Source organism: Camellia sinensis, unplaced genomic scaffold (genome assembly GCF_055761805.1).
Source record: "Camellia sinensis isolate YWXY unplaced genomic scaffold, ASM5576180v1 Unanchor3, whole genome shotgun sequence".
Taxonomy (NCBI): domain Eukaryota; kingdom Viridiplantae; phylum Streptophyta; class Magnoliopsida; order Ericales; family Theaceae; genus Camellia; species Camellia sinensis.
The window spans coordinates 8768258-8840346 of NW_028129178.1; the positions used below are offsets into that span (position 1 = coordinate 8768258).

The 72089-nt window shown below is 38.0% G+C and overlaps 1 protein-coding gene across 4 annotated transcripts; it reads left to right on the plus strand.

Annotated features, from left to right (window-relative positions):
• The first annotated feature begins 11766 nt into the window (after positions 1–11766).
• Positions 11767–53665, plus strand: LOC114262111 (serine carboxypeptidase-like 7). Of its 4 annotated transcripts, XM_082912393.1 has the most exons (14): positions 11767–12060; positions 12203–12348; positions 13415–13491; positions 14877–14999; positions 15212–15314; positions 18350–18387; positions 32773–32871; positions 33500–33586; positions 33714–33866; positions 48632–48703; positions 49057–49175; positions 51340–51453; positions 51553–51598; positions 53311–53665. In XM_082912393.1, the coding sequence occupies exons 1-14, from the start codon at positions 11906–11908 to the stop codon at positions 53392–53394; spliced, it is 1416 nt and encodes a 471-aa protein (XP_082768519.1). In that variant the 5' UTR covers positions 11767–11905; the 3' UTR covers positions 53395–53665. The 4 variants fall into 4 exon arrangements, with proteins under 4 accessions (XP_082768519.1, XP_082768520.1, XP_082768521.1 ...); XM_082912394.1 differs by lacking the exon at positions 51340–51453; XM_082912395.1 differs by lacking the exon at positions 14877–14999.
• The last annotated feature ends 18424 nt before the right edge of the window (positions 53666–72089 follow it).

Genomic DNA, 72089 nt, shown 5'->3' on the forward strand with positions numbered 1-72089 from the left:
ATGCTTTGCCCTCATTGTCCTCAAGCCGATATGCTCCATTCCCTAATACTGAAGTAATTCTGTAGGGTCCTTCCCAGTTTGGGCCAAGCTTGCCCTCCCTGGGATCCTTCTTGTTCCCGACGACTTTTCGTAGGACTAGGTCGCCAACTTGAAAATCTCTTGGATTGACTCTCTTGTTGTAAGCTCTGGCAAGTTGTTGCTGGTATACTGCAAGTTGAATTGCAGCCTTCTCTCTTCGTTCTTCTAGTAAATCCAGGTCTCGGGCTAAGAGTATGTCATTGGTGCCATTCTCTACTCCCTGGGTTCTGATCCCTGGGATGCCGATCTCTAATGGGATGACTGCTTCTGTGCCATAGGCCATGGCAAAGGGGGATTCTCCTGTTGATCTTCTCGGCGTAGTCCGATATGCCCAAAGTACGTTGGGCAGTTCGTCTACCCACTTCCCTTTTGCTGCCTGGAGCCTCTTCTTTATTCCATCCAGGATTACTTTGTTAGACGCCTCTGCTTGCCCATTGCTTCGAGGAAAACTTGGAGTGGAGAAATAGTTCTTGATCTTGAATTTCGCACAAAAGTTTTTGATAAGTTTGCTGTCGAACTGTGTTCCGTTGTCGGCAACTATTGCTCTTGGAATCCCAAATCTGGTAATTATGTTTCTCCAAATAAAATTCTTGACATCCACATCTCGGATTTTGGCAAGAGGTTCTGCCTCTATCCATTTTGTGAAGTAGTCTGTTGCTACCAGTAAATATTTTCTTTGCCCAGTTGCTTGGGGAAGTTGTCCAACCAGATCCATGCCCCATTGGGCGAACGGCCAAGGGCTGGATACTGGGTTTAGGTCGGCAGCTGGCTGATGTATCAAAGGTGCAAACCTTTGACATTGCTCACACTTCTTTACATAGGCTTCGGCATCCTTTTGCATGTAAGGCCACCAATACCCTTGGGTAATGGCCCTATGGGCTAACGATCTGCCCCCAGCATGGCTTCCACAAATTCCTTCATGAATCTCATAAAGAAAATCTTCAACCTGCAAAGGGTGTACGCACCTTAAAAGTGGTCCAGTGAAGGACCTCCTGTAGAGATGGCCTTCCGCTGTTAGACTGAATCTGGCCGATTTCAGCCTAATTTTATGTGCTTCTTTATGGTCTTCTGGCAGCTTCCCCTCCTTTAGGAATGCAATGATTGCATCCATCCAGCTTGGTCCAAGGCCCACGCACATTGTTTCTTGTTCGGTGCTCTGTTTGTCTATACTTGGGGCCGACATGTAGTCGATCATAATTGTCCTTGTTTTTCCAGTTTGAATTGAGCTGGCCAGGTTGGCTAACGCGTCGGCGTGGGTGTTGTCATCTCGGCTAACTTGGAGTAATCTGCAGTTCTGAAATAGGGCTGCCAGTCGGATGACTTCCTTTGCATATGCCGACATTCTTTCGTCTCTGGCTGTAAATTCTCCTGTTGACTGGTTAACAATTAATTGTGAATCACAAAAAACAATTACCTCGTCTGCCTCTGCTGCTGCTGCTAGCTTTAGTCCTGCAATTAATGCTTCATATTCTGCTTCATTATTGGAGGCTTTGAACCCCAAACGGATGGACTGTTCTAATATTTCCCCATCTGGAGATATCAGCAGTACTCCTGCTCCTGCCCCCTGGTGGTTTGAACTTCCATCGACGAATAATCTGAATGAATCGCTGATGTAGATGCTGCATGGTCTGAGTTTTCCTTCCTCTTGCTTTTTGGTCTTTGACTGGGATTCTTTCTGTTTGTTGGGATGGTCCTCATCTTGGCTCGACGGAGCCCGAGGTGTGATGGCTTCAGGTGTGAGTTCTGCGACGAAGTCGGCCAAAACTTGGCCCTTTATTGCTGTTCTTGGTCTGAATTCCAGGTCAAACTGACCCAGTGTCACTGCCCATCGTGCTATCCTTCCTGTTAAGTCTCCCTGATGCAATAAGGACTTCAGTGGGTGCTCTGTTAGAACCACAATCTTGTGTGCCTGAAAGTAATGGCTTAATTTCTTTGAAGCCATTACCAGGGCTAGCATTAATTTTTCCAGTGGTAGGTATCTTGTTTCTGCATTTGCCAAAGTCTTGCTTACATAATAGACAGCCTTCTGCTCTCCTTTTTCCTCTCGGATTAGCACTGCATTGACTGCGTGTTCAGAGACTGCTAAGTACAAAAACAATTCCTCCCCTGGGACTGGGTTATAAAGGACCGGGGATGTGGTCAGGTACTTTTTTAGGTCGGCTAAGGCAGCTTCACATTCTTCTGTCCATAGGAAGTCTGTGGCTTTTTTCACCAGGTTAAAGAAGGGTCTGCACTTGTCTGAGCTTCTGCTGATGAATCGGTTTAGGGCTGCGGCCCTTCCAGTGAGCATTTGGACTTGCTTTGCCGATGTTGGACTTTGTAGTTCCAGGATGGCCTTTATTTGGTCTGGGCTGGCCTCAATGCCCTTTCTTGTTACCAGATAGCCTAGAAATTTACCTGACCCAACTCCAAAGGCACACTTTGCGGCGTTGAGTCGGAGCCGATATCTTTTGAGTATGTCAAAGACCTGTTTTAGGTCGGCAAGATGGCCTTTTGATTCCTTGGTCTTTACGACCATGTCATCGATGTAAACTTCTACTGTTTTGCCAATCAGATGTTTAAACATTTTTGTTACTAACCTCTGATAGGTTGCTCCTGTGTTTTTCAGCCCAAAAGGCATTACCTTGTAACAGTACAGGCCTTTCGGTGTGATGAACGCGGTCTTCTCCTCATCTGGGGGGTACATAGCAATCTGGTGGTACCCTCTGTATGCGTCTAAAAAACTCATCCTTTCGTGTCCCGAAGTGGCGTCTACCAGTTGGTCGATTTTGGGCAGAGGGAAGCTATCCTTGGGGCAAGCTTTGTTGAGGCTGGTAAAATCTACACAAACCCTCCACTTGCCATTTTTCTTTTTTACTACTACTGTGTTGGACAGCCACGTCGGGTACTGAACTTCTCGGATTGCCCTGGCTTCAAGGAGTCTGTCTACCTCTTCCTCCACTGCTTCGACGTGTAATAACGTCGGCCTTCTGGCTCGTTGAATCACTGGTTTTGCCGATCTGTCGACATTCAGACTGTGGCAAGTGACCTCGGGGTCAATGCCAGGCATTTCATAGGGTGTCCAGGCGAATGCCTCTATGTTTGCCCTTAAAAAATCTTCTAGTTCCTTTTCTTCTTCTTCAGCTAAGCCAGAGCCGAGAAGAAAAAATCGTTCTTCGTCGCCCTCCTGGACGAGGATTTTCTTTAGCGCTTCTTCGCTTTTTTCGGTCGGTTCTTTCCCGACGTCTTCCAGGACTTCCATGTCTCCATCTTCAACTTCTGCTTTCTTTGGCTCCTGTATACTACAGGTGGACTTTATTGCTGCCATGGAGCAATTTTTGGCTTGTAGTTGATCCCCTCTGACTTCTTCAATCCCATTCTCTGTTGGGAATCGGAGTAGTTGATGCAACGTCGAGGGAACTGCCCCCATTGCATGTAACCACGGCCTTCCCAAGATGATGTTGTAGGGTGAGGGTGTGTCAATTACCAGGAATTCTGTCCTGATCTTCTTAGTGCCGGCTTGTACTTCTAAACTTGTTGCACCCAGTGGCCATGTCGGCGTTCCATTAAAGCCGACCATCGGGCCGCTGGATTGTTCTAGGTCATCAGGGTGAAGGCCTAGCTCTTTGTAACATCTGATGTACATGATGTCACAGGAGCTTCCTTGGTCTATTAGGATGCGTTTTACCTGGCACTCCCCAACCTGGAGGGATACTACCAAGGCATCATTATGCGGCTGTTGGACCAGTTCTAGGTCGGCTTCAGTAAAGGCTATCATTGGCCCTTGGTATTCATCTGGCCGATGTCTCTTTTCCCCAACTTGGTAGATATGCTGTAAATGTCTTACCCTCTGGGTTTCTCCTCTGACTTCGTTTTCGTTGACCCTTGAGTGGATCACATTAACCACCCTTGGTTCTCCTGCTTGTGGTAGCTGTGCTGGGGGAGGGGGTGCTGCTGGTGCTTGAGGCAGCCTCGCCTGCTCTTCCTTTGTTCTGGCCTCATCGATCAGGTCCCTCAGAAGGCCTTGTCTTACTAGGTCCTCCAAGTGTGCTTTTAAGGCCCTGCAACCTTGAGTTGGGTGCCCTTCTTCATTGTGGTAGGCACAACGTCTACCAACGTTCCTTCCCATGAATTCCCCTGGTGCTCTTGCCGGAGCCCTGAAGTAAGGTTGATTTCGAATCCGATCCAAGATTTTATGGATTGGGATCCGAAATACCGTTGTTACCGCCTGTTTATTTCTCAATTCTATTTCCTGTTTGGTCGGCCCATTGTTGACGTGGCCTCGCTTCGGCGAGCCGTTTCCCTTTTCTTGTTTTACCTCTTTGTTTCCCGATGTATCTTCCTCGGCCCTGGCGTATTTCTCAATTCTTGCCATGAGTTCCTCCATGCTTTTTGGCAATGTTTTTGCCAGAGACTTCCGTAGTGGGCAGTCATCTTTCAGGCCGTTTTTGAAAGACACGACTGCTACTTCCTAGTTGCATTCAGGTATTCGGTTGAACACCTCGTAGTACCTCTTCGCATAGGCCCTAAGGCCTTCTTCCTTGGTGATTCTTAGAGCCATCAAAGCATCAACCCTCAGGGGTTGCAGCTTGTTGGTCACGAACCTGGCCACAAACATCTCGGCCAAGCCTTCCCATGTCTTTATACTTCCTTTCGGTAACTTGTGGAACCAATCAGATGCAATTTCCCCAAAGGATGAGGGGAATACCTTGCAGAGCAATGGTTCGTTCCCGCTATATAGTGCCATTGAATTTAGGTATAGCCCAACATGAAAGTTTGGATCTGACTTACCATCATAGATTTGAAACCTCGGCATACTGAACCTCTTGGGTGGTTCGAATTTGTCCAGTTCTACCGAGAAGGCTGTCTTCGGTTTTACTGGAGAGTTTACCTCGGCCTCTGCATTTTGCTGCCTCCTCTTGAGGTAGTCCCTTAAGTCTTCTTTGCTCCTCCCTGGAGCTCGGCTGTCTTTAGATTTTAGTCTTTTTGGTATACTGCTCTCGGCTTCGAGGTGGGTCCGTTTGGGTCTTTCTTCATGGGTTGTGTAAAAGTGGAGTACTTGCCCCTGAACATGTCGATGTTCTTTGGGGTCTGGATTCTTCATGTGTTGCGTCCTTCGGGACTCTTCTTGCCTCGGCCTTTCTCGTCCGACTTCCCTGGAAGACCGGTGAGAATGCCTTCCGCTCCTGGTATGTTGAGGGACCTCGGGGATTGTTTTTCCTCCACCTTTCTGGGTGTTGGTTGTTGGTATCGGCGTGTCTTGCAGCGGGAATGGTGGTTGCATAACATTATTCTGCATCATGAAGTTGACGACTGACTGGAGGTCTGCCAACTTGTTTGCTAATTCTTTTACTTCCTCGTCTCTGCGTAGGCACCTGTCCCTCCATACCTGGAGGTTATCTTCATTGTAGTACCTTCCTTGGTTTGACCTTTTTGCTGTGTCACCTTCCTGGATATCGTCGTTCTCCCTGTGACCCTGGTCACGGGCTTCTGTATTGTGATTGTCTCCTTCGGCGTCAAGGTTAATTGGTCTGCTGCTCCCAGAAGGAGCATCGTCCCCAATGTTTCCTTGCTGTCCATTACTGGCCATCTATTCTTCCTTCATTCCCACAGACGGCGCCAAATTGTGTGGGTAAAAATCTGACCACACTGCCCGTTTAGTGATCAGCAGCAGAGCACCGGCAGAATAGATGGCTTTAGCAACCTGTAACAGAAAGAAAAAGCTCCGGCGGTGGTTCTTCCACCCGGGGGTACTCCGACGATCAAGTCAGTATGTTTCTCAAGAATAATCAAGTACTAAACTGAATATTCAAAGTACGAATTGCATACCTTAGACCCACGGGGGTGCCTCTCTTTTATAATATACTTAATCCAAGTCCAACTAGAAGTATGACTTCTATGAATTCCAATCTTAGTGCTTACTCTGGACTCTTTAAGAGATAGAGATAAACTCCCTAAGAGCTTTATCCTTATCTTAACTAAGTCCCCTCTTTGCCTCAGGACTCTTGTCCCTTATCTTCGGATTCCGACATCTTCGGAGATGACCTCGGCTTCTCCGAGATTACCTCGGCTTAACTACTAGGGCACGTGGCACCTCGGCTGACACGTCGGCGTCACCATGCCACGTGTTGGTATTCAGAAAATATGTCCCCACAATATTATAAGTGTATCTTAATAGTGAAGATGACGAAGAAATACAATGTTTATATATTAAAATCCTAAACTACATAGGAATGATGGTGTGTGAAAAGTATTTTATATTTTTAAATATGAAATTTTTGAATAGATAGAATGCACCTCATGTTATCCTTAATGGTCATTTCATTAGAGAATATTATTGAAATATAAATTTAATCTATTAATAATATGTACTAAAAGTAATAGTGGTGTGTAAATAGAATCACCCTATTCTTTATAAGCTATATGGACAAAAAAGCCAGCAATATACAACATTTTTTTAATTAAAAATAAAATATAATGACACAGCTCTTGATTAATGTCTGGCTACTAAAGTTATTACAGATTTTGAGGTGATTTTATAATTTTCATGTCACCCACGTGTTGCTGCTAATTGCTATCCTAATTAAAAATTAAAAATTAGACAAATTCTATGATACATACACCTTTTTAGTTATGTATTTTACGTTTCAATTATTACTTTTAGGGTTAATTACACTAATAGTCCTTATAGTTTGGGACTTGTGTCACTTTGTCCCTACCTTTTCAATTGTAACACATTTGACCCTGAATTTTCAATCTTGTTACAAATAAGGACAATTGAAAATATCATTAGATTTTTCAAGGGTAAAATCATCAATTTGATAAAATATAAACTAATTTGACAAAAATAAATGTCAAAAAAATATTTTTAATTTTTTAAAAATTATTCTTATCCACCAATGATAAAATTATATAAAATTAATAAAAATTACATGATTAATTTTTTTAAATTAATTTTACATGATCATCATCCAAACACATAATAAAAATTAATTTGGTAAAATAAATAAATAAATGTCTAAAAGATTTATCAATTTTACATAATTTTATTTTTAGTAGGTATAAATAATTTTTAAAAATTCAAAAATATTTGTTTGACATTTATTGTTGTCAAATTAGTTTATATTTTATCAAATTGACAATTTTACCCTTGAAAAATCTAATGATATCTTCAATTGTCCTTATTTGGAACAAGATTCAAAATTCAGAGTCAAATGTGTCACAATTGAAGAGTCAGGGACCAGAGTGACACAAGCTCCAAACTATAGGGACTATTTGTGTAATTTACCCTTATTTCTATAATGATTGATTATGAGTTATTGTAATATTAGTTATGATTTGATTATGATTTATTGAGAAGATAGTTATGACATTATTTTTGTTATGATTTAGAAAATTCTTTGGTCGTTCTTTATATGGAGTTTGGTTATTAATTTTTTTTTTGGATTATAACTTAAATTGATCTAGTTATGACATTTGTGACATTCAACACCACAAATATCATAACTTGCAACATAACATGATGCTCAACTCCTTCCATTTTCTCCAAATTACCAAACACACTTTGCTCTTTGTTTACATTTGTATTTTTAATTGATTTTTGGCTTTTTTAAGAATTAAAAAGCCTAAAATGTGTTTGGAAAATTACTAATGAAATATATATATATATATATATATATTTGATGTGATATTTGATTTTTTAGCCAATGACAAACAGTTTGGTGTTTTTTTTTTTTTTTTGGTTTTTTGCAAAGTCTAATTTGAATATTTTTGGAACCATAGCCCCAAGGACTATCAAAAGTATATAATAATTTGAAAAGACCATATTACCCCTATCTATTTCTCTATCCGTCCACATCGCCTATCGGTCCAAGTACCCATATTTGTTTGATGTTAGGCACGATCCATTTTAGTCTTGTACATAGATTTGCTTATATGTATCATTATCACACGTGCTTGATGTTGCTAAAGTAATAAATCATGTTTGGGAGTTGAGAAGTTGATTTTGGTATTGGTGGCATTGAATAGGAGAGTTGAAACCAAACTTTATGGGCAGAATGATCAATAGCCAAGTTGGGGCGATCGATCATCATACCTAATTTGTTTCAATTGAGTACCTTTAAATTGTAAAATTCTTGCATATTGTAAAGATTGATTATTGGCCATTAGTAGAGAATGACATCGTTGTAGAAATCATCATCATAGGATGAATTGAAACTCATGTGATGTGTATTGAATTGTTGAATTCATGGGATGCAAATTCATTGATGAACGGAAGTGTTGTTGAACATATTTTAGATAAAAATGAGAATTGCATGTGTTGTTGTATTGAGGTTATAAAATCATTATTTTAAATTGAATGGTCATAGTGAATCCATATAATATATAGAGGAATGAGATTAAGTTGGCGAGAGAGTCCATAATGAAAGACTGAAAATCCGCATAGAATAGGTACCCATTTGTCCTTCCAGTTCGCAACCAGTAAAGTGTGGTGTTTAGATAGTGTTCAGTGATGGCCACTAACAAATGAATATACCTTGAGAGGATTTGATCGGAATGCAATGAAATGAATTGAGAATTGAGGTTTCTTACTAAACACTTTCAGTATTTATGAAATTCGGAACGTAAACATTGTTATTGATAGAAAATGAATTTGAGCATCCTATTTGTTGGAAATTAGGTCGGGGTTAGAACTTGAACCCAATTGGGTCGCCCATGGTGGCATGACCCGATTAGGAGAGATCTAAATAAAATAATATATTATATTTCAAGATATGAGATAATCTTGATATGGATAATTGTCAATATATCAATAATATCTAATTAATAATTGTCATATAATATATTGACAATTATCCATATCAAGATTACCCCATATCAAGATTATCTCATATCTTGAAATATAATTTTTACTTTATTTGGATCTCTCCTAATCGGGTTATGCCACCATGGGCGACCCAATTGGGTCCAAGTTCTAGCCCCGACCCAATTTCCAACATCTCCCACTCGAACATGCGATGGCATGACACTGCGCCTTTTGTATCTCAATCCACCCAATAAATGTAATCATACTGGCCAAGGTATGATTACATTTATAAATGTAATCCCACTCGAACATGCGATGGCATGACACCACGCCTTTTGTATCTCAATCCACCCAATAAATGTAAACATGTTTTTTTGAGGGATTAAAGATGTTTTTTGGACCGGTGTAATTTGATGGGTATATGAGACACTATTTTTATTTTCGAGTTGATGTCTCTATGCTGACTCTTTTTGAGTTTCTAGTGTAGAGCTCCCACATACAGGTGTTCTTAGTAGTTGCACGGTCCATTGGTTAGTATGATTGCGTTTATTGGGTAGATTGAGATACAAAAGGCGCGGTGTCATGCAAACTCATGTTCGAGTGGGTGATGTTGAAAATTGGGTTGGGATTAGAACTTGGACCCAATTAGGTCGCCCATGGTGGCATGACCCAATTAGAAGAGATCTAAATAAAATAATAGATTATATTTCATGATATGAGATAATCTTGATATGAGATAATTTTGATATGGATAATTGTCAATATATTAGATGATAATTATTAATTAAATATTATTGATATGTGATAGATATTATCTGGGATAATATGTCTATCCTATGGGTCTCCTAACTCTCTTATATAAACAAACCTTGAGTTCTGTATTTCATACAATAACAAAAATGATACGTTCTCTCTTCCCATAAATCATTTCGCCTTTGTACCGTAAATAGTGTGCTACTGGGAATTATTCAAAGAAATCAATAGAGGCACATGATTCACCCACATGATCCATGGATTCGATTTGAGTGTGAAAAGTATGTCTGAATCTGTTTATTTCCGCTGATTATTATTTCTTCTTGTTCTTACACTATTTATGCGTAGTACCATTGTCAAATGCTTTTGTGGATACATATTAGTAGATATAAAGAATTTTCTACTGGATTATATATGTGCATGAGCTAGAGATAGCTCTATTAATTGTTGGCCTATATGGCCTTTATATTTTTCTAGGCTGAGTGCCTATATTTTTGCTAAGGGTTACACATTTTTTTATATAAGCCTAAAGACATCTCTTCTGTAAAAATATTGATATTTTTTATTTATTGTATATTCATGCCATATAGAATATAGGATGTATGTAATAAATATGTTTCATGTATTACACACATACACAAAGAATGATATTTTATTTTCAGTATCTATTGTCTTTCCTTTATTGTGCAGGAATATTTTTTTTTAGTTTAGATCTGGAGAATCCAAGGGGTGACAATATTTATCCACATGTCACTTATCTGTCCATGTAATCTATCTATCCGCCCATATCACCACCACCACTAGTCGCCACCTCCGGTGACATTTTTGACCATTGTTCTGGCAAATTTTCCAGCGTTGCAGGTGGTCTGGTAGTCATCTAGTATCTGGGTGATAAATTAGAAAACAAATTTCATCAAAACGATAATTTGTTCTTCTCACCAAACAATTTCATTAATCACATCCTTATTTTCATAAAAAAGTGAATCGCAAATTGCATTTGTTAACTACACATTATTTAATCACTATTTCTCTCATACTCATCTATTCAATTACAAAAAAAAAAAAAAAAAAAAAAAAAAAAACTACAAATCATCCCAAACTATAAAACTCCAATTACAAAACTACAAAACTATTTTCAAAATATACAACCAAACAAATCGCAGGTTAATGAAATTGCTTGGTGACTTTTTCATGGAAATAAGGACATAATTAATGAAATTGTTTGGAAGCACCCAGAACATTCATCAATTTCATTAATCACAGATTGCATTTGTTTCAACGACAGTTATGATTTTAAAAATAAATCGCAGACACAAATGCAAACGGATCAAGTGGTTATTGATTAATGTGATTTAATGTAAAAATAATATACTTGACAAATTTTACCCATTGAATGATTTGAATTATCGATATGAATCTGGAGTTAGAACCACAGTGGCCCAACAATATTTCTATACTGGAAAAGAGCTTAGACCCATTCTAAAAATTGTTCTTGAGCCGAGGCTGAGTCAGCAACGTGTTAATATCAGGTGTCCCTTTTTCGTCAAAACATAGATGGAAGGTAACAATTGGATTCCATTTAAAATAAAAAAAATAAAAAAAATATTATTAGTTCATACTCTAAATTAAAATATATATATTGAAAAAAATAAAGTAAACAACATGGCCATACATGATAGTTTATCCTAAAATTATGTACGAAAACAAATTCAACGTGTACAATAATTTGTCAATGTTTTTATATGGTTAAAATATAATTATTTGTCATTATCACCAAGAAACTAGAATACATTAATTTATTTGTCATCACATCAGCAAGAAATGAAGAAAGAAAGTCCAAAGAAAATAAAGAGAAGTGGGCAAAACAAACACTCCTTCCAGTCTCTTTTTCTTGTTTATGTGCTGTCATATACTAACTCTTTAAGTTTGAGACATAGAAATAAACAAAAATAAATATATATTTTTTGTAAAATAGATATGATAACATATCTTTTTATTGGCACGATTCACAAATTAATTATAAAGAATGACTTAAGTGTTATGTGATTTAAAACCTAAAGAGAAGTTGTAATAATTATATTAAAAATGTGAGACTATCTGTATTTTCTATAAAGTTTAGAGGAGGTAAGCCTAATATACCCAAATTTGATGTTATTTATTTATTTATTCGAGGAGAGGAAAAAGCCTTAAGGCTTACAAAGAAACAGAGTCAATAGACCCTAAACGCCCTCAGACCCAAATTTCATGTTTTAAACATCCCTATTAATTGCTTCCCAATTGAACACAAACATGGCTTCAAAAATGGCACACTTGCTTTGCTTGCTTTTGGTTTTCATGCTTTCTCTTTTGATAATTGCTTGTTCATCTAAGCTTGTACTCGGTCACTCTGTGGTTGAGTCTCTCCCAGGATTTGAAGGACCCCTTCCCTTTGAACTTGAAACCGGGTGGGTGGGTCAACTCAGTATACTTGACTCTTCTTCTTCTTCTTCTTCTTCTTCTTCTTCTTCTTCTTCTTCTCTCTTTGTGCATGAATATATAGTACATTAATGTTATGTATGTATTGTGCATACATGTGCCTGTAATCAGGTATGTGGGTGTGGATGAGTCAGAGGATGTACAACTTTTTTACTACTTTGTTAAGTCTGAGTCCAACCCCAAAGAGGACCCTCTGCTTCTTTGGTTGACAGGAGGCCCGGGCTGCTCTGCCTTCTCTGCTTTCATTAATGAAATAGGTAATTCTTTCTTCTCCATGCTCATTTTCTCTCTCATTGAATTCTTCTATTTCCCATTTCAGAACAATGGTGATTGAATTATGTATCGAGATTCTCACGTAATTCACTAAGCCCTTTACATTGGTTGTGAATAAAAAGTTAAGGATCTTCTTTTCTCAAATATCTGTGTATGTCTCTCTTATGTCTTATTGAATCATGTGAAAATTTATTTATTTATTTTTTTAAATGTAACATAATTAAAGTATTTTAGGACGAAACCATAAAAGAATTTGGAGATATCAATGATTCTTTCTCCTTGTTTTTGAAAGTCTTAGTGATGGTTTTCCAGAGGGCCAAAGCTATAGTACGTTTGGACCAATCCTATTTTTAAAGGAACAAAAATATATAATACACATCTCCTTTTACATGGAATTATAAAAGGGGAATTGTGAATGTAATTATTAAGTTTTTTGAAATATTGGAATTCAGGGGAACAAGTAGGCTATCTTATTAAAAAAAGATAATTTTATGTTAAATTTAACCAATTAACCTAAGTGACACTTTCACACTCAATCACATGAGTACGCAAGAGAGTCAAAGTCATACTATATTTTATCGATGGATCGATCTCTCAGTGATCGCTTGCTACTGCACAAAATGCAATTGATGGCCGATTGATTGTTTATCGAATGCTAACCACTGCTCAACGTGAGACCGATCTCTCCAAATTGCGATCGATTGCCCCACTTTAGCAGGGCCAATTTTGCACATGTTCTCAAAACATGTTTTTGTATTTGATTCCAGCTCTTTTTTTTTAAATTTAAATTTTTTTTTTTTTGAAAAACTTGTTTAAAAGAGATTTAAAACATGTATGAAATCCCTACTTGAGCAGATAATGGAGCGAAACTTTCAATCTTGATGCGTGAGACTGAGTGAGTGAGTCAAATTACCAAACTACCCTCACACAATAAAATACCCCATTACAATCTGATTTTGATAACACAAATAATTAATACAATATCTTATTTCTAATTGATTTGAACTGTTGATGTATTGACAATAAATAAATGGCTTAACTAATCTGCAGGTCCACTAAATTTCAAGGTCAAGCAGAATGGTGGGAGTTTGCCGACTTTAGTCTTGAATCCAAACTCATGGACGAAGGTAGATAGAATACAAGAAGGCTGAGACTATTATTGTCATACCATTTTTATATGCTGTTAAGAGCAACTATCTATAACTATCTGAAGCATTAAAATTTTATATGTTGCCTTGACAGCAACCATAGTTTGTTTAACAATTGGCCTATTTTGTAAGAATTTGTGTAACTACATGCCGTGGTGACTTAGGAATTTTTGTCAGTGGTGTCAATCAAAAACTTAAATACCATACATCTTACAGAAAATTCACATTAATAATTATATCACCTATGGAGAAAAAAATCAACAAATTAATTTAAATTCTAAAATTATAAACAAAAATATTTCAATATATTAATACTATTGTTTAAGCAAAAAGACATGCTAATATCTAATATGGGTTCAAAATTGGTGGGTTCAAAAGAGTAGGACTTAAAACTATGGGTTCAAAATTGTATTTTAGTAGGTTAAATTACTAATTTTTTCCCTAAAATCTAATATTTATATAATAAATAAATAAATAAATTCAGCTAGGGGGTTCGAGTGACACCTCTGACCAAGTCTTGGAGCCGCCCTGACTACCTGTGCATATATGGATTAGGGATGAGTTTCTCTTCAGTGAACCGAACATCTAGGGATAATAATATCCACCATGTGTCCTACTTTGGTGATATATTCATATTGTGGTTTTATCACCCCCACACACACAAAAAAAAAAAAAAAAAAAAAAAAAAAAAAAAAATCTAATTGATTGATTGATTACAACCATATAATATTTATCTTTAAAAAATGAAAGGTTTACTTTTCCAACTATTTATTATTCTTGGAAAATTACAAATATATCTTTTGAGATTTATTTAAAATACAAATCGTCCCGTGGTTATGAAAATTACAAATACCTCATTGCCAAAAAAAATTATTGAACAAAATTAACAAAAAATTGAAATTCCTAACTGCTCTCCTATAAAACAATAAAATTACTTGAATTGTCAATTGAAATATATTTCTAACTTCGTTAAAAATTGTCAAGTGACATGAAGATTTATTAATAAAATAGATTATTTGTTATATAATTAGAAACTTCATAGGGTGGAATGTAATTTCCACAACCATAATATTTTTAAGAAAACCTCAACAGGTATATTTATAATTTGCCCTATTATTTATTTTTGAAGTCAAAATAATATGGCTACAAATTTATTATTATTATTTTTTTATAAATAATCTACGCACACGGTCTGACATGAAAATTTGTTTAGATCACCAAGTTATTGTTATTATTATTTTACCTACCCTCTCACAAAAAATTGGACTACATATCCAATTGACTGGAGAAAAGCCAATCTCCTCCAGGGATTATGTGCATAAGCACATATGATAAAATTTAATCGCGGTGATGTTAAATATCAGGTGACGAGCATACTCTTTGTAGATTTGCCTGTTGGTACTGGATTCTCCTATGAAACTACCTCTCTTGCTTCTAAATCTACTGATTTGCAATCTTGTGACCAAGCCTATGAATTTCTCAAGAAGGTAATTTGTTAACTCTCCAACAAAAGCAACAAGATACAATGCTTAACAGTAGCTTTTGGTAGTAAATGGAGATTTGTTCATAGCATTAGACAGTTGTAAACAATTTCATAAAATTATTATTATTTTTTTTTTCTTTTGGGCTATCAATAGTAGACTTTGTTTATTTTTGTAACCATTTATTAATTATTTAAAAAAAAAAAACATTTTGGCAGTGGTTGATTGATCATTCAGAGTTCTTCTCAAACCCTATTTATGTTGGTGGAGACTCGTACACTGGTATTACGATTCCAATAATCGTTCAACTAATATCAAATGGTAAGAAATTAACGGACAAGTCAATGAAAATTTAGGAAGATTAGGTTTTTATCTTGGTCCAATTTTAAAATTTGTCTCTAGCATCCTTCGTGTTGTTAGTTTGAGTTATACAATTAATCTCTTTAAAACTAAAGTAAAATTGCATATATCATGTCCTCGTTAGAAAATACTCTACTAGATAGAAGTCTCTTGCTTTACCAGGAGACCAATATATTTATCCCATTTCTACACATATTACCTTACTGTGCCAAATTGGTCCCCTTCCCAATTGGTTGTTGGTCTTGTTATTAACTCTTTAAAATTAGGGGAAAAAACAATGAAGGAAAAAAATCACTCGTGGACTAATAAAAAATGAAATAAACTTTTTTAATCAGTGATAAATTGAGTATTTACTTTTTTCTTTTTTCTTTCCTTTTTTTTTGTTTTGTTTTGTTTTGTTTTGTTTTGTTTTGTTTTTTTGTTTTTTGTTTTTTTTTTTTTGGGTTATCTTACTGTTTCCACAAAAATGGGTGTAAATGAGCAATGGAAGCCGCAGGAGCCTGGGAGCGGCGTGCCAAGTATAGTCCGATCTGTTGAATATTTCTAAATTCTTCTCAAGAGAATATGTGAGGTCCAGGGATAAAAATCCTCTTGGTTTATTTGTTCCGTCAATGAAAAGGACTTAGAATCTCCTAAGTGCTTGAAGTAAGGAAGAGAACACAACAAGAATTTTATTATATCCAAACAAATTAAAGTACAATATTTGGGACAAACTAAGCTAACTTTTGAAATAGAAATGAAAAATACTGTAAGCTAATGAAGTTACTGGTAATCTAATGTTAAAACGTCACAAAGTCTTGAGAGATAAATGCCAAGTATTTTTTGAATTGATTGCATGATTGGTTGGGGGTTTTCCCATCTTGAAATGACCTTTATATGCTTGACCTTCTAGCCGTTTCGAACTAGCTCCTAATATATCACTCAACTACTTTAACAAAGGTTGGTGGCCCAAAAACATGTTTTAGGTGTTTCGAGCCATTCGAGCCACATATTTTCGGGCCACCAAACATTTTTCCAACTACTTTTGGTTAGTGGTTTTCTAGAACACCTCCTAGAGTGCCAAGTGTCCCTCAACAACCATGTTGCTCAAATATCTCTAATGTATCCCTCAAGATATGTTGGTGATTGCCCCATTTTCGCCTAGTCGTTGGATCAAGTAGTAGTGGGTCTTGAATTTAAATGGATGGGTGCTAAGGGTGCTCGCGGATCAGATTGGGTTAGGTGCCTCCTATTCGCCATTCGTCTGAACTTAGGTGGATTAGAAAAAATCAATATGCATTCGTTTGCATAGTTAGCGAATGCGGATTGAGCAATTCGTGTGGATTGACAGGTGGATGCGAATCCATTTAGTGGTTTGGGTTTTGCAGTTATATATATATTTGAACTATTTTATAGTAATTTTTTTACTATGTTGGGCTTTATTTGAGTCCAAAATTTTTTATTCTTCATTTTTTATAATTGAAATAATGACCAAACTTTCATATTTCATAAGTAACTAATATTATTACTAAATAAAATGTCATTTTTTTAACATGCAAATTATATAAACATAACATCATTTTCTTAAAGGAGGTTGGCGGATCAAGTTGGGTTCGATGGCCTCTCGTCTGCCATCTATCCAAACATAGGTGGATTAGAAAAATCTCTATCAGAATCCACCTGCCCATACTATTGAGACCACTTAAAAACCAGTGAATTGGGTCGGATCGGGCTAGTTTGATGGATCGGCCTAGTCTGTGAATGCCCATAATGGGTGCCCCATGTCCATATCTCAAGATGATAGCTCCATGGTGGTTAATAGGAATGGTTAATAAACGTCTCCTTGAAAATAGGTACATGATTTTCTAGCGATAATGAGTTAATATCTCAGCATATTAATGGGAAACCACCATTACTTAAGAATACTTGATAAAATTACCAAGCACCTTCACTCTCACGGGTCACCTGCGCAGTGTATCACCTCTTGATCTGGATGTTACTCCGAGAAAAACACCTTGGAGATAACTTTATAAAACTTTACAAATCTATTAGTTCATTAAAATTACCATGCACATCCATTTATTTGAATAATCAACACCATGCGGTATCATTTGATAGGGAGGTCATTTTCGGTACAAGCATTTACATATATATATATATATATTTTCATTTTCCTTATATATGAAGTATTCATGTTAAATACTTGACATATGAATACGTGGATAAGGAAACGAGATATGCATTTGACATTATTTTGGACTCAGCGTTACTGTAGTAGTCATAGTATTAACTGTTGTGAGCTTCTGTGGAGCATTATTCTTGACCTATTTTGATCATCCAAATTGTTCATATTGTAAGGTTTGTTGAACATATCATCCATGTAAAAATTTAGGTTAATCAGATATCTATAACCCTATGATCGAGTTCTAATTATTTTTAAAAACATTATCAAAATCATGCTAACCATTTATTTTTTTCCCAACAAAAATGTGATCTTGTTAAGGGACTACAAATATCCGACTAATCTGATTCTTTTCATAAATAATCTACTTCACGGACCTTACAATATAAATGATTTGGACTATCCAAATAAGCTTAGGAAAAGTCACCACAGATGTAACAACGGCTACTGATATGGTTTACTTACAACAGTAACCCTGGTTTCCATTGTTTTACTTTGAAACATTAAAGAAGTAAATTAACAGATATGATCTTTTTTGTCATGTCCCCTTGTCCTTGGATGTGTGATCAAATGAATTGGACATATAAATACATATCCACACTAAACACCTATAGTTAACATAAATATATGTTGAATTTGTTAAAAATAAATAAATAAATAGCAAGCATTTCAAAGTGGAAAATAGGACTTGGTAGCAATTTGAAGAAGGGATGGATGAATCAAGTGCAACATTCTCCTAAAATCATTTGGCCGGAAGGACAATATTACCGTAAAAAAATTGAAGGAAAACTCTATTTGCTCATGTTTCAAGTGTATTAACTATGTTGCAATGTAGGAAACGAAGCTGGCACTGAACCACTTATCAATCTCAAGGTTTGTCTCTTTATAGTGTAAATTACACCATTAGTCCTTGTAATTTAAGTGAAGTGTCATTTTAGTCCCTGTAGTTTCAATTTGATCAATTTAATCCTTACACTTTTAATTTTGTTACAATGTGATCTCTCTGTTACATACCATTAGAATTTGTATCTAAAAAAGACCGTGTGTAAAACTGTTTATACCAAAAATGACCGCTCAATTGGATGATGCCACTTGGCGATAGTCATTCAAACAAATAAATGTTCATGGTAATTTTAGTAGACTTGGCAAGTTTGATAAAGCTACTCCTAAGGTGATTTTCTAGGAGAAATAGCCAAATTAGGATGTGGCACGTGGCATTGGTGATCCATGAAAGTGAAAGTTCTTGGTAATTTTATCAAAATGCTTATCAGATAATGGTGGCGATGGTTTCCTATTTTATAGGAATTAGTTAAGAGATATTCTTCTATCAATATCTCCAGCAGAATGTGTTCCTAATATTTTAGGATATGGTTATTGACCATTATTCCATACCACTATAAAGCTATAATCTTGGGATTTGGTATGGTGGTTATGACATATATTATTCATGATCCGAAGACAAGAAAAATGTGGTAGAAACTATTCTTCCTACAAATTAGCAAATTCAATAAATGTAAGAAATAATTCAACACATGTTTGAAATATTTGGGCCTCAAGACTTGGTAATTGGACACATGGCAGCCATAGAGCCAACCTAGCATCCTACTAAGCAAAGTGGCCAAGAAAATTTATGAGGCCATTTGTAACTTTCAAGAGGAACCCAACGGCTATAAGAGGTTATTTGCAAGCTCAAGTTCAATGCATCGACACCAACTTAAATTAACAAAACACTCAACAACATCAGTGTCAATTTGGCCTTAGCATTTACCTTTAGTTCATCTTTAAGGCACATGTGCAATAGTTTAGTTGTTGGGCATCAGTGCCATTAGCATCCGTGTTGTTGTAGATTAGTTTTGTCGTTTGTGGATGATTTTTCATATTTCAATTGTAATTACAAAATGTTGTCACTCAATTGCTTTTTATTTAAAACTGTTTTTGTCACTTTGTGTATGTTCAATCCATTTGAGTACATTGAAGTTGACAGTTTCTTGTTTGTATTTCCTTTTGCTAACTTTTATTCCTATCTTACAACCCTTAGGAGATTTTAAGTCCTCTTCATCGAGGCGAGTAAAGAACTAGGAGGCTTTTATCCCATTTGCCCTTACACAATCTCTTGATAAGAAGACAGATCCATTTTCACGTAGGCAATACTTTTCCATGGCACGCCTGTATCCTAAATCTCCTTACTTAGCCAAATTTGGTGCAAACATATTTTGGCATGTCTAGTGAAACCCCAAAGGAATTTAAGGGGTTGAATATGCCAATTTGTTATTATATCAATGCATTATCTTGAGTTGGAATTAGTAATTTGGCGTTTTAAAGAAGAAGTGCATTGGCGCAAAGATGAGATTAACAACTTAAAAAATGAGATTTATCTTATTGACAATATAAAATGTCAGCTTATGCCTTTATATTTTATATCTTCTATGGAAAAGTACAGTTGGGGGTACAAACAAAAAAGGCGATTGAACTATGAAATTCATTAGCTGATGGATGAAATTGATCGTTTGGAGATGAAACTCAATATTTTCAATGTGATATAAACTATCTCCTTAAATGCCTTCTACATGAAGTGTTAGTCCTAATGAATTCAGTCATACAATGAGGGCAAGAGGGCATTTCAGAACTCCAAAATAGTAGGTTTAATTAGTCACCCTTATAATGTATGGGAGGGCAAAGACTCCTTGTTGCAAAAGTAGATTTGCCTAAAGCACTAGCTGCTAACTTGTTATATCCTCGTAGACTATGTCAAGGATCTTCATTGAGAACTCCTATTCCGAAAGGACGAGACTTGGACATGAAGGGGCATCCTTCTTGTAAGTTGCCAAAAGTGAGAGACGATCCCACTAATGGCTAGTTTGTTATTCCACAATTTGGTACTCTAGAAGTGTCCCCAAGGGTGAATTCTTCGGACCCACCAACTATTGGATACCCATCTCCCCTGGGATTCTATCAGGCTTCATCATTTCATCGCCTAACCCAAGAAAAAAAGGGTAAGGACAAGTGTTAGGAGAACATCTTCTTCATAGGCCGTCAGAAGGTAAAGACAACCCACCAATGATCAAGTCTACAGTAAAAAAACCTACCCATAATCTTATGAACCTGGTAAGAGAAGAGATAACAATCTTTGATTACAGCACAATTTTCAAAAGTGAGGAGAAAAGATGTAGATAGGAGATCAAGCCTTGAGTCAACTTTGAAATCAAGTCAAAAGTCAAGCTTGAGGTAAGCCGAACTAAAGGCCTGAAAAGTAGTCAAGAGATCCAACAATTTTTTTCTCATGAAAGGGCACAAGGGAGACAAAATGAAGTTGGAGAATTTGAGGACAATTTGCATAGGGAGCATGATATCATTGAAGGTGATGAACAACCTCTTTCTCCTCCTCCATCGGATGAAGACCTTTTCGACAACTCTCAAAATGCCAAAAGCATTACATGCATGTGCCAACTTTTGGTTTTGTACATGAAAACTTACATCCACATTGGGTTTGTAAGGCACTTCAAAAGAGAATACTATTCGCATGGCTTATACAAAATAAGAAGGTGAGTGCAAAAAGTCTCAAGTCACATGAATATTTTCATAAGCCAAACAAACATCTCCATTTGTTCAAATTGATTCATCAAAAAACTCAAAGGAGGTGTTGAATGAAGCAAAGTGTATTAATCAAGGAAGAAAGTTCAACTTATAATAAATTTGGCTATTTGAAGAAAAATAACAAGTTTTCTCATATTGAAGACACGAATCAAAGTTTTGGCCTTTTGGAATGTTTGTGAAGGCCCAACATCTTTTGCAAGCCTAACAAGTACTTCAGGCTTTGTAGCCCAATGAATGGGCCTTACAGTTTAGTAGACCTTTCACGCAAGAGTTTTGGCTTTTTAGAATGTCAAAAAAGGCCTAATAGAAGTTTCAAGTCTGAGCAACATTTCAAACGTTCTAGTACATTGAGCAGGCCTCCTTAGAGTATGTCAGGAGTTTCACTTAGAAGAATTAGATGTCCACTTCAACCTTATTTTGTAAGGAACTCACCCAAGCTTGGTTAAGAGAAACGAGAACGAAAGAGTTCAGCTGTTGATTTGTGAATGCCTAAACTTGGATAAGGAGGGCAACGGTCATGGTGTATACTTAAGAGGCATTCAAAATTTAGAAGGTCTTGATAAAGCCTTGTGAGGCCTGTAGAAGGTAGTTGAGAAGGTCTTGATGAAGGCATATCAAGTTTGCAAGAACTAATTCAAAAGGTTTGATAAGGATTCAGAAGATCATGATGAAGTCTTGTTAAATTTGCAATAGGTAATCCAAAATGACTGACAAATTTGTAAGACTTAATCCAAGAGGTCTAGTAAAGATGCAGAAGTACTTGTTGAGATTCATATATGGAGATCTTAATAAAAGCATATTGGAGACACCCCAATTTTTACTAGCCTTAAGCCTTGGGTGCTCCGTGAAGAGCTCCCGATGATGAAGCAAAGATCAGTTCAAGCACAAGTCATAGATGGAGAGAGATGAACATTCCTATACCCATTTTGGCCTAAGAGTTTTCCAAACCTTCAAACCTATTTTTCAAAATGATTTTCGTAAGGTGAGTGATACCTTCTCATTATTTCGGCTATTTCCAAAGTTATGTTTTCTAAAAAGTGTTTATTTATTTTTCAAAAAGGTGAGCTTAGAAAGCCGGAATGAGTGAGAAGATGAGGAAACCTTCTGCGAAAAGTGTGGTCAGGTGGGATGTGATCAGCCGGACAATTTTTTAGAAACAAGACGGACAATTTTGGTAAGGATAAGCACGTCTAGAGTACTTCTTTCTGAATACCCATTTTGCTTTGACAGATTTTTTCGAGAAAACACGATGAACCACTTTAGGCGGGTCATACAAATTTTTGTTTGGCCAAGTCCGCCAACAATTGCCTAATAGATTTCTCATGAGGTGTCCCCTATCATCTTGGAATATGCCATCTAGATCCTTGAGGCCCAAATGGCATATTCCAAGCATCCCAAGCCTATATAATCATTCATTTTTGGAGAGGTAAGGATTGGTTAATTTTTTTTTAAAAAAAGTTGTTGATTCTAGTTATTAAATCTAAGGGACATTGAACTTTATACATACCTAAGATACCTATACACTTGGAGTCTCTTCTTTATCATTTGGCTTAAAGATTTGGAGCTAGAGATCTTCATCAGCTTGAGGAAGCTTGGATTGGTGTTTGTGACCAGCTTAGGCCTTATCTCTGCTAGCTTTGGATGTAATCCCTACTTCCATTTTATTTCATCTTCTATCCATTTTCCACTCTTTTTGAAATCTTCTTGAGATCTTGAGATGGTTGTTGGGTTGTTGTTGATAGATTAGTTGGATCCTCTATTTCTCTACCGATTTTTTTGTAGTAATTTAGGCCTGTATAGAGACTTTGGCCAAGTCCAACTTGTTTTTCTTGCTTTATTATGGGTTAGAAGCCCGGGCATGGCTTCCTCTATGAGAATGGTCTAATTCTCCTCTCTCGTTATTTATTTTTAGGGATTTGGGTAGTTTATACCCTTATTCATGTGTTTGAGGGGTAGAATCCCTCCATTCTCATTAGAGTTTCTTTAATTTTATTACTTTATTGATTTTTGTTGCTATAGAAAGCTAGGTAAGGTTTTCTCTATGAGAATAAATGTAATCTCCCCTCTCATCACTCTTTTTCATGAATTTGGATAGTTTATACCATTTTTCATGTGTTAGAGGGTAAGAGTCTCTCTATCCTCGTCGGAGCCTTGTTTATTTTATCGTTTCATTGATTTTGATGTTATAGAAGCCTAATCACGACTTTCTTTAGAGAGAACGAGTTGATTCTGGCCTCTCCCTACTCTTTTTCATGGATTTGGGTAATTTTTACCATTTTCCATGTGTCTGAGGGATAGAACCTCCTCACTTTCGCTAAGGTGCCTGTTATTGCTTTGATTTTCCTAGCTTTAATCATTATTATTATCTTGAGAAACCCAAGCACGGTTTACTCCATAAGGATAGGTTAGACCTACCCTCTCAAACCTCTTTTTCATGGATTCAGGTAGTTCATAATCAAATGTGTTGAAACAAGTTTCTTTTCTCTCTACGCTCTCTCTCTCTCTCTCTCTCTCTCTCTCTCTCTCTCTCTCTCGTTTTAAGTTTATTTATTTTTCTTTGATTATTGAGTTGTCATCATGGTATTCACATGATTAAATTAGGATCATGTATCCAAGCCCAAATAATTATGTTTTGGTAAATATTGTTATGTGGTGTGCTTTCCTTGGTGATTAGCATGTCATCTCAGTTGTGATTAGGCCCGTAAGATTTATTCCATATGTGTGTTTGCATTTTGTAGATTATCGTATCTAGGATCGTGCATCTTTTCTAACCATCTTGTTTTATGTCACACTTGGCTAGAGTACCCAGTGAGTCTCCTTTTTATTCCATTGCAAATCATCCCCTCGATTATGGCATCTAGGATCATGCATGGATTTCTAAGCCCTTACGCTTATGACATGGTGCAGAGGAGTACTAAGTGAGCCTTGCGCCTTTTTATTGCATCATGTATGTGTTTGCTCTTTATTATGTCTAGCATGCTACCATGAGGCTACGTACTTATGTGATATATCTCGATGATTGCTCATTGCGTGGATGCCTTATTTCGCAAGTTGGAATGATTATTATCTCTTCCTACACTAGTTATCTCATATTTTTATGAGATTTCTACTTTCAAACCCTTTTCAAATCGCGAGATATAAGAGTATTCTAAAGTAGGTGATCTGATCTATACTTCTGTGTTTCACATAGTAAAAATAGCACTAATAATTGGGTTATATGCTCATATTGTGTTAATAATTCTTATATCCAGAACCAATAGAGGCCAATCTTTGATCGAGTGAACGGGAGTGCTCAATTAATGATATTTTCCCCTCATACCTATATACCCAGACTGAATCCATGTCTGATGTTTGATTTACATTTAGCACTTCTGTTTGATAAGTGGATTTTTATCGGATATGCTAAATGTAGACCATTCGCTCGTATCTCACATTGCACCCCTGATCGATCCCACTCATCATGATCGAGACATCAGGCAAGTTGCCTGAAGAAGTGTACAGCTGCTGGGACCTCCCTTTTCAGATCCCCACACTTCAGAAAGATTTCAAAAGTGGAAATCAATCAAATGTCTCCTCTTAATTGAACATTATAGAGGAAACGTTTGAAGGAAATATTGTTTGTACCGAAAATGACCGCCCAATAGGATGATGCTAGTATTCAAATAAATGAATATTCATGATAATTTAAGTAGATTTGGCAAGTTTGATAAAGTTACCCCTGAGGTGATTTTCTAGGAGGAATAGCCAAATTAGGAGATGACACATGGCACTCGTGATCTATGAAAGTGAAAGTTCTAGGTGATTTTATCTAAGTGCTTATCAGATAATGGTGGTGATGGTTTCCTATTTTATAGGAATTAGTTGAGAGATATTCTTCTTTCAATACCTCCAACAAATTTGTTCCTCTATTTTAGGAGATGGTTATTGACCATTGTTTCGTACCACTATGGAGATATAATGTTGGGATTTGGTATGGAGGTTATGACATGTGTCATCCATCCATCATATCTTCAATCCCATTACTTATGATCCAACAGCTAGAAAAAGGTGGAGGCAACTGTTCCTCCCACATATTAGCAAATTAGTAAATTTAGCACATGTTTGAGATATTTGGGCTTCAAGACTAGTAAATTAGTAAATTTAGCACATGCAACACATGGCATCCATAGAGCCAACCTATCATCCAATTAACCAAAGTGGATAAGAAAGTTTAGGAGCTTGTTCCTGGCTTTTATGAGGCACCCAACGGCTATAAAAGGCCATTTACAAGCATAAGTAAGTTCAAGGCATTGACACTAACTCAAAAGAAAAAAAAAAAAAAAAAAAACTCAACGACATCAATGTCAATTTAGCCTTGGCATTTAACATTAGTTCATTTTTAAGGCACATGTGTCGTAGTTTAGTTGTTGGGCATCAGTGTCATTGACATCCATGTCATTTTAGATTAGTTTTGTCATTCATGGCTGATTTTTCATATTCCAATTATGATTACAATCCATTGTAAGTCAATTGTTTTTTATTTAAACATGTTTTTGTCACTTTTTGTATGTTCAATCCATTTCAGTACATTAAGGTTGGCAGTTTATTGTTTTTGTTTCCTTTGACCAACTTTTCTTCCTAATTTACAACCTTTAGGAGATTTTAAGTCTTCTTCATTGAGGTGAGTAAAGATCCAAGAGGCTTTTATTACCTTGGGGCTTGTACAGTCTCCTAAAAAGAAGTCAGATCCATTTTCATATAAGCAATACTTTGTCTTGGCAAGCCCACATCCCAAACCTCATTTGTCACGACCCCAAATCGCCCCTAGTAGTTTGGTGCCGTGATGGCCAGTAATTCGTGATTACCGAAGGCCAACTGCCAAAATTCACACACAATCAGAGTATAGATATAGGGGGCTCACAAGTGCGGAAGCAATAATCTAAAATATAAGTGGTCCATAAGAGCAGTGCAAAAGTCAAATGAAATGGCATACATCTTTACATAGCTTTACAACTTGGATACAAATAGAAATGAAGTACAAAAATACATCTTACATCTTGGAAAAAGGCTTCTCGAACCGACATGTTCAAAATACATAAGCTTCAAAAATTGCTGACATAAACAAGTATACAAAACACGCATCTTGATCAAAAGGCTTCTCAAGCCGGCGTATGCAACATACAAGTATTACAAATCGAGAAGCACAATTTTCAAGATTGCCGACGTAATTACAAGTTAGGCCGACATAATCAAAATCCAAAATAAGCTCCAGATTCACATCTAGGCGTCGCCGCCTTCTTGCTCATCACCTACATATATATAGAGAGGGTGAGCTTGGATACTCAGTGAATGGTATAAATAATAAAGGGGTTTGCATGAATAATAGCCGAAGTCCTTTCAAAACATTACAAGACAAAACTCTATATATATAACAAGGAATGGACCTCGCCCATGGGTGGGATAGTTCCTTTCATGTGGCTTAAACTGACGAGAGGCATATGCTATAACCTTACCTCTTTGCATTAATACACAACCCAGACCCTTATGCGAAGCATCACTATAGACATGAAACTCTTCATTACCTGATGGTAGTACAAGAATTGGTGCTGTGACTAGCCTCATCTTCAACTCTTGGAAGGCTGCTTCCCTATCCTTAGTCCATTCATAAGCTACTCCCTTCTTAGTCAGTTGTGTCAACGGAGTTGCAATCCTTGAGAAATCTTTTACGAATTTCCTGTAATAACCAGCCAACCCCAGAAAACTACAGACCTCGAACACATTAGCTGGTCTCGGCCAATTCACCACGGCCTCAATCTTACTAGGATCGACCGAAATACCCTCCTCATCGACTACATGCCCCAAAAATGAAACAGTGAAAAGCCAAAACTCACATTTGTTAAATTTAGCATATAATTTCCGATCCCTCAAAGTCTGTAAGGTAAGCCTCAAATGCTCCTCGTGTTCGGCTTTACTCTTAGAGTAGATCAATATGTCATCGATGAAGACCACCACAAACTCATCTAGGTATGGTTTAAAGACTCTATTCATCAAATCCATAAAGGCCGCAGGGGCATTGGTCACTCCAAAAGGCATCACTAAAAACTCGTAGTGGCCATACCTCGTCCGAAAAGCGGTCTTCTCAACATCCTCGGCTTTGACTTTAAGCTGATGGTAGCCCGATCTAAAGTCAATTTTGGAAAAGACTCGTGCTCCTTGCAATTGATCGAACAAATCGTCTATCCTCGGCAACGGGTACTTATTCTTAATGGTTACCTTATTCAGTTCCCGGTAGTCAATACAAAGACGAAGTGTGCAATCCTTCTTCTTAACAAACAAGATGGGTGCTCCCCAGGGTGAAGTGCTCGGCCTAATAAAACCCTTATCGAGCAACTCTTGTAGTTGAAGTTTCAATTCCTTAAGCTCGGCGGGGGCCATCCTATAGGGTGTTTTAGAGATGGGCTGGGTACCCGGCACGATGTCAACAGCAAACTCTACCTCTCTATCAACTAAGTGACCAGGCAAATCATTTGGAAAGACGTCGGGGAATTCACTAATCACTGGGACGTCGGCTAACTCAACGTTTCGATTCAAATTACTTAATATGCTACACAGATAACCTTGACACCCTTTTTGGATCAATCTATAGGCTTTCATGGATGAAATTAAGTAAGGTGGAGATACTACCCCTTTTCCTTGAAACGTGACCTCGGCTAGGTTCGGGGGTTTTAACATGACACTCTTTGAAACACAATTTATGGACGCGTGATTTGTCACTAACCAATCCATCCCCAAAATAACATCAAAATGGGTTATGTCTAATGGCATTAAGTCGGCTAACAGTTCAACATTCCCAATCACAACAACACATGCTCGATAGATGGATGCAACATTCATAGATCTCCCAGATAGAGTAGATACAGATAATACATAATCAAGGGGTTCTAGTTTCCTATTAATCTTCTCGGCAAACTTAGCAGAAATGAATGAATGCGTAGAACCTGAATCAATCAATACATATGCACTTTGAGAGCAAATCGAAAGCATACCTGACACCACTGTCTCAGCATTTTGAGTGTCCCCTGATACTAGTGCAAAAACTCTGCCTTGTCTCATCGGTCCTTTCCCAGCATTACCTTTCTGCATGGAGCCCGAAGTATTCTCATCTTTTTTACTTTCCCCAGCCTTCGTTTTTGGACAGTCCCTCACAAAATGGCCTACTTCGCCACATTCGTAACAAGCCCTAGACGCTCGACGACAGACCCCGAAATGTGGCTTCCCACAACTGGAACATATCGGCTTAGTACCACTCTCTTGTCTTGGGTTGCTTGAACTGCTGGCGTTCGCCTTCTTCTTGGTACCAAACTGCGCTCGGCGATTGTCATAACTCTGCCTTTTCCTCTGGTTCTCTCCCGTACCCTGGTGTCTGTTCAAGTTGGCTTCGGCCAGAATAGCTTTCTCCAACACTCCGGCATAAGTCGGCATGTTGAGCATGTTGACCCGGTCTTGTATCGGCCCACGGAGTCCACTTTCGAACTTCCTAGCCTTCATATATTCATCATTGACCATCTGGGGTGTGTACCTTGCCAACTCTGTAAAGGCACGATCATATTCAGCTACTGTTCTACTGCCTTGCGTAAGAGTCTGAAATTCGGTAGCCTTGCGATTCCGAACACTTAAGGGAAAATGCTTGGTGTAGAACAATTCTAGAAATCGGGTCCAGGTCAAGTTTGGATTGCTTTCTCGAACCATCATCCACCATCTGCGGGCGTCATCATCTAGTGTAAAAGCGGCTAACGTCACCTTCTGGGTGTCAGTGCTGGGAAAGATCTCGAACAGTTTTTCCATCTCCAAAACCCAAGCCTCGGCCTTTATCGGTTCTATGCTCCCTTGGAATCGTGGTGGCTTCATTTTCTTGAACTCCCTAATCAGAGTTATCGTGCCGTCCCCATATAATGCTGGCTGTGGGGGCACTTGTGGTACTGGAGGAGGCGGAGATGGAACTACATTCCAGCCGTTCGTTTGCTCGGCCTGAGTCGATGTAGCACTAGCGTACTGCTGTCTTGTCTGTCTTAACTCGCGGGCCAAACGTTCAACTAGCCTCTCTAGCCTGTCTATTCTGTCCTCCGACTGATCTCGGCCAACTGGAGGTCTACCTCTCCTCATGATGCTAGTTGTATGCAAAAATGTGGCTTTTAAAACAAAGTGAGCAAATAATCACGTAGGCAAGTAACAGTTAAGCATGTCGGGACAATATACAACTTGTTTACATAGCAAGTAATATGATGCAATACTAACTTCCTTCTAAGGGGAAATCCTATGCTCTTTAGGACTCAAAGTGTGTGAACAACGTATACTAAGGAACTTGTGCTCTGATACCATTCTGTCACGACCCCAAACCACCCCTAGTAGTTTGGTGCCGTCATGGCCAGTAATCCGTGATTACCGAAGGCCAACTGCCAAAATTCACACACAATTAGAGTATAGATATAGGGGGCTCACAAGTGCGGAAGCAATAATCTAAAATATAAGTGGTCCATAAGAGTAGTGCAAAAGTCAAATGAAATGGCATACATCTTTACATAGCTTTACAACTTGGATACAAATAGAAATGAAGTACAAAAATACATCTTACATCTTGGAAAAAGGCTTCTCAAACCGACATGTTCAAAATACATAAGCTTCAAAAATTGCCGATATAAACAAGTATACAAAACACGCATCTTGATCAAAAGGCTTCTCAAGCCGGCGTATGCAACATACAAGTATTACAAATCGAGAAGCATAATTTTCAAGACTGCCGACGTAATTACAGGTTAGGCCGACATAATTAAAATCCAAAATAAGCTCCAGATTCACATCTAGGCGTCGCCGCCTTCTTGCTCATCACCTACATATATATAGAGAGGGTGAGCTTGGATACTCAGTGAATGGTATAAATAATAAAGGGGTTTGCATGAATAATAGCCGAAGTCCTTTCAAAACATTACAAGACAAAACTCTATACATATAACATGGAATGGACCTCGCCCATCTAACAGATCTTCAAAGTTTCAAGGGATACTTACTAGCATCACATATTACAAATAATAACATTTCGGCAAACATATCCACGCAGTAACCGTCCGTGGCAAAACAAGACAAAGCAAGATAGGCATCTCAAACAAGGGTGCTACGAAAGTTTAGAGTCCTCTAGCACAAGGGACTTTCAAGACAAGATGTGCTGCGAAAGTTTAGAGTCCTCCAGCACGAGGGACCTATGTTACAAAGGCCCGTAGCCCTTTAACACTAGAGTACAAATCAAGGGTACTGCGAAAGTTTAGAGTCCTCCAGCACAAAGGACTTTCAAAACAAGATGTGCTGCGAAAGTTTAGAGTCCTCCAGCACAAGGGACTTTCAAATGAGATGTGCTGCGAAAGTTTAGAGTCCCCCAGCACAAGGGACTTTCCGAGAAGGTCATTCAAACAAATATGATACGAGATACGAAACTAAGGACAATCATTCATGCTTAACAAATATCTTTCAAGACAAGCAAAGCAAAGTTCTTCAAAACATTGATAGCAGAACTTTATCAGAAATACCACTCAGCTTGTTCTTCAAACGTCGGGGTCAGGGCAAGTCCAAGTCCTGACAACACATGGCAAAGTCCATTGAATGCACTACTCAAAATAAATCTAGCACACATGCAAATAACCTCAGCATTCTTCAAAAACTAAGTCAATCAAGTTGCAACACAGTTTCTTATCCTTGGAAAAACACGCTGGGCAACTACCAGGTCTAGGCTGAGGTCCTACACCTCCTTGCCGAGGTGTAGCCTCGACGGCCACATTCAAAAGTGAAGTCGGGAAAAGTCTGGGTTTCCCTCTTGATAACCATGAAGAACATGAGCATGAAAAACTTGAAGAACATGAACATGAGGAAGATGAATGCAGAGATCAAAACTTGTTATACAAAAGTTGAGATTTCATGCTATAACTACAAAAACGTGGACTTGGTACCCACACTCAATGATTTTGTCAAAACAAACACAAATGCATGAGCTTCGATGCAAACTTTCGGATCAAACGAGGCTTTTCTTAAAAAACACATGAAAACCGTTTTCTCTTTCTAAAACCAACTTTAAATCGATGAATGGTGTGCAAAACAGGTTTGATCGTGCAATGCAGCTAGATGATGAAGAAGAACAACAAGAATAGGTTAAGATTCTAACCTCAAAACTCGAATCTAACGGCTTAAGCTCTAACGATCAAGCTTGGAAGTCACCTTCCCTAGCTCAAACTTCTCCTCCTTCTAACTAGAGCTTATCTCTCTAAAAAGGCAAGATTGATACAAAAAAATGAAATGCCTCACACAACAAACACTGACTTAATCCCTCTGTCGGGACACGTGGCATCGGCTAATTCGCTCAACTAAAAAAGGTGACTGACTTGACAAGACAAGACCAAGACAAAGCGTACTCAGCAAGCTAGGCGGCACGAACACACCGGCAAGTAACGACATCGGCTAACAACAAGACTCCGGCAATCAAGGGGCAAGGACAATGGCTTGGAAGGACAACACTTGACTAAACTGTGCCACACCCTGGCCTAGGTGTGCCGCACCTCGGTCTAGGTCATACCATTCCAGGAACAAAATCACTCATGCAAGGATCAAGGATCTAGAGCGCCTAGATATTAACATCTCGGCCCAGATGATGCACATCTCGGCCTAGGCAACGCGCACCTCGGCCTAATGGTGACATCTCGACCAATATGCCAGGGCGAAGATGGGGGTCAACCAACGGGGTTCTAAGATAGTTCTAAGTGACAAAGGTTTCAAAGGTGCCTAGGCTTAAGACGACCTCGGCAACACACCAGGCAAGAACAAAGTATGCAAGCAATCATTCAAGCAAAACAAGACAAGATTTGCAAATGTAAATGTTAACACAAGATCGCCTATAAATGTATGCAAGTATGACTAAGTCAAAATGAGGGTTGTTACATCACTGCTTAGACAATTTTTGTGCAAACAAAAACTAGACAGACCAATGTGAAATTCAAAACAAACTACAAGGACTACTAGTGTAATATATTCATTACATTGGTGGTCCTTATTGTTTGTTTTAAGTATTGTACATGATTTTTTCCGTTCAAAATATTAACAACGCATGACCAAGGGACCACATGTCAACAAAATTAAGAGTATAAGGACCAAATTGTTCAAATTAAAACTAGGGTTATTTCAATAAAGACCCCTAAACTATTTGAGCCCCTAAGTTATGAAATGATACAAATGGACCCTCTAAACTGTTGAGAAATATTACTTTGCCCCTCCACACTATAAAAGTGTACAAATGGACCCTCTAAACTATAAAAACATACAAATTGGACCCCCAACGAAAGAGGTCAAAGTAAAACACGCCAATAATTTGAGGGATCCATTTGTGCACTTTTATAATTTAGGGGTAAAGTGATACTGCGCAATATAGTAGGGATCCATTTGTGTGGTTTTATAATTTAAGGTGTCAAAGTGGGACTTTCCAATAGTTTAGGGGGTCTCTTTGTAAATAGCCCTTAAAATTATAGGGACCAAAATGAAATTTCATTCAAACTAGAGGGACCAGTCGTGTAATTTACCCTTTCAAAGTTTCTTTTTAATGCTTTACAAATTTACAAAGTGTTTTTTGTTTTGGTTCTGAAATGGTTTCAGGGATACTTACTTGGCAACCCATTAACAACTCCATATGATAGAAATTATGCAATACCATTTGCACATGGAATGGGACTTGTTTCAGATGAACTCTACGAGGTGCTTTACTACTTTGAAATGAATCCTGTTCCTCTCTTTCCAAAATCCAGTAAAATATCATGCATAATGTTATTTCATTAGCCATGAAAATAAATCACAACTATCCCAAAAACGTATATGGTAAAAAATGCCCCCCCAATCACATGTGACCTCACACTACAACAAATAAGAGTTTTAGGAATAATTTTTTATTTTTTTATTTTTGTCTCCAAAAGGGAGAATTTTGTTGCAAAAAACACTTGGAGACCAATTCATGTATTTGCGAGAATAGTCGTTAAAATGTTGTCTCAAAAAGTCAAAAAAAGAATTTTAATTGTCGCTAATAAATGCACTTTTAGGGATAAAAAATATAATAATGATATGTTTGGCAACAAAAATATTTCATTCCTAAAATGTGATTTTGCCCCTAAAGTTTTGTCTCTAAAACCTTAATTTATTACAATGAATTGTCACAAAAACTAATATAGTCGAACTCCTCCTAATCACGTGCGACCTTATTTCGTACGTAGAGAAAAATAGACAAAATAGATTGATTCCCCAATGGCAAAGATAAGGAGAGAGACCATATTTGAATCCATGACCTCCTAAAAGCAATCTTGTTCTTTTTTTCCTTTTATTCTTTTTTCAGTCATTGCAGAGAAGTTGTCAAGGAGAGTATTTCAATATAGATCCCAGCAATACACCGTGTTTGCAGGATTATCAAGCTTACTCTCAGGTCAATAAACTGATATACATATATATATATATATACGTTATAGTCTATTCTACAAACCTTTCCATTATCTTATTTTGCGCCTTACTTAGATATTAAGCTGATGGAAATTCATTGTTTGCATTTGCAGTGTATTGATGGACTTAACCCTAGTCAAATTCTGGAACCATCATGTGGAGTTGCTTCTCCAAAACCACAAGAATTGTTTAGTGATAGAAGATCTGTCAATGAGAAAAACATAGAGCTTGTTGTTCATCAACCATTGCCCTGTGATTCTAGTTCTGTAAGCCTTCCTAATTCCATTAATTTGGTCCCAATATAGACTTAACATGGTATATCAATTAAAATAAAAAAATAAAAAGTAGTGGAAATATGCTATGCATTAAGAAAAACAATGGATCAAATTTTTATATTCAATCGGATTTGTATAAGCTATCTTCTATTTTAGATTTAAAATTTTATACCAATGCCGAATTATACTTAAATAGTTTTTGTTTTATGACTTTTAAACATTAGAAGATGAGTTATCAATTGTACACATTTTGTAATGAAGGAGCTAGGTTGTTTCGTTCGGCATTGGCTTTTTACCAACTTTATTTTATTTGCTTTTCTCATCTTTAGTGAATTTATAAAAAAATAAAATAAAAATAAAAAGCTTTAAATTTTAGAATATACTCAACTAGATGAACCAAAAAGTAAATAAATAAATAAATAAAGTTGAAAAAAAAATTCAATAAAAAAAGAAGTAAAAACAGTTGGCTTTTTTGACTTTTTTTTTTTGGGTCTTCATTGACGTTTTTTAATTTTGATTTTTTTTTTATATTTTAATTTTTTAGATTATTCCACAAAAAGGTTTAGAAAAAAATTATAACTTTTTCAAGTGAATGCCAAACATCTTAGTGAGGGATTCCCATGTAAGTAATCAAGTCAAATTGAAGATCTTAAAAGGAAAAAAAAAAAAAAAAAACTTTCGCCCATTGCACAGATGCGAGAGGCCAACAGGTCCCACAACTGGCCTTATGGATGTTGTTGGAACCATAAGCCTCTCACAATCAATATTAGACAACCTAATGCACTAAAGATATAGTGATTCTAGTTTAGACCTGACCCATTTGATGTTCTGGATCCAGGTTTCATTGTCTTATATGGTTGTTCATGTCTTATTTCCCTTTATTCCTCATTGAGTTTGGCTATTAGACTGTCATTGTCGTGTTTAGAACAGGTTGGGAGTTAGTCTTTTCAAAACTGTACTGCCCAGAAATTTATTTGTTCGCTCGAGCGACGCTTTTTGCTCTCAAACTGCCTTTTACAGCCTGTAAAACTACTGAGAGTTTGATATCTGTGCTCGAGCAACATTTCTTGCGCTCAACTGAAATTTTACAGGTCTGAACTACTGGGAGGGTGCATTGCGTGCTCGAGCGACCATTCTTGCGCTTGAGCGGTCTCACTTATTGTGTCTGGTAGCTCGAGCAACAATTCTTGCGCTTTAGCAGTCTGCGTGTATATCAATCCATAAAGTCACCTTTTTGGCTCACGTTTTCATCTCTCTCTCTCTATAAACTTTCTAAAAACTAAGTTGAGAAGCTCTCTCTCTAAAACTCACATTCTGTCTACAAATACACCTAGATCCATTGATATTTTAACCCGTGTCCCTTTGATAAAAAGGTAGAACACTCCGAGAGCTTCCTTTTGATCAGAGCAAAGTCGGTTATTGAAGTTTCTCCATTCCTTCTCTTGCCTTCTAGGCTTGAGATAGGGATTCTCTGCACTTTCTTATGATTTTTAACTTAGTTATTTGTTATTTCTAAAACAATATTGTGATTTGGGAATTTTTGGACAAATCTAGGGTTTTAAGTTAAAAATCAAAAGAGGGGTTTTAAAATGGATTCTTGGAAATGGTTATGGTATTGTAAATGAGGATGAGTTGTGATAAAATAGTGCACTTTATCTTGGGGATTGATTTATAAAGAAAAGTGGGTTTTTCCCTAAAGATTTCAAATGTTGATTTTGTAAGAATAAATGGAATTGATGTTAGAAATGTGGAATTGGATTGACGTTAATAAGGATGGCGGAGTTGGATATGTATTATCAGTCCCATCTTGAGATTTTTGGAAAGTTTATCTTTATGAAAAATTATTTATCTGTTTAGAGATATCTGTTTTGGACTATCGGTGGAAGATAGCTATGATTATTGTAGAAATTGCATGAGAATTAGGAGAATTGAAACTATTTTCTCATCCATTGCATTGGACATTGTTGCATATTTAACACATTTGAAAATGTTGTTGTTTTGAGAAAAATGTGTGAATACCTTGGTGAATCTGGGTATGAGTGTAGCTGTGGTATTATCTTGGTCAGAGTGTCCTTTGTGAAAGTCCAGAAACCCACGCGGTTAGGTGTCAAGCCTTCCGATTAATATCGATAAAACTGACAAATCAGTAGTGCTTGTAGCCTACTTGCAGACACGTCCTAGAGATTTACAATGTTGTATTCATTGCCCCATTTTTTATTGTAAAGGAAATGATATCATGAATTAAGATATAAACTTGGCATTGCACGATTTTGAAAAGAGAAATGAAAATGTTTTGGCATGGGTATTGCATGTGCATTCACCTTATAATATTGTTAAGATTCATAAACTGTGTTATAATATCTCTAATGGGCTTTGGCTCACCCTATGTGGAGAAAACCATTTTCAGGTATTAATGATATGCCTTCGAGCTTGGAGCTCAAAGGTTTCTTTTTGCGTGTTATTGTATCTATTTTGTACAAGTCAAGGGCTTTAATTGTATTGGATTTAAATCTGTTTTGTTGTAACCAAGCATTGTCTTGGAAAGTTGTAAGCCTTTAGGGCATTTCTTATTTTTTTAAAATCTTATTTCATATCTTTAACTTATAACGTGGGCTATAGATTCAGGGTTAGGACTTGTGAATATATAACTGCATGCGCTACCTTTTGTACCACAGGACTATATGAAATGTAAAGGTTATTGTGTTCAGCATGGTATTGTTATTTATTAATATTGTGGATGGTCCTATTGTAATTATTTTGGGGCATCACAACTTGGTATCAGAGCTTACAAGTTTGATTACTTTGGGTATATGGGAAATGGTTCTTACCACAATGGGTTTATCTCGCTTGATAGAGATATTTGTATGTATGGTATGCTATGTGATAACAAGTTTATGTGGTAAATGTGTGTGGAATCTTATTTCATGTTGATTAGATCTACGAGTTTCTAGAAGTCCTATTAGAAGAGCACTTGATCACTACTATTTCTAACTGGAACTCTAGCAATGTCGCGGGACGATCATTATATGTGACTACGTGCTTATGTGGAGTAAATTAATTCTTGTCCATCGCTTTAGGACACGAGTGATTTAGTTTTGGCTCATTTGTAAATGTGCTAATCTCTGCTGTTACCTTCATTAGGATGTCAAGACGTGGACGTGGTGGTAGTGGGCGTGGTCGGCCCAGTGTAGTCGAACCAGTTGGTTAGCAAGCCATGAATGTTTTGGTCCGTGAAATGGCTGGGGCCTTGCGGGAATCCATGGACATTCTCAGAGCTGAGAAGCAAGTCTAAGCACAAGTAGTAGGGACAAAGTCATCTTTCTTGAAGAGGGAGTTCATCCGGTCTAATCAGATGAGTTTTTGGGGGATCTGAATGAGCCACTAAAGACGGATGAGTGGTTGGAGCAAATGGTGAAGACATTCAAGATGCTTGGTATCGATGACGATGCCTTGAGGGTGACTTTGGCATTTTTTGAGTTGAAGGGAGATGCGGGTCATTGGTGGAAGTTTGTATGGGGGCGCATCGGGGTGACGTGGGAGGCCTTTGTCAAAGCCTTCCAGGACAAGTTTTTGCCTCCCACTATGAGGGAGAAGCTGAGGGAGCAGTTCTTGAAGCTCAAATAGTTGAACATACTGGTGGCCGAGTTTGAGGCTACCTTCACTAGTTTATCGAGGTTTGCACTGGAGCTTGTGGCGACAGAGGAACACCGTTGCCTGGAGTTTGAAAAGAGGTTGAGGACCGGACTACTTTTCAAGGTGGTTGCATTTATGATTAGGGATTACGGTCGTCTTGTGGAGATGATGAGAGGCTTGAGGCAGAGGAGTCAAGAGGTTTAAGGAGAGACTCGAGACAGTAAGAGGTAGAGGGGTTCCAACCCACAGTAATCCTAGAAAGCACAGTCTAGGTCCACTTTTCCAGTACCAAGTTCAGGTTCTGGGAGAGGTGGTTAGAGAGGTATCACTTGTTTTAAGTGTGGCCAACTGGGTCACAAGTCGGTAGATTGCCCGCAAAAAGGGATTAGGGCAATAGTCTGCACTGTTTGTGGTTCGTTCTTAGAGCCAGAGTCAGGGGAGAGGGTAGTCACCTGCCTGTTATTAGTGTGGGCAGTCAGGGCATGTGTTGAGGTTTTGTTCTCAATTGGGTGGCACATTTAGTATATCTTGCCAGGGCCAGACACAGAGCCATCAACCTGCACAGTCAGAACAGGCCTCGAGGGCCAATTATGGGGCCTCTTTGGCTTAATTCATGCATCAGACTTATGCTCCGAGGGGTGAGCAAGTAGAGCAAAGACCTACAGGGCGTGTGTACGCTGTTACCACCCCAAATTTAGTACCAGTGCCTTTGGTAGTGAGAGGTAACTTCTTGTTGTGTAATTCTATAGCCAATGTATTGATTGATATGGGTGCATCTCATTCTTTTATCTTATCTACATTTGCATCGTCATTGGGGTTAGAAGTGGCTCAGTTAGCATCTCCACTCAGGGTAGAGTCACTAGTTGGTGGTGAGGTTGTGTTGGACCAGGGGTGCTAGGGTTATGAAATAGAGGTTGCCGATCGTTGACTTTCTTTTGCATTTGTGTTGATTGATATGTTGAGTTTCGATATTATATTGGGTATGGATTGGTTGTCATCCTATCGGGCTGTTATAGATTACCGTTAAAGGGTTACTGTATGTACCTCGAGTGGTGATTGTTTTTATTTCTAGGATGACAGAGTTGATAGAGCATTGTTGCCAGTGTGTGGTCCACGTGGTCGGGGCAAGCTTAGTCTCCTTCTTGCTACATTCTTGGGTGTTGAGAATGATATGACCCTAGTTGAGTTACTGTAGGTAGTTTTGTGGACGTCTTTCTTGAGGATCTCACTAGTTTACCACCTCATTGTGAGATTGAGTTCTCTATCAACTTAGTGCCTGGCATGACACCGATTTACATGGTACCACATAGATTTGCACCCGTCGAGTTCAGTGAGCTGAAGATTCAACTCCAAGAATTGCAGATTCAACTCCAAGAATTGCTAGATAAGGGCTTTATATTCCCTAGTACTTCACCTTGGGGAGCACCAGCTCTCTTTGCCAAGAAAAAGAGAGACACATTGCGACTTTGTATAAATTATCAGAAGTTGAACCGGGTAACTGTTGAGAACAAGTACCCAATGCCTTATACAGATGATTTGTTTGACCAGTTGAAATGGTCATGTTGCTTTTCTAAGATAGACCTGAGATCGAGTTATCATCAATTAAGAGTGAAGGTTGAGGATATATAGAAAATGACATTACGTACGAGGTATGACCATTATGAGTTCCTAGTGATGCCTTTTGGATTGACCAATGCACTAGCCTTGTTTATGGATTTGATTAATCGGATCTTTTGTGGTTGTCTTTGTTGATGACATTTTTATTTACTGACCCTCTGAGGAGAAGCACGAAGAACACTTGCAGGTTGTGCTTGAGTTGCTTAGAGCCCACAAGTTGTATGCTAAGTTCGGGAAGTGTGAATTCTAATTGAAAGAAGTGAAATTCTTAGGCCATGTGGTATCCGGGGAAGGGGTGACTGTAGATTCTTCCAAAATAGAAGCAGTACAAGATTGGAAACAACCTAAGAATGCCTTTGAGATTCATAGTTTCTTATGGTTAACCAGGTATTACTGCCGTTTTGCGAAGGATTTCTCTAGGTTAGCCTCACCTTTGACTAGACTGACAAGGAAATGAATTAAGTTTGTGTGAAGTAAGACTTGTGAAAAGTCATTCAACGAACTTAAGGTTAGACTTACCACTGCTCCAGTGTTGATTATTCTGGAGAGGGGTTCGGGCTATTCAGTGTATTGTGATGCGTCTTGCGAAGGTTTGGGATGTGTCTTGATGCAAGAGGAGAATGTAGTAGCCTATGGCTCACGTCAGTTGAAAACACATGAGAGAAACTATCCTACTCATGACCTAGAGCTAGCAGCGGTGATCTTTGTCCTGAAGATTTGGAGACATTATTTGTATGGTGAGAGGTTTGAGGTATTCTCCAATCACAAGAGTTTGAAGTGTCTATTTTCAAGGAAGGATTTGAATATGAGGCAGAGAAGGTGGATGGAGTTTATAGAGGATTATGATTTTGAATTGCATTACCAACCCGGGAAAGCCAATGTAGTGGCTGATGCTTTGAGTAGGAAACTGTAGACACCCCATTTTTGACCGTTCTCAAGACTTGGACGTCATCGTTTGAACACTCGATGATCATCCATGCTCGTGTTTGTTTTGAGTTCCTGAAGGTCTCGGCTGCGCGCCTTGCCTTAGGATCTCTCAACGTGTCTGTTTTGTTCATGGTAGTGGACCAAGGACTTGTGGTTTTGTTTCTGAGAGAATAGGGTGGCTTGTTGGCCATCCCTACAACCCATCGGCCAAGCCTTGTGCTTGTCGGCCTTGTATTCTTGCCATCGGCCACTGGTGGTGGCCGATCGGCACCATTTTTGGCCGATCGGCACCTTTTTTTGGTCGATCGGCCATATTTTCTGGTCGAGACCTTTCTATCTGCTTTTTCAGATATTTTTGTGCCAGTTGTGCCAGCTGTTGAGCACAGTTTTCATCCTCCACACATGTGTATGGAGGGATTTGAACCGAGCTTTAGCTTGCTAAGGAAGCTTAGGATTTGATTTTCTATAAGAAGGGAGACCCCTCACCCTTTCCAGAGGTTCTGAAAATTGATATAGAAGATATATATCACTCTCTCTCTATTCTTTCTCTCTCTCTATATATATTTACACTTGTTTGTGCTCAAAAGTGTAATTTCTTCACACTTTTGCACTAAAGCACCTACTAGAACACCATCCTTTTGGAACTGAGGTCCCTAGGAGCTGGTTTTGGAGTTTTTGGATTGGTTTAAGCTCAAAAAAGCTGCTGGAGTGGTATCCTTGAAGGTGTTCTTCAAGGGTGAGTCAACTAACCCTTTAACCCTTTGTTTTGATTAAGCTTTTAGGCCTATTTGCATGCTGTTTTTGGTTTGACTTTAAATTGTAAAAAGTTCTGTTTTTCAGTCCTTAAGATGTTTGTTTAAGGTCACTTTTGTGTTGGGGGTAGTCTACCCCCTCTTAGGCTTTGTTTGGCCTTGTTCTTGTGCCTTCCTTTTAAGCCATTGGGATCACCTTGTTTTGGCCTTCTCACCACTGAAACTCAGAGGAATTTCAGTGGTGGAAATGATGTTTTAAGGTCCCAAATAGGAGAGGGTCATCCCCCCTTCTTGTGTCTTGCATACTTGTATAGATGGCTCATTAAAGTAGCATGTTTATCAAGCATATGTTGGCCATATCTCATCATATTTTTGGTGTTTTTTTGCCATGTTATACCTCTGTATAAGGTTGGTTTGATAGCATCTTGCATGCTCCTTGCTTGCTCCTTGCACTTGTAGTGCAATTCCATTCATTAGCCTAACATGCATCATGCCTTTAGACATCATTCTAGCATGCTTTTGGCTTAACTTCAAGAAGCTTTTGTTCATGTTTTACCATGATCTAGCTCTGATTTGTGTTGTTTTGGTCATGCATGCATTGCCTTGTATAGCCATGGTTCACTCTAGCTTGTTAGCTATGTGTATTGAGTCCATTAGCATGCATTTCTGGGGCTATTTGCATGATTTGGCATCACTTGGTATATGATTTCAGTGCGTATGGTGTGTCCATACTCTCTCATGCTTCACTATTTCAATACTTTCAGTGAGTCATGCTTTATGCCTTAAGTGTAGGTCTATATGCATGCCATGTTGCCTAGGCTTTTGGGCTGCCATATCAGTGCATTTTTGGTGTTGTTTTACCATGCTCTAGCTCTGATTTGTGTTGGTATAGTCATCTCATGCTTGGTTTCGGGGGGGTGTAGTGTAATCCTCTTTGTTGGCCTATATGCGTCATGTTTTGTGCTTGCCATGCTAGTATGCTTTAGCTTTGGTCCATGCATGTTTTAGTCTCATTTTGGCATGATCTAGGACTATTTTGGTTGTCCTTGGCCCCTTGGGGCTTGCTTTGTATAGCCATGGTGCAAGTCCCCTTGCTAGCTTCAAGCTTTGAGCCCTCTTGCATGTAATACTTGTGTTGTTTGAGTGGTTTGGCACCATTCCATACATGATTTCAGAGCTTATAGTTTTGTCACACATCCATTCTTGTTACTCTTTAAGTGCTCTTGAGGGTTGTCCTCGTATGCCTTAATTCTTGAGCCATTTGGCATGCATGCTTGTCTTGCATTTCATGTCTTCACTTCAACATTTTGGCCACTGTTTTGGGCATGGCTGAGGTCTATCAATATCCGGTTTAAGTCCATCTTGCATGCTTGTTTGCATTACATGTTGTTTGCATACCTTTTGTTTACATAGTCGTTGGCATGCTCATGTTGCATTGGCTTTGTTTACATGCTTAGGTTGCATTGCATTAAGTTGGCATGCCTTTGGCTTTGATAAGTCAATCATGTTGCATTACATTGTTCACATGCCATTAGTATTACTAAGTCAATCATGTTGCATTGCATGGTACTTGCATGCTCATATTGCATTAGCATCATTTGCATGCCATTAGCTTTGTTAAGTTGTGCATGCATTGCATTGTGTTTGGATAGGGAGTTAGTCCGAACACGGGAAACGAAGGACGTTTCGTACTTGAAGTGACGAAACGTGCCTCAATTCTCGGTCGCCGACCCTCTTGATCATACATGATAGAGGTTAAGGCATTTATGTGTTTTTGTGCATTCATTTGCCATTGATTTGTGCAACTCGGCCTCTTTGGCCATCATGCATCGAGATGCGTGATTGATGGCTCGAGAGTCGAGCACTACACTCCTTTGAGCATTGCACATGATAAGGGGTGTGGTGGCACACACATTTTCTTGCAAATACATTGCCATGCCTCTGTTTGTGCTCTGTTGCAGCAAAAAGAAGAGTTTGCAGGAAGAATTGGCCGATCGGCTATCTGGTGTACCGATCGGCTATCAATAATTGGCCGATAGCCTCATAATTGGCCGATGACCGTTATCCTTTGGCCGATGGCCACCCCTCTTGGCCGATGACCTCTCAGCATGTCCATGAGGTGGATCAAAAGCATCACAGAAGTTGGCATAATTTTCAGAGGTGCAGAAGTGTGCAAACAGAGGCAACATACGGCATGGTAACGGATTTCCGAGTGAGGCGATCGAGCATGCATCTTCGAACTTGTAGAACTAAGCTGAGGCTTTGTAATTTGTAGTTATCTATACTTGTTAGTTAGCTTTTGAATTTATAATTAAACTAGTTAATTTGTTGATTAGTTAACGTGTTGTAATAATTAGCTTAGTGTTAGCTAGTTATTCAATTTGATTATGTAATAATTAGTCTAATTAGATAATTAGATTAGTTGCTTAGCTTAGCGTAGCTAGCTTAGCGTAGTCATTCGGACCCTCCGTCAAGAGGGCTTATTGCTGTAATAAGTGCGCGTGTGTGTGATGCATGTCTTCCAACCCCACGTCTTTCTCCCTTTTACTTAACCGCTCTCGATGGTTAGTTTTAGGGCATATTTCAATTAGAATCATTATGCTTGCATGTTTGCATTCATTCATTTGTCTTGCATGCACCGGACTCGGCGCATCATACAAACCGCATTGTATTTCAATACATTTACTTAAATACGTGTTCAACAGCATGTTATCAAGTCGCATCTCATATGCCATCTTAGAATAGCCGAGCCTATTTCTAGTTGCATTTTGCATGTGTTGCATTAGCCATCTTGGCATGAACTAGGATCATGCATGATTTCTAACTAGTTCCCTGTTTTGGCTCGGAGTACACTGTAAGTGTTTACGGTTTAGCATCTTGCATGAGTGTGAGTGTTGCCATGAAAGCATGCTTGCCATGAGGCTAACTGCTTAAATGTTTAACTGCATGAATGCCTGTGGATGAAGGTTGAATTGCTTGAATTGGAACAATTCATCGAAACGCGAGTTTTAAGCCCATTTGAGAGTGGCAAATCATGTTTTTCTAAGCCCACCTGAGGGTGGCAAATCCATGTCTTAAATCTACATCTTAGCCTACTTGCAAGTAGCACCTTCAAACCATTTTCAAACAAACAAACATGAGATGCTTTGTTCCAACTTAGGCGATTTAGTCTATACTTGTATGCTGTGCGCATCACATAGTACGATTAGCTAATAACTAGAATAAGAACACATATGTTTTCAAAAACAACATATCATGTTAGTAGAGGCCGATCTTTTGATCGGGCGAGCGGGGGTGCTCATTTCAGGACCTTCCCCTCTCGTACCCAAGTTCTCGAGCCAAGGCAACTTTGGTGATGACGGCCACGTGGCTTTAGGCACGAGTCACACGAGTCAGGGTTTCCTAAATTTCTCAAAATAAAACATTTAGGTGGCGACTCTGTATCTGGCAAAGCAGTCCATGTTTGGCACTTCTTTATAAAAATTAGTTTTCGAAAACGATTTGCCAGATTTGGACTCTTTGGTGATTTATCAGTCTTGCATTGCACTTTGTGAGATTAGATTCAGAACTGTGACATTGAGTCTGAACTGTAGTAGCTATGAACTACAATTTGCGCCCTCTCACATGGAGCAGAGTTCGGGCCGTCTACAGAAACCCTTTAACAGTGTAGCTAGTATTGCCATTTGGGAATAGGAAATGTTGGGCACTATTGGCGAGTTCGACTTGTATCTTGGCAAGTCCATTGAGTTGGCAGCTTTGTTTACTGTAGTTGTATAACCTACACTTGTGAGCCGAGTTATAGAAGTATATAGGGGTGATCATGAAGTAGGATCCCTCGGGGAGAAGATCTCTAGTGGGAAGGTAGAGAAGGGCTTGAACATGTTTTCTGACTTGAGTGTTAGATACCTCGATCGTCTTTTCGTGCTGGAGTCTTGCAAACAGGAGGTACTCCTAGAGTTCCACCATTCGCGCTTTATGGTGCATCCGAGAGGCACAAAGATGTATCATGACCTTAGTCATTAGTTTTGGTGGAAGGAGATGAAGAACGACATAGCTGTGTTTGTATCGAGGTGCCTTACTTGTCAACAAGTGAATGCCGAGCATAAGAGGTCAGTGGGTTTGTTGCAACATTTTCCTATAGCAGAGTGGAAGTGAGAGCATGTCACGATGGATTTTGTTGTGGGTCTTCCGAGGACTCAACGGGGTAATGATGCCATTTGGGCGATAGTTGATTGGTTAACTAAGTCAGCGCACTTTGTACGCGCACAAGTGACTCAATAGATTTTCTAGCCGACCTTTATGTTATGGACATTGTTCGACTTCACGGGTTCCTGTGACTATTGTTTCGGATAGAGATCTGCGTTTCATAGCTCGGTTGTGGTGGAGCCTACAGAATGCCTCGGCACTAGGTTGACTTTTAGCACCGCTTATCATTCTAAGATTGACGGGCAGTCGAAGCATACCATTTTGATCCTGGACGATATGCTTTGGGGTTACGTTCTTGACTTTAAAGTGTCATGGGAGAGGCATTTTCCTTTAGTGGAGTTTGGCTAAAACAACAGTTTTCAGGCGACCATTAGCGTGGCACCTTTTGAGGCCTTGTATGGCCGATCGTGTAGATTTCCACTGTGTTGCGCTGAGGTGGGTGACACCCTTATGTTGGGTCCTAAGTTAGTCTGGGAAATGACCGAGAAGGTGATACTTATCCGTAAGAGGTTAGTTTTGGCTCAAAGTTGTCAGAAGAGTTATGCCGACTGTAGGAGGACACTATTATCATTTGAGGTAGGAGATCATGTCTTTTTGAAAATATCACCTAGATGAGGTTTGATGAGATTTAGAAAGTGGGAAATTGCCTCCTAGATTTATTGGGCCTTTTGAGATTCTAGAGCAGATTGGGGAGGTAGCATATCGCTTGGCCTTGCCGCCACAGTTTTTCGGGGATCATGACGTGTTTCATATCTATATGCTTCGGAAGTATGAGCCGGATCCATCACACGTGTTGGATTGGACCAAGCTATAGGTAGATGAGGATACCTCATATAAGAAGAGACCGGTTAGCATTTTAGATACTCGAGACCAACTTTGGGAGCGTGAGTTGGATGTCCGTAGGAAGTATCTAGACCTATTTATTGATGTTTCAACATGTATTGAAAGTTTTTTTTCATGTTAATGTAATATAAACATTGTATATGTTTTGGAAATATGAATTGTATATTCACTATTGAGAACTTGTTTATCATTGGTATGAGAATGAATGACCGATGGATGGGTCATGGTGATGAATTTGATTTACTATCATTGTTGTAATTGGTTTAAACATGGTTTTGTTGTGGATTTAAAATTTCGAGGACGAAATTCCTTAAAGGAGGGAGGCCATAGCGATTCTAGTTTAGACTAGACCCATTTGATGTTCTGGATTTGGGTTTCATTGTCTTATATGGTTGTTCATGTCTTATTTCCCCTTATTCCTCATTGAGTTTGAGTATCATTATCGCGTTTGGAACATGTTGGGAGTTAGTCTTTTCAAAACTGTGTTGCCCAGAATTTTGCTTGTTCGCTTGAGTGACGCTTCTTGCTCTCGAGCGGTCTTTTACAGTCTACAAAACTACTAAGAGTTTTGATATATGCGCTTGAGCGACATTTCTTACGCTTGAGCGAACTTTTAAAGGTCTGAACTATTGGGAGGGTGCATTGTGTGCTCGAGTGACCATTCTTGCGCTTGAGCGGTCTCACTTATTCTCTTTGGTCACTTGAGCGACACTTTTTGAGCTCGAGCGGTCCGCGTGTATATCAGTCTGTAAAGTCACCTTTTGGCTCACTTTTTCATCTCTCTCTCTCTCTGTCTAAACTTTGTAAAAACCCTAAGTTGAGACCCTCTCTCTCCAAAACTCACATTCTCTCTACAAATACACCTAGATCTATTGATTTCTTCACCCATGTTCCTTTTATAAAAGGCAGAACACTTTGAGAGCTTCCTTTTGATCGAAGCAAAGTTGGGTTTCGACGTTGTTGAAGTTTCTCCATTCCTCCTCTTGTCTTCTAAGCTTGAGACAGGGATTCTCCACACTTTATTATGATTTTTGACTTAGTTATTTGTTATTTCTAAAATAATATTGTGATTTGAGAATTTTTGGACAAATCTAGGGTTTGAGTTAAAAATCAAAGGAGGGGTTTTCAAATGGATTCTTGGAAATGGTTATGAGATTCTAAATGACGATGAGTTATGATAAAATAGTGCATTTTATCATGGGGATTGATTTATAAAGAAAAGTGGGTTTTGCCCTAAAGATTTCAAATGTTGATTTTGTAAGGATAAATAGAATTGATGTTGGAAATGTGGATTTGGATTGATGTTGATAAGGATGGTGAAATTGGATATGTATTATCACTTCCATCTTGAGATTTTCAGAGAGTTTATCTTTATGGAAATTATTTATTTGTTTAGAGATATCTGCTTTGGGCTATTGGTGGAAGATAGCTATGATTGGTGTAGAAATTGCATGAGAATTAGGAGAATTGAAACTATTTTCTCAATCATTGCATTGAGCATTGTTGCATATTTAATAAATTTGAAAATGTTGTTGTTTTGAGAAAAATTGGTGAATACCTTAGTGAATCTGGGTAGGAGTGTAGTTGTGGTATTATGTTGGCTAGAGTGTCCTTGGTGAAAGTCCAAAAACCCGCGCAGTTAGGTGTCGAGCCTTCCAGTTAATACTGGTAAAAATGACAAATTTGTAGCACTTGTTGCTAACTTGCAGAAACGTCCTAGAGATTCACAGTGTTGTATTCATTGTCCTATTTTCTATTGTAAAGGAAATGATATCATGAAATGAGATATAGACTTGGCATTGCACGGTTTGGAAAGAGAAATGAAAATGTTTTGGCAAGAGCATTGCATATGCATTCACCTTATATCTTTGTTAAAATTTATAAACTGTGTAATAGTATCTCTACTAGGCTTTGGCTCACCTTATGTGGAGAAAACCATTTTCAGGTATTGATGATATGACTTTCCCAAGGCAATAGCTTAGGAGGACATGGAGTTGAAGGCTTCTTTTTGCATGCTGTTGTATTTATTTTGTGCAAGCCAATGGCTTTAACTGTATTGGATTTAAATCCATTTTGTTGTAACCAAGTGTTTTCTTGGAAAGTTGTAAGCCTTTAGGACATTTCTTATTTGTTTTAAATCTTATTTCATATCTTTAACTTGTAACGTATGCTATAGATTCAAGGTTAGGACTTGTGAACATACAACTGCATGTGCTACCTTTTGTACAATGGGACTATATGAAATGAAAAGGTTATTGTGTTCAACATGGTATTTTTATTTGTTAATATTGTGGATGGTCCTATTGTAATTATTTCGGGGCATTACAAAAGAGAAGTTTGGCAACTACATAGTTCTGTCCATCAAATTGTTTTGAAGCTAAAAACATTATAGAAACTATTTGACTTAACTGGGTGATTTAACGAGGCTACCATTAAAGTTTCTAAATTTTAGCATTGCAATTATTTATGCCAATTTGGCAAAAGCTTTGGTAGATTGCCAAAGTTTTGACATTACTATTAACGATTAGATATATTTTAGAGAGATCCAACATTGGTTGGATAGATGTGTAAAAAATGATAAAGTATTCCACAAGTAGATGACGAGCAGGAGGGGTGAAAACCCTAATGGAAAAATTTTTAACCGAGCTATTCAATTGGCAAGGTTCCCAAACTTTGATATATCATTTGAAACATTATTTCATCTCAATTATCCCATAAGTATGGTTTGAGAATGAGATTCTATCTTATGACTATTTCACTTGTCTTCCTTGATTACAGATTCATGCATACAAACTTTCCCATTTGTGGCTTAATGATGATAGAGTCCGAGAAGCGCTCCATATCCGAAAGGTACATCTTACATTGTTTCTTTAGAGTAAAATGTTTAAATAGTTGTATTTAGAGAAGAATTAGTATCGAAAAGATCAAGTGAAATGTATCAAAATTGAGATATGGGTTGTGAATTTTTTTAAAATCATTAACCATGAAATAAATGTGTTTTGTAGTACCAATACTATGAACCAATGGTATCATGTACAAATTGCTACTATTGTGAATTGGCCAATATACATGTATTTTTTTCTTTCTCATTGATTTGTCGAAATGTATCAATACCAAGAGGGAAAAAAAGATACGCTTCTATAGATATTTAAAACTAATTATAAGAAAAATATCATGAAAATGAATTGTATTTCTTAAAATAGGGAAGCATAAGGGAATGGATAAGATGCAACTATGGATTGCCTTACGCTCAATCAATCTGGGATAGTTTCCAATATCATGTGAACCTCAGCACTAAAGGTTACAAGTCTCTTATATACAGGTGAGATCACTATGTTTCTTTCATTATAATAAAAATTTAAGTGCAATAAATAATTGTGGTTTTAGTTACACAATATTTCGCCTCATTGTAACTATTTAAAAATAATGTTGCTAAAAGTATTCATGTTTTTTTGGACCCCTATCTTCTTTCAACACTACCACAATTTTGATTTTTGATATTATTATTATTATTATTATTATTATTATTATTATTATTATTATTATTATTTACTTTGAACTTCAAGCTTAATCTCAATTCTATCATTACCCCAAACATATGAAATTCTAATCCTAGCCCTTATCTTAACCTTTACTTCAAGTAGCCCATCCCTTACACCTCTGCCACCCTAAAGCCCGTCCTCACGCACCCTCTCCAACCATACTTTGAACACCAACCTTAATCTCAATTTTACCTACATTCCTAACATATGAAATTGCAAACCTAGCCCCTACCTCTACCTCTACCTCTGCTTCAAGTAGCCCATCCCTCATCTTGCCGCTACCCTTTAGCCCATCTTTACCCACCATCACTAGCTCCCAACCCCATTTGCACCCTCGTATGCCCTTCCTTAGCGCTTTTTCTTTCTCCAGTACATCAACCCCTATTTATCCTCCCTCAATACCTCCTATTTTCTTTCTCTTCTTCTTATTCTCCTTCTTTTTTTCTCTCTTGAATGCTTTGCACAATTCTTCTTTCTCTATCAAAGGGGTTGCATAGGGAAGTGAGAGGAGGAGGGTAGGGCTAGGCTAGAAAAGGGTGATAAATAGTAAAGAAGGACTGATGAGGGTGAGTTTGGGGCTAGAGGCGATCGGGAGCAATGAGAGAGGGTCGGTAGGGTCTGGGCATGGCAGACAAAGATGGTGGTAGCAGGTGGTGTAGAGTTAGGGTTAGGGTTTGAAAGGCAAGGAATGGAAATAATATTGTAATAAAAAATAAGGGATAAGTGTAGGTCCAATACTAACCTCACTCCATCTCCCTACATCCATTCTCTTCTTTATTTTCTCTTTACTCTCTATCATTTCTCCTACTTCTCACTCTCATATGTATGAGAAGATGAGCCTTGATCTCTCAATTTAGGGTTTCGAAGGGTACAACAATGATGAGAACTAGGATTTTAGAAGGTGAGAGGAGGTGGTGGAGGTTGTGAGGAGAGCAAGGAAGGGACTGTGGGTGTCACGTAGATTGTAAGGGAATGAAGAGGTAGGGCAGTGGAGATGAAAGGTATTGCAAGTAGGAAGATAAAGAGGGCAAAAGAGAGGAATGATAGCGGATAGTTGGTGTGAAAGACTAGAAATGAAGTGGACAGGTGTGGTAAGGAAGGAAAGAGAAGAAGAGGCAGGTGTTCCTGGTGATGCAGATGGTGGTAAGGTGGGGAAGAGCAGGTGGCGAGTGGGGTAGAGAAGAGGTCATTGAGAATGGGATAACAAAGGGAGAAGGTTTAGCAATTATGCAATACTTGTATCATTTTAAGGTTTCAATTTTTAAATGGTAATTTAATTAGAGATAAAATGGTAATGAATAAAATTTAGGAAATGGTAAGGGTTGAGACTGATTTGTGGGGACAAATAAAGGCTCTCAAAAATAAAAAGCAAAAAGAAGAAAAAAGGAGTTGGCTTCTCCATGGAGACAAGTCTAATTCTATCCAATTGGCAGTTAGTCTTGTCACGGATTTCATTTTAATTATCTAACTCTTCATTTTTATAGGTCTCATGAGTATTGATCATTTACACACACCCAAAAAAACAAAAAAACAAAAAAAAAAAGAAAAAGAAAAAAAGAAAAGGAAACAGAAATTAGCAAATTATTATTACATGATTTCATTATATTTTCTTGAAACACAATTAAACAACTAAGATTCATGGTGAAAAGAACATACTTTTATTTTTGAAGTTAAATCTGATAAAATTATATATAATAATCATTATTAGATCAATTTAATTTAATTTATTTTGTTTTTTTCATTTTATGAAAAATCAATATACAAAAAATTTACATAATAAACTGTTTAAATCATTAAAGTAGGACTTAACCATACATAAATGAATTTTTCATTAATGGTAGAGAATTTGGTTCCCACACAACAACAACAACAACAACAATAATAATAATAATAATAATAATAATAATAATAATAAAGAAGTTGGTGTAATGATGGCTGAAACAGTGGTGATCACGACATGGTAGTTCCATTCTTGGGAACCCAAGCATGGATTAGAGCTCTCAACTATTCCATTGTTAATGACTGGCGTTCGTGGTGGTTCCAAGGTCAAGTTGCCGGGTGGGTTCACCTCAGTTTTTCATATTCATTTTTCTTGGATGAAAGCTTATTGCAAATATTGTTTTATTTATTTATTTATTTTTCATTGACAATGTGTAGTTATACAAGGACTTATTCCAATCGGATGACATTTGCTACGGTTAAGGTATGATATTTCTCCATTTCACACTGTTTTGCATATTTTTCAAATGTGTTTGGTATTGTTTCAAATTTTGTATTTTTGGTTTTCATGTTTTTTAAAATAAAAAAAATGAAAACACTTTCCTTTTTATTTTTGTGTGAAAATAATTATTATTAAAAATTGAGAAAAGTATTTCTAAAAAACAGAGATGTTCGAAAAATATTTTATACAAACAAGTAGCCAAACAAGTTTTCTGCATCATTTTTCTTTTTCTTTTTTATTTTTTGAAGAAAAAAAATGATCATAGTACAAAAGGTGAAGTACATTAATTTATTCTCTTGTTTTTTCTTTCTTTATTTTCTATTTACGTTCTTGGTATTTTTTTAGTTCATTTTCACTTTTATCTCTTTAATTATCGTCCTTTATTCTATTTCTATCAATTTTGTCTAATTTGTTCGTAGAGTTTCTAATTTGAGGGTAAACCTAGGCCCCGTTTGGTAGAGCAGTGGAAAAATGATTATAACTTATAACGTAACAGCTTATACCTTATAGTTGTGAACATAAGCTGATTTTTGACTTATAAATTAAGTTTCTCCTCCCACACTCAAAGAATAAGTTGATTTTTGACTTACAAAAAACTATAAGATGTATTGTTAAGCTGAACCAAACACATCAAAATAGCTTAAATTAAGTTAAAAGCTGAAATAATCTGGAAATAAGCCCTACCAAACATGGCCTTAGTCTATTTGGAGATGATTTTCTATTGAAAATTAGTTTAAAAACTAGTTTATTGGGTAAAAATAAGTCAACAAAAAAAATTTAATACTAAAAAAACTAATTTATTTGGCATATTCTAAATGTTTACTTTTTGTTATAGGCTTTTGAATAGTTAAAGTTCACTTTTTTGCAAAACATGAATTAGTCAGATGATATAAGACTTTTTAGCAAAATAAACCCTTTTAACGAATAAGTTGGCTTTTAAGCTAGCCAAGTGAAGAGTAATAAACCACTAAGACTAATTTGATGGGCAAAAATGTCATTTTAAAATTTAAACAATTTAAACCACACAACGAGACACTCATTTTTCTTGCTCATTATTTTGAAATAAGGAGTGGAGAAGAATAACTTGTCTAGTATAATTTGAGTGAGAAGACAAATGGTTGATTGTATGATGTAGATTGTGCAGATTATAAAACTACCTTTTGTATGGATGTAATGGTTTAGAATCCCACCACTACTAATTTGTACATTTTATCTTGAACAGGATCATATGAACTGAAATATAAATAAATAAAACACTCTATAGACTAATGTCAAAAATATAATATAAATAATAAAATTGCCCCTCTCTCTAACAACTTCAACTTTTAGATGAGATTGTAGTCAACACTTCAATATGGTATATAAGCAGACAATATATTATGTCTTTGAACCTCACCACCTACTCGATAATTAAAAAATGTTTGCACATGTTTGGCCTATTATGAAGAATAAAAGTTCGGGCACATGTAAGGGGCATGTTGAAAATATAATATAAATAATAAAGTTTTCATTTTATCAAGCAACTTCAGGTTTTAGATGAGTTTTTGCTCAATACTTCAATAACTAAATAAATAAAATTAATAATTTAAGAATAAAATTAAAAAAGAAAAATGACGATAGTTAAAAGGATAAAAGAAAGTGAAATTAAACCCCCCTCCCCCTCTTTTATTTTTGTGTGTGTTGTGTGTTAACAGGGAGGAGGACATGTAGCTCCAGAGGGCAAGCCTGTTGAATGTTGTGCTATGTTTGAAAGATGGATTGCTAATCAACCTCTATGATCAATCTTTTACCTTACCCAAATGGATGTGCCAACACCCAAAAGTGTGATCACTTTCAAGCTACCAAAACTCCAATACGAGACATGGTCTTATCTATTGATACAACTATTTTTATATAAACACCACTTTTTAAGGATGCAATGTTTGTTATTTTTCTACGAGAAAGTGATCAATAAATGGATAGGATCGTATATTTCAAGTGTCCATGCTTACTAGCTTGTTTAAAAAATGATCCCAGTGTATCTAGAAATAAAATATGGTATTCAAGTCAGATGTTTACTTCTTAAATTATTGGGTCAATAGCCCCAAGCGTAAATTTTTTGGGGCCAACAAGACATTACCTGTTCAAAAGCACATCTATTTGTCCAAACGCTTATCTCTCTGTCTATCTATTCAAATATAACTTATTTGTCCTAAAGATGACACTTATCTGCCCAAATGTCACATATCTGGCTAATGTCACATATTTGTCCACCTCATTGCCACCAGTCACCTTCTTCAGCGCCCAATGACTTTTTTTGGCCAATTTTATTGCAACAACAACGGGTGCCCTTATAACCAAAAAGGGTTAAATCTTAGACCAAATAACGTATGTGACCTCATAAGTATGGACTTTTAAGAAGTAATTGTCGACGGTCGAAGATGGTTAGCAGACGGGACAGTTGGTGACTAAAGGTAGTTGTTATCAATGAGAGGGAATTGGTGGTGGCTAGAAGAGATCAAAAGTGGTTGTCGATGGTCAGAGATTGTGATCAATTGACAAAACTGGTTATCACATGAAGGTAGTTGGCAGTAGTAGAAGATGTGGCTTGTAGTCGAGGGAGGTGGTTAGCAAAAGAGGACATTTGCAATAGTGGTCAATGGTAATGATGTGCAATGGGGGTGGTTGAAAAATTATTGGAGAAAAAAAAAAAAGGAATAAATAAATAAACAAGTGAAATCAACTTTTTTTTTTGTTGGTTACTAAACTAATTACAACTTTTTGAAAATAAAAATTTTAAAAATTCTGCAACTATAAGCATATAACTGTATATGTAAATGTCTCCCAAACCTGTATATATTATTTTATTTTAGATTTTTATAACATTTTTTTTTATGCTCAAAAAACAAATATAACATTTTTTTTAATTAAAAATAAAAGGGTAAATTATACTTTGTCCCCTTAAAGTTTCACCCGTTTCTCATTTTGGCCCTTTATGTTTGCAATCCTTCCCACTTTGGCCCTTTAAGTTTAATTTTTTCCACTTTGGTCCTTCATGTTTGCAATCCATCCCATTTTGGCCCTTCATATTTGCAATCCTTCCCACTTTATACCTAGACTAACTTCCATCCAAAAAATTAACAGAATCTGCCATATCACTAACACATTAGCTCTCTGTGTGATGTAAAAAATTCACTAAAGATACAAAAAATATAAAATATAAAACAAAAAAATTGGAAATTTTTTTTAGTCTTCAGTGAACGTTTTTTTTCAAATTTATTCATAAACATTATTACATTTTAGATGCATCTAGATTAGATGCAGCTAAAAAAATAAAAACAAATTTAACTAAAAAAAGAAAAAAGTTTACTAAAGACGGAAAAAAATGAAAATATACTGACTCAAACACCTGTATTGTCAATTATGAAATGAAAAATTTACTATCGTTTATTTTCGTGTTTAGTGAACATTTTTTTTTAGTTCAATTTGTTTTTATTTTTTTTGCTACATCTAATCTAGATGAATCTATAATGTAATAATGTTTATCAATAAATTTTTTTTTAAAAAAAAAAGTTCACTAAAGACAAAAAAAATTCAATTTTTTTTTGTTTTTTATTTTTTTATTTTTTGCATCTTTAGTGAATTTTTTACATTACATATGGAGCTGATGTGTTAGTGATGTGACAAATTCTATTACTTTTTAGGATGGAAGTTAGTCTAGGAGTAAAGTGGGAAGGATTGCAAACATGAAGGGTCAAAGTAGAAAGGATTACAAACATGAAGGACCAAAGTGGGAAAAATCAAACTTAAAGGGACAAAGTGGAAAGAATTGCAAAGATAAAGGACCAAAGTGGGAAGGATTGTAAACATAAAGGGCCGAAGTGGGAAAAATCAAACTTAAAGGGTCAAAGTGAAAAATGGGTGAAACTTTAGGGAAGGCAAAGTATAATTTACCCAAAAATTAAATATAAAGACACAGATCGTGTTTAATGTCCGGCTACTCAATTATTATAGACTTTGATTCTCTGTCTCCTGCTATGTAGCTAATTTTATAATTTCCATGTGACCCGCATGTTGCTTCTAATGCTATCATAATTATAAAAAATTAAAAATTAGAACAATTCTCTATCTCTTCTTTCTCTCTTTCACTCATCACTCTTCTTTCTCTGTATGTCTATCTCTGTCTCTCTTTCTATCTCTGTGTCTTTCGCTCATCTCTCTTCTTTCTATCTCTCTCATCTATCTTCTCTCTCGCTCATCTTTCTTCTCTCTATCTCTCTCATCTATCTTCTCTCTCGCTCATCTCTCTTCTCTCTATCTCTCCCATATCTTTTCTCTCTCTGTCTCTCTCGTTCATCTCTTTATCTCTATCTCTCTCTCTGTCTCTCTCACTCATCTCTCTTCTCTATCTGTCTCTCTCGCTCATTTCTCTTCTTTCTCTATCTCTCTCTTTTTCTATGTCTCTCTCTCTCGTTCACTCTTTTCACTATCTTTCTCTCTCTTTTTGTATATCTCTCGCTCATCTCTTGTTTCTCTCTCTCTCTGTCTGTCTCTCACTCATCACTCTTCTCTCTCTCTTTCTCTCTCTGTCTGCCTATCTATTTGTTTGTTTGTTTCTCTATCCCTCATTGTGTTCACCTTGCTTACTCTTCCCCTCTCATCTTCTCTATTTACTGAGCTCCCTATCGATTTATTAAGACACTACAAGAAAATGCACTTTTAGTGAATACTTTGTCTCTCTCTCGTTTATCACTCTGTCCCTGTCTCTGTCTCTCTATCTCTCTATCTCTCTTCTCTATCTGTCTCTCACTCATCTCTCTCACATCACCCATCTTCTTTACCATCTTCACCACTACTGTAAATGCCATTCTACTACCACACTACTACCACTGTTGCCACTCCACCTCTACGACTATCATTACTACTACCATCGCCACCACTCCATTACCACCACTACTATTACTATTACCTCTCCTCCACCACCGCTACTCTATCTCCTCTATCACTACCATAACTTCACCACTAATCTCCTTTTCCATCACCATCACCACCACCACCACTATCACCTCTTATCCACCACCTTCACCACTACTGTCGCTCCCTCTCCTCTACTACAAAAATTAGTTCCTGATTTTTAGTAAGAAAAAAAAATTGGGTCGCAGGAAAATATTTTTCATTAAAATATTACCCCTACTTCTACTAAATTAAAAAAAAAATAATTTTTTATTCATTAAAATAAAAATGAAACAAATAAATTTTCAACCTTAGTAACTAAAAAAAAACGAAAAAAAAATTCATTAACTATAAAAAAAATTATTTTAACAAAAAATAATTTTTTTTTAAAAGATAGCCGTTTTGTTGTTTAAATATTCATTTGTGACGGAAACCAAAAAAAATAATATTCCCGCTCGATTTTCCACCCCTCCTCATTTTTTTCCATTCCCGCTTGGGTTCCCCCCTCCCTAATCTTTTGAACCAAAATCCCCAATCTCAAAAAACAAAAATCCCCTTCAACCAAAAATCCTTAATCTTTTCTTACGGCTCTCTCTTTCTCTCTTTCTCTCTCTCTCTCTCTCTCTCTCTCCCTCTCTCCGACGAGCGGTAGATGACGACGAGCGGCAAACGACGGCATCGAGTAGCCTCCTCGCCTTCCAAGTTCGTACAAAACGTCGTGGTTTCATCCGAGTACGAGCAAGAAAAGGACCTATTGAGTGATGCAAAGGAACCCTGTTTCTCTCATGCTCCCAAACTCTTCGTTGGAAACTTACCTTTCAATGTCAACAGTGCTACTCATGCTGGGTTGTTCGAACGAGTTGGAAATGTGGAGATGGTTAAGGTATGAATTTAAATTTTTGTGTATCTATGAAATATATATATATATATATATATGGGTTTAGGGTTTAGTGAGATTTTAATTTTCTAGATAATGTTTTGTTTGATGTAACATTTTTGTTATTTGGTGTGAAGGGTTATTTTCATTTTCATATTTATTTATTTATTCTTGTGAAATTTTGTTAATTTTCAAGTTTTGTTTGCAAAAATTCTTTGACTGAAATATGAATTTTTGTGGGGTTCAGAATTTAGTTCAAATTTTATTCTTTGGATTTGGTTTGTTACAAATCTATGAAATAGATATGGGTTTTTATTTTTTATATAATTGTGACAAGGTTTACAGAGATTTTAGTTTTGTAGATAATGTTTTGTTTAATGCAAAATTCAAATTATTTGGTGTGAAGGTTTTTTTTTTTGGCCCCTTGTGAACTTTGGTTCTTTTTCTAGTTTTGCTAGTCAAAATTCTAAAGATGAAATAAGAATTTCTGTGGGGTTCAGAGAATTGAGTTAAAATATTTTGTTCTTTGGGTTTTAATGTTGCAATGATTTTTGTGGGGGGAAAAAAAAAAGAAGGTAAAGAGAGATTCTCATGTGCAAATTTGAGTTGCTTTGGTAGGTTATATATGACAAGGAAAGTGGAAGAAGCCGAGGGTTTGGCTTCGTGACGAGGAGGTTGTCTTTTTGTCCTTTTAAATTTTTTAAAATAATCTTTAGCATGATGTTCACATTTTGATTTGGGTTTAATTTGATTTGATTGTAGAAGTAAACAAAGCAGGGCCTCTGGTTGAGTATGAGCATCGAATTGCCACGAGTGATCTTGTGGATAGGGATAGTAGTCAGGTAATATTGCAATCAATTCACTCTTCATGTTTGATTATAAGTTTCAAAGGAAAAGCTAGTAGTTTGTATGTTTCTTCCGAATTTTCTCCAACCTAGAAGGTTAAGTTTCTCATATTCGATCGGAATTTTAGGTGAAGTAGCTGTGTATCAGTTAGTTATCATGAGCATACCACTATCTTTTGGTGTACCATTTTGGATTTATAACTTACAAACATTAATTTGTCAATTGTTGTGGATTTATATATATGAGTCTTTAATATAATTAAAAAAAATAGTTAAACATTTTATCAATTTATACAATATATTCTTTAAGAAAATTAAAGAAAAATCAATGCTAAATATTTTCTTCTAGAATGTATGCTAAATTGCCAATATGATTTTCCATATTAATGAAAGGGTCTAGATCATCGTTTCTTTTTGTTTGTGATGCCTAATTTTAAATTTTTTAATGAGGCAAGTTGAAGTGAATGTATGTGTATGCATGTGGCTGTTCTTACCAAAAATATAATTAGAAAAAAAAAAAACAGAGAGTTACTTCAGACTAAATTATGATTCTTAGAACAATTACAATTAAACCAAAAAGAGAACAAACTAGTTTTTCAAGAAACATAGAGCCGCCTAGGCATGAGACTTGTGGGAAAAGACGAGACTCAAATCAGGTTCCTAGTTTGGGAGTTAGAGCCGGATTTCACTCTTAGGAAACAAACTAGTTTTTTAAGAAACTTAGAATTTGAGGTGTTAATGCCCCAAAATCACCAAATGGCATCGAAGTAGCACGAAACTTGGTACACATGACTGCCTAGGCACGAGAGAGATGAGACTCGAATCGGGTTTCCGGTTTTGGAGTTAGAGCCGAATTTCACTCTTAAGAAACAAACTAGTTTTTTAAGAAACTTAGAATTTGAGGTGTTAATGCGCCAAAATCACAAAACGGCGTCAGAGTAGCACAAAACTTGGCACACACGACCGCCTAGGCATGAGAGACTTGTGGGAGAAGATGGGACTTGAATCGGATTCTCGGTTTGGGAGTTGGAGCCGGATTTCATTCTTAAGAAACAAACTAGTTTCTTAAGAAACTTGGACTTTGAGTTGTTAATGCCCCAAAATCACCAAATGGCATCGGAGTAGCATGAAACTGGGCACACACGACCGCCTAGGCACGAGAGACTTGTGGAAGAAGACAGGACTCAAATCAGATTCCCGGTTTGGGAGTTAGAGTCGGATTTCACTCTTAAGAAACTTAGAATTTGAGGTGTTAATACCCCAAAATCACCAAACGGCGTCGGAGTAGCACGAAACTTGGCACACAGGACCGCCTAGGCATGAGAAACTTGTGGGAGAATATGGGACTCGAATCGGATTTCCGGTTTGGGAGTTAGAACCGGATTTCACTCTTAAGAAACAAACAAGTTTCTTAAGAAACTTAGAATTTGAGGTGTTAATGCCCCAAAATCACCAAACGGCGTCGGAGTAACAGGAAACTTGGCACACACAACCACCTAGGCACGAGAGACTTGTGGGAGAAGATGGGATTCGAATCGGATTTCCGGTTTGGGAGTTAGAGCCGGATTTCAGTCTTAAGAAACAAATTAGTTTCATAAGAAACTTAGACTTTGAGGTTTTAATGCCCCAAAATCACCAAACGACGTCGGAGTAGCACGAAAATTGGCACACATGACTGCCTAGGCACGAGAGACTTGTGGGAGAAGGTGAGACTTGAATTGGGTTCCCGGTTTGAGAGTTGGGGTCGGATTTCACTCTAGGCAAACTAATTTCTTAAGAAACTTAGAATTCGAGGTGTTAACGCACCAAAATGACCAAATAGTGTCGGAGTAGCACGGAACTTGGCACACATGACCGCCTAGGCATGAGAGACTTGTGGGAGAAGATAGTACTCGAATCGGATTTCCAGTTTAGGAGTCAGAGTCGGATTTCATTCTAGATAAACTAGTTTCTTAAGAAACTTAGAATTCGAGGTGTTAACATCCCAAAATCACCAAACGGCGTTGAAGTTGCATTAAACTTGGCAACATGACCGCCTACGCATGAGAGACTTGTGGGAGAAGACGAGACTCGAATCGAGTTACCAGTTTGGGAGTTAGAGCCGGAATTTGGTCTAGGCAAAATTATTTACTTAATTATCTTTGTAATTGTATAGTAGTTAAATTTTTGTGTTTTTTTTTTTGTAATTGACATATTAACACATAATTATATTGTCATTAATTATATTTATTTTTTGTTTTCAGATATTTCCCGAGTAGGAGTTTGCTTCTTGTGGAAAGCATATCTGTGAAGAATGCGACTCATTTTCGTTTTTGTTACCCACGGAGAATGATGAACAAAATTTGTAATTTTGGTTTATGTTATTTTGAATTATGAACAACATTATGTATTTAAATATTATATATGTGTTATAGAGCATTATGTAGTGGGGTAATTTTGTTGATGTGTACGAATGCAAGAATAACAATACAGATATATAATCCAATAGTTCTAAAACTGGTATATTTTTCAACAACCCAAGATTTCCCAAAAGAGTAATAATACTCATTGTTTCCAAAATCCCACAACCATTTTCTTTCCACCTCTTTCCAACTAAACCATTTTCTAGAATCAACCCAACTCCCAAAAACAAATATCATTTAAGGTTTTTCACAAATGAGGGCATTTCCATTTTTAGAAATCCGTATGCAATTTTGTATACCAAAAATAGTTTTAGCAGCAAAACTATAGACCAACAACCCCCAATTTAACAAAACCCTCAACCCATAAAACATAACTCCAAAATCAACCAAATGACGACAAAATCTATGTCAAAATACATCACAAATACACTACTGAACTCCCATCGAGTTTAAGAAATAGACACTACCTCTTAAAGCGAAGAGAAGATAAGTCGAAAAAATCGCTGACGATGAAAAGACGATCTACTCAGATTAAAAGGATGCCATCACCGAGCTCCACATTTCGGTATATGGAACTAGGGGTCAATAGTGAGTAAAAATAGATGAAACCTAAGCTTGAAAAGCTCAAAGGGTTGAAAATGACTGAAATGAAGAGTGAGGAAGAAGATTTGACTAAGAAAATAGATATTTTCAACATTTAGAGGCTTGTATAGGCACACAGATCACGATCGCGAAAGCCACACTGCGGCTGCGACTATGGTGATAAAACAGGTCGTGGGCATGACCACTAAGACTACGGGCGTGACTATGATATTTTCGGGCACACCACAACCCACAGCACAGGCAACGCACCTCCCCCCAACCAAAGGACTTGAAGGCCCAAAATGATCGTGGCCTGGTCACGTTTGCTTGCGGGCGTGATCTCTACCTTTACACATCGCGACCATGGACACTTTGGCTGTGGGCTCGACCAGCCAAAACCAATAACTCCTAAGCTGCTGCCCAGCAGCCAACCAGAGACAATAGAAGGCCTAAACTGCATGAAAATGGTCTATGTGACTTGAGACAACCGCATGTCCCAGCTAGAAATAGAATAGGTAGAGTTTATCTGACCTGGGCCACTACATGTCAGGCCTAACAAATTCAGTCATACAATGAAGGCAAGAGGACAATTTAGAGCTCCAAAATAGTAGGTTTAAATGGTCACCCTTATAATATATGGGAGGGCAAAGACTCCTTGTTCCAGGAATAGATTTGCTGAAGGCACTAGTTGTTGACTTATCATATCCTCAAAAAATGTATTAAGGATGTTCATCGAGAACTTCTGTTCCAGAAGGACAAGACTTGGACACAAGGGGGCATCATTCTCATAAGTTGCAAAAAGGGAGAGAAAACTCCACTAATAGGTAGTTTGTTATCCCATAATTTGGTACTCTAGAAGTTTCTTCAAAGGTGAATTCTTCTGGCCTACCAATTATTGGATACCCATCTCTCATGGGATTCTATCAGACTTCATCATTCCATGGCCCAATCCACTGGGGGTAAGGACAAGTATTATGAGAGCATCTTCTTAATAGGTTGTCAAAAGGTAAAGACGACCCCACCAATGATCAAGTCTATAGTAAAAAACCTACCCATAACCTTATGCACCTAGTAGAAGAAAAAGATAACAATCTTTGATTGCAACATAATTTTCCAAAGTGATGAGAAAAGATGTAGATAGGAGATTGAGCCTCGAGTCAACTTTGAAATCAAGTCAAAAGTCAAGCTTGAGGTAAGCCGAAATAAAGGCCTGAAAAATAGTTAGGAGATCCAACAATTTTTTTCTCTATAAAGTGCACAAAGGGGAAAAAATGGAGTTGGAGAATTCGAGGATATTTTGCATAGGGAGCATGATATCATTGAAGGTGATGAAGAACCTCTTCCTCCTTCTCTATTGGATGAAGACCTTTTTTACAACTCTGAAAATGCCAAAAGCATTACATGCATGTATCAACTTTTGGTTTAGTACATGAAAACTTACACCCACATTGGGTTTGTGGGGCACTTCAAAAGGGAATACTATTTGCATAGCTTACACAAAACAAGAAGGTGAGTGCAAGAAGTCTCAAGTCACATAAATTGTTTCATAAGATGAACAAACATCTCCATTATTACAAAATGATTCATCAAAAAACTCAAAGGAGGTGTTGAAGGAAGCGAAGTGTATAAATTAAGTAAAAAAGTTCAATCTATAATAAATTCGGCTATTTGAAGAAAAATAGCAAGTTATCTTATGTTGAAGAGACGAACCAAAGTTTTAGCTTTTCAGAATGTTTGAGAAGGCCCAACATCTTTTGCAGGCCTAACAAGTACTTCAGGCCTTCTAGCCCAATGAATGGGCCTTACAGTTTAGTAGACATTTCATGCAAGAGTTTTGGCTTTTTATATTGTTGAAAAAGGCCAAATGGAAGTTTCAAGTTTGGCCAACATTTCAAACCTTCTAGCACATTGAGCGAGCTTCCTTAGAGTATGTCAAGAATTTCACTCAGAAGAATTACATGTCCACTTTAACCTTGTCACGTAAGGAACTCACCTAAGCCTGGTTAAAAGAAAAGAGAACTGTAGAGTTCATCTGTTGGTTCATGAATACCTAGGCTTTGATAAGGAGGTAAACAGTCTTGGTGTATACTTAAGAGGCACTCAAAATTTAGAAGGTCTTGATGAAGCTTTGTTAGGCTTGTAAAATGTAGTTAAAAAGGTCTTGATGAAGGCTTATCAAGTTTCCAAGAACTAATTCAGAAGGTTTGATTTGGATTAAGAAGATCATGATGAAATCTTGTCAAATTTGTAAGAGGTAATCCAGAAGGGTTGACAAATCTGTACGACTTAATCCAAGAGGTCTAGTAAGGATACATAAGTACTTCTCAAGTTTCATTTTTGGAGATCATAATAAAAGCATATTATAGACATCGCATTTTTTGACTGGCCTTCAGACTTGGGTGCTCTGTGAAGAGCTCCCGATGATGAAATCAAAGATTAGTTCAAGTACAAGTCATGGATGAAGAGAGATCCTACACCCATTTTGGCCAAAGAGTTTTCCAGACCTTCAAACCTATTTTTCAAAATGATTTTCTTAAGGTGAGTGATAACTTCTCATTTTTTTAGCTATTTCTAGCATTGTGTTTTCCAAAAAGTATTTATCTATATTTTTAGAAAAGTGAGCTTAAAAAGCCAGAATGAGTGAGAAGATGGGGAAACTTTTTGAGAAAAGTGTGGCCAGATGGGATTGTAGACACCCCATTTTTGACCGTCCTCAAGACTTGGACGTCACCGTTTGAACACTCGGTGATCATCCATGTTCGTGTTCGTTTTGAGTTCTCGGAGGTCTTGGCTATGCGCCTTGCCTCAAGATCTCTCAACTTGGTTGTTTTGTGCTTGGTCATGGACCAAACACTTGTGTTTTTGCTTCTGAGGGCAGAGAATGGCTTGTTGGTCATCTCCACACCTCACTGGCCTTGGCTTGAGGCCACCGGCCCTGTTTTGTTGTTACCGGACATTGGTGATGGCCGGTCGGCATTGTTTTTGGTCGGCCGGCCGTTTGTTTGGTCAATCGGTCATATTTTCTGGCTGGGACTTCTTTTTTGCCTTTTTAGGCATTGTGCATGCCAACTGTGCCAGCTGGAGCACACATACCTGTCCTCCATACACGTGTATGGAAGATTTGCACCCTTTGCACCCTTTTGCTCTAGCTTCTTGAGGAAGCTTGAACCCTTTGCTCTAGCTTCCTTGAGGAAGCTTGACCCCTTTGTCTTAGCTTCTCCAAGAAGCTTAGGCCCTTATTTTGTTCTATAAAGGAGGGCCTCTCCTTCGTTAGAAAAGGTTCCAGAGGTTCTGATTTTTTAGGTTAGAGATTTTGTATCTATCCATCTCTATAATTTCCTCTCTTTGCATTTGAGTGTGTGAATATAGTGCTCTAAAGGTGTTTTTGTTCTTAGTTTTGCAGTAAGACACCTAGTGTTACACCATACCTTGGAGCCGAGGTCCCTTGAGGCTGATTTTGGGGCTCTTGGGTTGATTTGAACTCAGAAAATCTGCTGGAGTGGTGTTCTTGAAGAGATTCTTCAAGGGTAAGAAACTTACCCCTTTATTCCCCATTTTTACACAAGTTTTTCACCTATCTTGAATCTACTTTCAAGCTTAGTCTATAACTAATAAAAGTTTTTATTTTAAGTGCTTAAAATAGTTGTTTAAGATCACTTTGGTGTTTTGGGTTGTTTACCCCCTCTTAGGCCTTATTTGGCCTAATTTTGTGCCCTTTTTGTGAGCTCCAGGACCACCTTGTATTGGCCTTCCCACCACTGAGTGGTGGGGATGGTGTTTTGAGGTCCTAAGAAGGAGAGGGGTATCCCCTCTCCTTGTTGCCTTCAATACTTATCATATTTGCCTCATGTGTGAGCACCTTTTTTAAGTTCATGTTGGCCATGTCTTAGCTGGTATTTAGTGTTATTTTAGCATGATATACCTCTGTTTTGAGTTGGTTTGGACATGCCATGCATGCTTTGTATACTTATCTTGTAATCCCGCAATTTGCCTTAACATGTACCTAGCATTTAGACTACCATGCTTACATGTTTTAGCCTAACTCCATGAAGCTTTTAGTCATGTTTTGGCATGCTCGAGGTCTGATTTTGGCCATTTGAGTCATCCATGACTTGCTTTGTATAGCCACCATGCAATCTCCCTTGTAAGCTTTGGGTGTGTGAGTCATTAGCATGCTTTACTTGGCTTATTTCAATGATTTGGCATCATTGATTATGGTATTTCAGTCCATATTTCATGCTTGTATGCTTGCATTTTTCACCCTTTCAATGCTTTGAAAAGTTGGTGTCTTGTGCTCCATGATTGGGTCATTGTGCATGCCTTTAGCCTTAGGCCATTTAGACGCCATCTAAGTGGGTTTTGGGGCTTATTTTGGCATGATATGATTCTATTTTGCATCAAATAATCCATGTCATGTTTGGTTGTGATAGGTGTTGAGCAATGCTCCCTTCTGTAGCTTTGAAGCCCCTTTGTTTTGGGCCCATTTCTTAGCATGTTTTGACCTTGTTCCATGCATGCTCTAACCTTGTTTTGGTCTACCTTGGGACTGCTTTAAGTCCTCTCAGCCCTTTGGGGCTTGGTTGATATGGTCATGGCTTGAACCCCTTGGCTAGCCTCAAGTTTTGGACTCTCTTGCATGCTTTACTTGGGTAGTTTGATTGGTTTGGCACCACTCTTAATATGATTTCAGAGCTTAGCATGCTTGTCATTTGTCCATATTAGTCTCTTTTAAATGTGTTTAAGAGTTGCCTCTTTTATGCCTTAGATGATAGGCCTTTGTGCATGCATGTTTGCATATCTATTCCATGCTTTTATTGCATCATATTGGCCGCTGATTCGGATCTATTTGAGAGCTGTCCATATTGGTTTAAGACCATCCTCGCATGTTGTTGCATGCATCTCTTGCATGTTGTCGCATGCTTGCTCCATTTTGCCTTTTGTTGCATGCCATGTGTGGTTGCATTGTTCAGGTCATAAGCTTATTGACATGTTGTAGCATGTTAGTTCAAATGTACCTTGTTGTGTACTTGGCCCATGGCATGTTGTTGGATGTTTAAGTTATGATGCATTTGGCATGCATTCTTCCTTCTGTTTTGGTTGCTTAACACGTTGTCCATGTTGCATCTTGCATGCTTAAGTTCCATTTTGCATGCTTGTTAGCTTGCATCTTGTCATATGCTTGATATGTTGTCACATATTATTGCAGGCTTGTCTAGGTTGTATTGCATTTGGCATGCTTGTCGCCTTAACATGATCATGTTGCATTAGTCTTGCTTGCATGCATGCATCTCGTGCCTCTTGAATCAAACATTATAGAGGTTGGAGGCCTCTTATTTGTCTTGTGTGCATTTCATTTGACATTGAAATTGCACACTTGGCCTCTTTGACCATCATGCATCGAAACGTGTGATTGATGGCCCGAGGGTCGAGGATCACACTCCTTTGAGTTCATAACATGATAAGGAGGGTGTTTGTGCATATATTGCATTGTAAATGCTTTTCCATGCTCTGTCTGTCCTCTGCTGTTGTCAAACAGGATTTTGCAGGAAGAGATGGCCGGTCGGCCATCTTCAGTGCTGGCCGGCTATCCATATTTGGCCGAGAGCATTATTTGTGGTCGATGACCACTTTTCCATGGCCGGTGACCATTTCTCTTGGCCGGTGACATCCCACAGTGTTCAGGGAATGTTCCAGAACCAACCTTGGGACTTATGCAGTCTTCAGAGGAGAAAAAACAGTGCAAACAGAGGCAGCATGAGCATGGTGGTGGATTTTCGGGCGGAGCCGAGCATGCGTGCATTTGTCCCTCTTCCCGAGGCTGCTTTACCGCTTTATTAGCTTGGTTAATTTTCTTAACTAGTTAAGTGGTCTGTAATAATTAATTAGCTAGGGTAGTTAATTATTTATTTGGTTTGTATTATTCTTTCGAACCCTCCGTCGAGAGGGCAAATTTTGTAATAAGTGTGCGTGTGTGTGATGCATGTCTTCCAACCCCCACTTCTTTCTCCCTTTTATTTAATCGCTTATGATGGTTAGTTCTAGGGCATATTTGATTTAGCATACCTTATGCTATGTATGTTTGCATTCATTCATTTGTATTGCATGCACCGGGCTCGGCACATCATACTAACTGCATAGTATTTCAATTCCAACTTGAATACGTGCATCGAGTTGTTGCATTTCACATGCCATCCTTAGATTAGCCGAGCCTATTCTAGCTACATTCTATATGCGTTGCATTAGCCATCTTAACATGAACTAGGATCATGCATTTGATTACTAACTAGTTTCTGTTTTGGCTTGGAGTACTAGGTAAGCATTTACGCTTTAACATCCATGCATGTGTGTGAGTGTTGCCATGACATCATGCTTACCATGAGGCCATCTGCTTAGTTGATTAACTGCCTGAATGCCAGTGGGTGAAGGTTGGATTGCTTGAATTGGAATAATTCGTCGAAACCCGTGTTTTAGCCTACTTGCGAGTAGCAAATTTCAATCCATTTTCAAACCAGACGGATATGCGATGCATTGTCCCAACTTAGGCGATCTAGTCTATACTTGTATGCTGTGCGCATCACATAGTAATTCTAGGCTAATAAACCGAAATAAGAGCACATGTGTTTTCAAAAACAAGATATCATGTTTAGTAGTGGCCGATCTTTGATCGGGCGAGCGGGGGTGCTCATAGCTGACCTTCCCCAATCGTACACAAGTTCCCAAGCCGAGGCAACTTTGGTGATGACGGACACGTGGCCTTAGGTAATGAGTCAGGGTTTCCTAAATTCCCCAAAAATAAATATTTAGGTGGCGACTTTATAACTGGAAAAGCAGTCCATGTTTGGCACTTCTTTCTAAAAATCAGTTTTTCAAAAACGATTTGCCGGATTTGGACTCTTTGATGATTCATCGGTCTTGCATTGCACTCTGTGAGATTAGATACAGGACCGTGACATTGAGTCCTGAATTGTAGTGAGCCCCAAATGAACAAAACGGGATTCCATCCCGGGACGTTCGGGGACGTCTACAGTTTCTGGAGACTCTGCTGGGGATTTAGAGAACTTGACTCGAACTCATGATATCTTGTTTTGACTACACTTATGTGTTTCTTTGCATTGCATGTGCATTGGTGCGCCTAGGACACCGTGTTTGCCGTCTGCTATTCCTGAACGGTTTGCCGGAGGCTCGCTTTGAGAAACGTGCCATAAGGCTAACCGGTTACGGGCTCTGCCATGATGGGAACACAAACCCTGGTTTTCACCAGGGCACATTTTTTGACCATTCGATCTAGTGCATATTCGGAATCCATAGTGACCATTCAAACTAGGACAGGTTGCTTACCCGATTATAGGTTGTTTGAAACCGCTGCGTGCGTAGTAAAACCCAAGTTCTTGACGAAACTAGGACAAGGAAACCCTACCCTAACATAGGGGTGTTTTGACTTTCATTTGCCTGCTATGTGCCTTTAGAGTTGTGTCTCTACAGGGAACGCACGTATCCGGTTGCAAGTTTGGGTATCGGGCACGTGGGCATTAGTTCAGTGTATTAAGAATCAATTATATCTGCGGGTATCAGATTCAGTTTTGGGGCAGTAGTTTTGGGGAACAGTGATCAGTGATCGAATACCATTATTCAGTTGTGCTTACGATTGTTTGGGTAAAATTGGGCTGAGCTGCTGCTTGTTTTATCTTTCAGGAGGAAGGGGGAGTTTCAGAGATCTGAGTTCAGAATAACCAGTGTTCTCCTTCGCTGAAGCAAGGCAAATATCTGATCAATCAAGTCACCAGTCACATCACCTCCGTTCAATTCAGCGGATTTATGATGTCACAGAATTCAGAGGAAGTTGTGGTTATGGCAGCCGCATTAAACCAAGGGATCATCTTACAGGGTGAGACCGATGTTGAGATATCACACCCACCCAGGTCGCCTGCTGCGCGCCCGATCTGGGAACCCCAGTTGTTTCAAGCTCGTGAACCCACCATGTTCGAGTTAATGGGGATGATTGGCGATCTCCAGTGATCTGCGGCTGATCTAGCCTATGGAATGTCAGCCCCGCCGCCAACTGCATCGTACACTGGGAACTTTGTGCCAGAGAAACCTTCGCTGCTGGGGCGAATTGTAATTGAGCTCAGCCAACCAGAAGTTGTCTTGAGCTGTCGACAACAACAAGGCCCCACTCTGATCAGGCAACCCAAACCGTCCACCAAGCTGAGGCTAGTGGAAAGAATAAGATGAAGGTGGACACTGATCCCTATGAACAACTCCAGCGATTCGTCGAGGCTCTGAAAGCCAGAGGGATGAATAAACAGCAAGTACTCTCGGTCGTGGCTAAGATTGTGGATGATGTCTTCTCCATTCAGGCCGAGAACAGTACAAGCCAAAGGGAAAATCGTGATGAGGACCGTTGCACCAGGACCGTTCCTCCCAATCCTAACCCTGTAACTAGAAAAGACCTGAGAGCCAAGGCAGCACCTGCTGATCCTTTTGCTAGTGCGCCCAGCAAAAACCCACAGACTTCGAAGTACCTGCCCCGAGGGCGTAGGGTTTTTCATGCCCTCTACATGCCTTTGGCTAAGGCGCTTCAAATCCTTGTTGAAAAGGGACATCTTAAACCCCTCGAGCCTCGGCCTCTCCCTGCTTATCTTCCACCGGGTCATGATGCTACCTAGTACTGTGCGTACCACCAACAGACCGGTCACATCACCGACAACTGCCTCCGTCTTCGTCACGAAGTACAGGATCTGTTTGACAATGGGGTTGTCCTCCCGCAAAGCTCAGCAAAGTCTGTCACCACTGAGTTTGTAGACTTCGAAGATAGTACAAGTATGTGATCAGGGGTAGGTCCACCTGCAGGCGGCACTTAGCTTATTTCAGATATGGCGTTCAGCACGCACTGTTTTGAGCATTTTGCAAATGATGACTTTTGTACACTCTGACTTGGGTATTGAGTCATTTCTGTGGTTTTGTTTTGAGTCTGTCTCTTTGTTTTGAGTCAGTCTTTTTGCTTAAAGGTCTGTCTTGTTGTATCAAGTCAGTCCTGTTGTATAGGAGTTGGGTGATCCCGGAGTTGTTACCTTGGACACCATTGCCGTATTTTGTGCTTTTCTTTTCCTTTCTTTTGAGTCTGTCTCTGCTGTGGAGCCAGTTGCAACCAAGAAATCTGATTGAAATAGCTGTGACTGTCATGCTTTTGTGCTTGTTGCTACTTTGAGCCTATTGTTCCAACAATGTTCAGAACGAAGTGGCAGTGCTTTTCACTTACTTTTATGTGCCTCGAACTCATTGCATTGACCAAAGTTTTCCAAAACTTTTCAAACATTGTGATGAAAACGAAGATGAAGGAATTCTTCGAGATTTGCAAAAATTTGATCAATTGAGAGAAAGAGAGGCATGCTAAGCCCTTAATGATTGAAATCATGTTTGTTAATGTGAGTACTGAGAAGGATCCTAGCTTGATCCAGATCGGTTCTACCTTGTCTTCAGCGCGAGTGATTCGTCGCTTTCTTAAAAGTTTTCAAAAAATGTTTTGCGCGGTCTCGTGAAGACCTGTATGGAATCGCTCTTGAGATTGTGTAGCCTAGGATCGCTCTTAGCCTCGAGATTCAACCCCTTTGCTCTCAAAACCTTGAACTTGGGTTCAGAATGTTCAACGGTCAACCACAATGTGAGGCCTGTGTGGCCAGATTCAAAGCGGCCCTTGAACAAGAGGCAAGAAAGTCGGATCAAGAAGATCAGATGTAGTCAAAAGAAGCTTGCAAGGCTAGATCGGGAGCACGCCTCGAACTAGGGGCAAAAATGTCAAATGTGCTCGAAGAGCCGAAGATGGATCATTCTGCAAATCAACAAAGAGTGGCAAGAATGCCAAATCCCAGAACGGAAGAAAATGGATTCAGATGACTTCGAGATCTCAAAAACCATTTGACATGGACAAAGCTACACTTTTACCCTTGAGAGGCTCGCTGGGCCGAAAACCCAGAAGGGTGACCCAGGCAAAAGTTAGAGCAAAGAAAAAAAAAAGAACAAAAAAGGAAAAAGAGAAAAAAAACAGAAAAAAGAAAAGAAGAAAAAAATGAAGAAAATGAAAAGAAAAGATGAAAAAGAAAAGAAATGAAAAGAAGAAAAGAACAGAGCTCGCAAGGTTGAAAACCCAGAAGGGCGGCCTTGGCAAAAGTTAGAGCGCAAAAGGAGAGGTTAATACCCGAGTGTACCTTAAACCGGAACTACGTAAGGCTTGATTCCCATGTTTGGGATATGTAGGCAACTTCATCCTGAAGTCCAGCCATAAACACTTCTAAAAACGACTATGTCCATGTAATGGTTTTGATCATCCTCGCCTTCTCTGTATCCGAGAGTTTGGTTGTGACCATCGCTATGAGGATTGATTAAATGCACTGCGGTGCCCATCCAAACAAGGGGCAACTTTCCGTTGCCAATGCGCCGCGACGCCATTCAAACAAGGGGCAACTTTCCATTGCCGTGTAGTGCCGTTCAAGCAAGGGACAATTTTCCATTGTTATGGATCTGAGGTTGCGCATCTTGAGAGTAGGTTCCGTGCTCGTTGTGCAGTGACCGTTTGCAAAAATAGTTTTTGAGAGTTTTTACTGAGGTTGGCTAATTGTCTCAAAAATTAAAAAAATGGACCTTTCTTTGGACCTAAAACAGGAAAATTTTCAGTGCTCATCACCTAACTTGCATGATTTTGAATCAAAAAATTGAACAAGCCTGCTAATCTAACTCTTATTTTGGTCAAAATTGTTTTAGTAGAAAACCAAAACAAAAAATGGTCAAATTAGTGAACTAGGGGCACAGTTGAGTCAGGTGTTCTGTCTTTTCCCCAT

Coding starts and splice junctions, on each gene's coding strand:
- LOC114262111 (XM_082912393.1), top strand. CDS start 11,906: ATGGCTTCAAAAATGGCACACTTGCTTTGCTTGCTTTTGGTTTTCATG. Junction 12,349..13,414: donor TGCTTTCATTAATGAAATAG/GTAATTCTTTCT, acceptor ACTAATCTGCAG/GTCCACTAAATTTCAAGGTC. Junction 15,000..15,211: donor CCTATGAATTTCTCAAGAAG/GTAATTTGTTAA, acceptor ACATTTTGGCAG/TGGTTGATTGATCATTCAGA.